At 34.4% G+C, this 72089-nt stretch overlaps 4 protein-coding genes across 4 annotated transcripts; 3 read left to right on the forward strand and 1 right to left on the reverse strand.

The window, feature by feature from the left end:
- Positions 1-12392: 12392 nt before the first annotated feature.
- On the reverse strand, positions 12393-14036 carry LOC105965179 (Ribosomal L29 family protein). Its single transcript, XM_012989703.2, has 2 exons — positions 13591-14036; positions 12393-12754 (listed from the first exon to the last, which is right to left on the reverse strand). The coding sequence occupies exons 1-2, from the start codon at positions 13921-13923 to the stop codon at positions 12575-12577; spliced, it is 513 nt and encodes a 170-aa protein (XP_012845157.2). The 5' UTR covers positions 13924-14036; the 3' UTR covers positions 12393-12574.
- A 12153-nt stretch (positions 14037-26189) lies between these two features.
- Positions 26190-31115, forward strand: UBP3 (ubiquitin-specific protease 3). Its single transcript, XM_088822511.1, has 6 exons — positions 26190-26658; positions 27404-27520; positions 29259-29357; positions 29557-29736; positions 29856-30037; positions 30564-31115. The coding sequence occupies exons 1-6, from the start codon at positions 26542-26544 to the stop codon at positions 30967-30969; spliced, it is 1101 nt and encodes a 366-aa protein (XP_088678637.1). The 5' UTR covers positions 26190-26541; the 3' UTR covers positions 30970-31115.
- Positions 31116-48706: 17591 nt separating this feature from the next.
- CDKC;1 (cyclin-dependent kinase C;1) lies at positions 48707-53616 on the forward strand. The gene is made up of 12 exons (XM_012989881.2): positions 48707-49007; positions 49816-49897; positions 50012-50102; positions 50201-50230; positions 50330-50439; positions 50533-50605; positions 50927-51047; positions 51155-51272; positions 52154-52293; positions 52401-52458; positions 52604-52674; positions 52822-53616. The coding sequence occupies exons 1-12, from the start codon at positions 48901-48903 to the stop codon at positions 53372-53374; spliced, it is 1554 nt and encodes a 517-aa protein (XP_012845335.1). The 5' UTR covers positions 48707-48900; the 3' UTR covers positions 53375-53616.
- A 12119-nt stretch (positions 53617-65735) lies between these two features.
- Positions 65736-70808, forward strand: LOC148768896 (uncharacterized). Its single transcript, XM_088822514.1, has 5 exons — positions 65736-65852; positions 66355-67691; positions 67781-68730; positions 68815-68913; positions 70534-70808. The coding sequence occupies exons 3-5, from the start codon at positions 68458-68460 to the stop codon at positions 70618-70620; spliced, it is 459 nt and encodes a 152-aa protein (XP_088678640.1). The 5' UTR covers positions 65736-65852; positions 66355-67691; positions 67781-68457; the 3' UTR covers positions 70621-70808.
- Positions 70809-72089: the final 1281 nt, after the last annotated feature.

The following is a 72089-nucleotide window of genomic DNA, read 5'->3' on the forward strand; positions in this document are numbered from 1 at the left end:
AAATATTTCGTTCGCCAAGGGTTATCGACTCCCTGGGGGATTACATCTGCCCCCAAAATATTTCGCTCGCCAAGGGTTATCGACTCCCTGGGGGCTTACATCGCCCCCAAAATATTTCGTTCGCCAAGGGTTATCGACTCCCTGGGGGCTTACATCGCCCCCAAAATGTTTCGTTCGCCAAGGGTTATCGACTCCCTGGGGGCTTACATCGCCCCCAAAATATTTCGTTCGCCAAGGGTTATCGACTCCCTGGGGGCTTACATCTGCCCCCAAAATATTTCGTTCGCCGAGGGTTATCGACCCTCTGGGGGTTCACATCGCCCCCAAAACATTTCATTCGTCATAGCAGGAGCCAACGCTCCTCCTCGTGAGGCCCCACTGGGTCCTCAACATGATCAATTTCTACTTACTTCTCGAACGGTTCAGATAACCGAAGAAGACCTTCAGCGTATGATCACGGAAGATTCAACTCGTGCTGCCACTGAATCAGTGGCACCATATATCGCCAAAAAAAAAAAAAAAAAAAATCGGGCACGATTCCCGAGGGCATTTATCCCCATCCTAAGGTTGGGCATCGCCAAGGTTGGGCATCTCACCCCAGATGTTCGTGATCGCCTCATCCTAAATGGGGGGCTATCCCATCCTAAAGTGGGGCATCTCATCTCAAGGGTGGTACATCCACTTACCTTTCAACCCCAAGGGGTTTCACATCCCATCAAGTGTTTCACGTCCCTACATCAAAAACAGAAAAAAGGGTCAGACGCGCACGCGCGAACCAATGGCACAACCGTGCGCATCCACCTCAGACCATAGGTCTCGAGCGCCTCATCCTACAGTGGGCAGTTATCTCCATCCTAAGGTAGGGCATGACCCTTACCTTTCAACCCTAAGTGGGTGCACATCTCATCTCAAGGAACGAGGATAATCTCCCTACTCAAAAAATAGAACATCCCCAAGGGGGTGCACATCCCATCTCAAGGAACGAGGATAATCTCCCTACTCAAAAAATAGAACATCCCCAAGGGGGTGAATATCAACAAAAAAAAAAAAAAAAAAAAAAAAAAGAGAGAAGAAAAAAGATGAAAAAAGAAGAAGATACAAAAAACGAAGAAGAAAAAAAGAAGAAGAAGAAGTTGAAGAAAAAAGAAACAAGAAAAAGAAGAAGAAGAAAAAAAGAAGAAGTTGAAGAAAAAAGAAAAAGAAGAAGAAGAAAAATAAAGAAGAGGGAGAAAAAGGAAGAATTAGAAAAAAAAAAAAAAAAAAAAAAAAAAAAAAAAAAAAAATTGCAGCGAAGCCGAGCCGCGCGCGCGCCAGAGCCGAGCCGCGCGCGCGCCCGAGCCGAGCCGCGCGCGCGCCCGAGCCGAGCCGCGCGCGCGCCCGAGCCAAGCCGCGCGGCTCACAAAAAAAAAAAAAAAAAAAAAAAAAAAAAAAAAAGAGGAAGGTGCAGCCAAGCCGAGCCGCGCGCGCGCCCGAGCCAAGCCGCGCGGTTCCTTCAAAAAAAAAAAAAAAAAAAAAAAAAAAAAAAAAAAATCACACGCGCGCGCGCCCTCCTATGCACGCGCGCGCGCCTCCCAAGGCCACCTTGGAGCGCGCGCTCCCACCTAATTGGGCACAACTTTTGGTACTCTCCACCAAATTGCGCTTAGATTTCACCTCGCTTCACCAAATCGCGCGAGAATTTCAACGCGCTCCACCAAATCGCGCGAACTCTTCAACGCGCCTACCAAATCGCGCTCGCTATCAAACGGATAAATAAAAAAAAAATTAATTATTTCTCCACGCCATGCCAACGATTAACGCAAGACTACAGCATAGATCTACTCTCAATACGATCCGGTACCCCTTTCTACTTGGCTCCCACATCGTCTCGAGAGTGGGGGGCTTGCGAGACAACTCCCACGAGGAGCCAACTCGCTCAATACTACAACCCGCAGCGAGACAACTCCCACGAGGAGCCAACTCCCTCGGGTCTACGAAACCATAGCGAGATAACTCCCACGAGGAGACCACTCGCTCCGTCCTCTAACCTGTTGCGAGATAACTCCCACGAGGAGACAGCTCGCTCTATCCTACAACACACAGCGAGACAACTCCCACGAGGAGACAACTCGTTCTGTCCTACAACACACAGCGAGATAACTCCCACGAGGAGACAACTCGCTCTGTCCTACAACACACAGCGAGACAACTCCCACGAGGAGATAGCTCGCTCAGTCATATAACCCGCAGCGAGGCAACTCCCACGAGGAGCCAACTCGCTCAGGTTTACAACTCGCTCGGCCATACAACCCGTTTCGAGATAACTCCCACGAGGAGACAATTCGCTCAGAGCGACCTCAGTCTGCGCGCTCCTCAGTCGCGCGCCATCCGATGCTCCTACAACTCCCATGCGAGACAACTCCCACGAGGAGCCAACTCGCGCAGTAATACAACCCACCGCGAGACAACTCCCACGAGGAGCAAAACTCGCTCGGTCCTACAACCCCTTACAAGGAAACTCCCACGAGGAGCCAACCCCCTCGGGTCTCAAAACCACAGCGAGATAACTCCCACGAGGATACCACTCGCTCCATCCTATGCCCCGCAGCGAGATTACTCCCACGAGGATACCACTCGCTCCATCCTATGCCCCGCAGCGAGATTACTCCCACGAGGATCCAACTCGCTCGGTACTACAACCGGCAACAAGACAACTCCCACGAGGAGATAACTTGCTCAGTCATATAACCCGTTGCGAGGCAACTCCCACGAGGAGTCAACTCCCTCGGATCCACGAACCCATAGCGAGATAACTCCTACGAGGATACCACTCGCTCCATCCTACGACCCGCAGCGAGGAAACTCCCACGAGGAGCCAACTCGTTCGGTCCTACGAACCCACAGCGAGATAACTCCTACGAGGATACCACTCGCTCCATGCTACGACCCGCAGCGAGGAAACTCCCACGAAGAGCCAACTCGCTCGGTCCTACGAACCCACAGCGAGATAACTCCTACTAGGAGACCACTCGCTCCATCCTATGACCCGCAGCGAGATTACTCCCACGAGGAGCCAAGTCGCTCGGTACTACAACCTACAGCGAGATAACTCCCACGAGGAGACAACTCGCTCGGTACCCCAACCCGCAGCGGGACAACTCCCACGAGGAGCCAACTCGCTCGATATTACAAATCCGTTGCAAGGCAACTCCCACGTGCAACCACCTCGCTCGATAATAAGACTCGCTGCGAAACAACTCCCACGAGGAGACAACTCGCTCAGAGCAACCTCAATCCACACGCGCCTAAATCGCGCATCATCCAATGCTCCTACAACTTCGCTCAAGACCACTCCTACGAGGAGCCAACTCCCTCAGGTCTACGAAACCATAGCGAGATAACTCCCACGAGGAGACTACTCGCTCCGTCCTATAACCCGTTGCGAGGCAACTCCCATGAGGAGCCAACTCCCTCGGGTCTCAAAACCACAGCGAGATAACTCCCACGAGGAGACCATTCGCTCCGTCCTATAGCCCGTTGTGGGACAACTCCCACGAGGAGCTAACCCTCTCTGGTCTCAAAACCACAATGAGATAACTCCCACGAGGAGACCATTCGCTCCGTCCTATAGCCCGTTGTGGGACAACTCCCACGAGGAGCTAACCCTCTCTAGTCTCAAAACTACAGCGAGATAACTCCCACGAGGAGTGCACTCGCTCAATCCTACAACCCGTTGCGAGGCAACTCCCATGAGGAGACAACTCGCCCGAAATTCAATATATAATCGCAAGCTCAAGATAGCACGATTACGACCCTAGAAACACTTAGAAATATTATGGGAATCTACATAGCCTGGCCAGCTTGATTACTCAAATTTATCTACTTGTTTTCGATGGGTCCTTCACTAAAACGTGGCCACGGTCCAAACATACTTACGACCCACGAGGTCTAACAAAGGGCACGATCCCCATATAAAAATCTTGAGAGCCTGATCCCCTCCTCAAGTACATCACGCAGAAGGCTATATGTAAACACATACAAGCAACGCGTCAAAACATTGAAAATGTCGAAAAATAACAACTCCCACGAGGAGAATACTAGCTCCGTGCTACTACATTAACGCGAGACAACTCCCACGAGGAGATAATTCGCTACTACATCGTCGCTAGACAACACCGACGACTCAAGTAACTTACATCGTGACAACTTGGTCGCTCAATAAATAACAACTCCCACGGGGAGATTACTTGATCCGTGCTACTACATTATCGCGAGACAACTCCTACGAGGAGATAACTCGATCAACACTATTACCCCGCGACGAGACAACTCCCACGAGGAGATAATTCGCTACTACAGCGTCCGGGACAAAACCGACGACTCAATTAACTTACATCGCGACAACTTGGTCGCGCTATGCGCCAACGCGCATTCACGCCCCTCCGACACACGCTCCAATACATTTTCGCACACCATCAGGCCATATGCCAAAGAACGAACACTACAATTTTTACTCTCGACACGATTGAGAACCCATTTCGACATGGCCCCCACATCGACTCGAGAGTGGGGGGCTTAATGATATGCCTAATTGGGCCAACCCAATGGGCCTACAATTTATTTACCTACTGGGCCACGAGCCCAATATCGAAGACCACTATCACCGAGGCCCAATCACCTTCAAGCAAGGTTTGGGGCCCGACAATCTCGACTAAGCTATAAATACACCTTTGAACTCATTCGTTAAGGTACGTCCTATTAACTGAGCAATACTACAACGCGTATTCTCTGGACTATTTCTATGATCAGCACGTCTGACTTGAGCGTCGGAGGGGTTTCCGCCGGATCAACCCCCGGCTTAGTTCATGTGTTCTATGATCGCAGGTACCTCAGGATCATCAAGTTGTCAAGCTACTGATCTGCTTTGCTCTCCCAGTTCCTTTTCTACACTACCCCAGGTGAGCTAGTAATTAGCATCATCAATATATATATATATATATATATATATATATATATATATATATATATATATATATATATATATATGGGCTTGCTAAATTCTGCAAAATAAATTACTGAATCATACACATAACTTAATAAATTCTCTCTCTGTACTTATAATATTTCTCTCTCTACTCGTTTCCTCTCTCACTTCTCTCTAACTTGATTTTCTCTCAAATTATTCAAAATCATTTCTTCTTGACATAATAGTCATATAAAACATTTTTAGATAATTATTAAATGTGGAGGGCAATATGGATAATTCGTCTTCTCCATGTATAGTCAACGGTCAGTTGAAAAAGAAAACTAAAAGAGGGCAGAAAAAGTCCAAAGCAATGGAAGTCATCAAACAGGACAGGTGGCGGCTGTTCTATGGCCAGGAGCAGGCCCGTTCCTAGGAATTCAGGGGCCCAAGGCGAACTATGTAGATCTTTGAAACGGGGGCCCCTACTAGGGGCAACATTGTCTTTTTTTTTTGTCGAAGTAATATAACAAAGTAGGTTAAAAAACTTGGGGGTACGGGGGCATCGCCCCCGATTTTTTTTAGAGGTGTTGAGTGTAAGTTATACACTCAATTCATACTTTCTTATAAGGATTTTTGTGGAATTATAGGAATTTTGATTGCACAAGGAAACTCCTATATATTATCAAGTCTTAATTACACTTATATAAGATAACCTCAAAGACGAAAACCTGGACTTTTTTTACCCAATCTTAGAACAAGAAGAACGAGGTAACGGAGAATCGAAGACAAAGGCTTGACGAATCTTCATCATATTTTTTTTTTATTTCTCTTTTCTAAATATATATACTTTTATTATTATTATTATTATTATTATTATTATTATTATATATATATATATATATATATATATATATATATATATATATTATCAATAAATACTAATGTATAAGGACTATTTTTCTAAAATCGGGGGCCCCTAAAATTCATAAAAAATCGGGGGCCCAAGGCGACCGCCTTTCTCGTCTTCCCTCAGAACCGGGCCTGGCCCAGGAGGAGGATTCCCCATGCACGCAATTCTTCGTCATTGATTAGATATTGCATGCCCAATTATTTATATATATAATTTGAATTTAAATATTTATACTCCATTTAAATACCCTTGGTTTAAATTTGAATAAATATTAACCAATAACACACCGTGTGATAAAATAAATAAACTATATATCTGATATGCAATTCTTTTCCAATATTTGATGACATAAGTCGTTTCGATACGCTCAGCGTTTCACAATTTAATTGGCCAATTTAATGAAATGTTTTAAGATATATTTTTATATTTTATGTGTTTTGAGTAAAATGGTGCAGTGAGTTGTTAGAAAGAACTACAAATCAGAAAAGAACCAATTATTTTGGAAAATGACTTCACACTGCTTACTATTAGTCAATTCATATTATTTTTATTAAGAGATACTCTAGTTATTTCCAAAGTTATAGTATACATCCTTTTAATTAATTAATTAATTAATTAATTAATTAATTAATTGTGATAATATATATATATATTTTTATTTTTTACATACAGTGGCGGAGCCAGCACATGGCCAAAGAGGTTCATAGGCATTCGTCTCCACCTCCGGTTTTACAGTCCTGGCTCCACTAATGTATACACACGTCGTATCTCGATAGTGTATGTATATAATATGGATGTGTACTCCGATATCATTGAAGAAGATTGCTTCACCACAGCATTAAGTTAAAAAAAAAAATAAAAAAAAAAAATAAAAAAGAAAACCCTATGATCTAAAGATGGTGACATGAATATAGATTAAAGATGGTGACATGAATATAGATGGTGCGACCCTCTTTTAATTTGCATTTAATCTGCATTTGCATTTGACCACTCTAAAGAGATGGTTAGAGAAAATTAGGTGGTGCATCAATGATCAAACTCTACTATTTTCATTTTTCACACACACATGGTTACCCGTGGAAAAAGGAATGAAGTTCTCAAATTTCGTCGATTTCGATTGGGAACTTTTTCAATTTTGGAACAATATCTTTCATTCAGAATTGGGGAAATTCCAATTTAATTATATGGAACAAGATTGAAATACATATTAGATTCCGGTTTGTGATCCGATTTTACAGTTCCAAAAGGATTTCCGAAAATTTTGTTATTATATTTTGAAAATTACACTTATTATATCAATAATAATATTAGTATTTATTTTATGTTGTACGTAAATAAATAAAAAAATGGAATTTTCGAATTCCATCGATTTAGATCATATTTTCTTGTTTGGAATAAAACTTTCATTATAATTTCTTGAATTGGAATTGGAGTCATGTATGAATGCACTATAAAATTATGTTATACACATTTCGTATTTTCAGTGTGCTGAATGAACTATAAAATTACTTTACCACATTAATTTCACCAACAATTTATTTTACAATGCATGTGGTTGAACGTCGATGGATTTTTTTGTACATTTCTTGTTTGCTAACTCTTTGTCGTGGACCATGTTTCCGGATTGTAGGCAACAATAGTCAATTTTCAAATTTTATTGGGTTGTTTCTTATTTAAGGGCATGTTTGATAGAATTAAGCACTGAACACTGAATGCTGAATATATGGCTGAATCGTTAAGAGGTGTCTGAATACTGAATACTGAATGTTTAAGTTGTTTGATAATATTAACGTTATTGTATCTGAATAATGTAATTTTACTATAGAAACCCTCATAATTATTGAACATATATTTATTTACTAGAATTGTAAATTATTAAATAAAAAAAATATCAAAATTAAGAAATAATTGTGTACCTTTTAATTATCTATTATATTTATTTACACACAAATAAAAGTTGTAAATCCAAATCCTATAATTTTGACGAATATAAACAAATAAAATTTTCAACATAATTTAAAAGATTTAACAAAAATTGCGAAAGAAAAAAATAGCCAAATTAAATTCCACAATACCAATTATATATATATATATATATATATATATATATATATATATATATATATATATATATATATATATATATATATTTGTGTGTGTGAAATTATATTTCATTATAATAATAATTTAAATGGGCCCTTTGAAACACCTGACACCCATTTCTTGCATTTCTTAATTCGGCGTGATATATTGTGAAGAAAATAAAAGAAAGGATATATTTGTCTCAAATGAATTCAGAACAATCTCTTACCGAATAAGTGATTAATTTTATGCTGAATCAATAAGAAGAAAATGGTTTTGTTCAGACATTCTTATCAAACAAGCTTAATGAGATAGTGCTGACCGAATAAGTATACATGCCCATTAAGATGCCATTAAGAGGCTATCAAACAGGCCCTAAGTGTGGCGTGCAAGAATGGCAAATTATTAAATGATCCCAAAAAAAAAAAAAAAAAAAAACCGGTATGGTAAAAATTGGTGGAGACTTGGAATTATTATAAATGTGATGTATGTTATTATGTTCATAATTATTTTATTTCACTCAATGATTCCGCTCATACTCTCTAACATAGCGGTGAAAATCAATGGAATTTCAGAATTCGCCAATTTCGATATAAAAATATTTGAATATGGAACCATACTTTTTTCACTTCGATTTCCGATTTTTCAGAATTTATTTTGAACGAAATCGGAATTGTATATAAAATTACTGCAAATCCCGATTTCCGACTTGATTTTAGTTCCGAATATTAAAAATCCTTTTTTTTTTTGAAATATATAATATATTTTTATGATATATTTTGTTTTTGTTATATTTTATGTGAGAAATATAAATACCGAATGATCAAGTAAATTAAAGTCTTAGAAAATATTAATTAAGTTTAGAAACTCCATGTTGCGTTTTTTCTTATCATAAAATCTATGTTTCAGTTTATTGTCCGACATGTGGTTTTATTTATTGCGTTTTGCCGAACTCCTCTTGGATTTTCTTGTATTTTTCTGCAAATTTCAAAACAAGTAGAAAAATATTGTGAAAATTCTCATTATATCCGAATTTGGAACAAAAACTCATAAAATAAAGTGATTTCCAAAATTTCTGAAATTCCACAGATTCCAAGGCATTTCGAAATCGGAATAAATTTTGACACTCCAATTTTTCTGGAACGGATAATATTGTAATCCATTTTTTACTTATGAATTTGTTTTTGGAAATTTACTAGAAAAAAACTCATTTTCGATTCATTAAATCCGATTTCCACCCACATAATTACCAAACGTACACAATGGAAAATGAGTTGAGGAAGTAAAGATGAATTTGCAGTGTAGAAATTGATGCTACTAACTAACTTTTGTTTAAAAAAAAACATTTTTTTTAATCATAGTTAACGTGTTGAAATTGCAATAAACCATGGAAATTAATTAATCAAAAATAATTAATGGGTCCATATAGTAAAATGAAAGTCCAAAATCTTATTTCACCATCTCCCCACTTTCAAACCTAAACTACGAATTTTTAACTGTCAACCTCAACCAGCCAACTTTAGTCAAAATCAAACTATGACGTCATATTTCCATTAATCCAACAAGTTTCTTACTAATTACTTGGCATTATCAACTATTTAATTATTTAATTACGGCTAATTAATTGTACTTTGTATACACATAAATATTTTTATTCATTACTCCACTTCTTTTGGTCAATCCAACGTTGTATTTACACTAGTTTAATTTCTTTTGGTATATTGACCGAAATTATTACACCTCGCGTCTATTACTCCCTCTGTTCTGTAATATCTGTCTCTTTTAAAAATATTTTTTGTTCCATATTATCTGTCACTTTACAATTCCAATGCTGCATTAATTGCTTATTTTTCAATTTTATCCTTATTAACTCTATAGCACTTTTCCTGCATCAATTAATAAACAAGGGTATTTTGGTCATTCAATATCTATTTTCCTAAAATCAAGACATATTTATTGAGATTCTTAAGATTTGTGCCAATGGAAAAAACGACACATATTTAGAAACGGAGGGAGTAATTAATAATTAAAAAAGAAAAAAAAACTCATAAAAAATTATTTTTAAAAATATTTTGATGTCGGCACAATTATGTTTTTTCTTTAGTTGCTAAATAATAAATTTGTAAAGTTAATTGTAGAATTTCTAATTGGATTTACTTTTCAGCTGTCAGTGTTGACAACTGTCATGAAATTATAAATATTGTCACTCGTGGGTTATATATATATATATATATATATATATATATATATATATATATATATATATATATATATATATATATGTTGATAATATGCAATTTTGTTAAGCTTTTGCTATTGCCATTTAGTGATAATTAATTAATTTATGTGTAATTAATTGTCAATACTAATTATTGATGCTGATTAATATATGTTAAACCCATTAACTCTAAATTAAGTTTTCAGATGAGATGATTATATATTCAACATGATACCAGAGTTAGACAAATATAAAGTCTTGTATTTGAATCTAATCGCGACTCATTTCAGAAATGCTAGATGAGGTAACAACATATATGTATACTTTTCGAATAAGAAAATTGTTACGAAACGTCGAGAATTTCATCCCTTTAACCAATATAATTAAGCAATTTTGACATTATATTATAAGATTTAACATTTCGGGTGATTAATATTAATTCCAATTAGCATGTTTGTCACCTAGGTCCAAAGTTAGTTAATCAATTTTGATTATTCAAATCACACTTTTCTTACTTAATAAATAAATAAAATAATAAATTAATGTTAAAGTAAAGAATTGACGTTTAGATTAAAAATATTGCTTCTTCGACTAAGGTTCCTTGTCGGGTGGAGCCCCAACATTAATATATATAAAAGCAAATTATAGGGTTTAGTTTAAAAGTGGATGTGATATCACCAAATTTTAATTAATTAATTAATTAATTACTAATTTTAATGTTTTAATTCAATAATCAATTACTATAAATTATAATAGTGTCAGCTAAACAACTAATTTGCTTGGTGTGATGGGTTTCTACCAAACTCATCCCAATTTTAGTTGTGTGTAATTGTGTATGTATATATTAATATATACACTATTCGACACGTATCATGAATTTCACTAGTCTTCATGCAAAATTGTGGACGTTCCTCCACATATTTTGTTACTTTATTAAATATTATACGTATAATATGTATATATGAATAAAATAATTGAATGAAATGAAGATTCATTTGGTCAGATTGGTGAGAAATAATATCATTAAAAAATGAAAATCCATGTTTTGAAATTGCAGTGAGATAGGTCGAGCCTTTGGAAATAATAAGTGATAATCTCCTCTTCTTATGTTTTTAGCGAAATTCTGGATTAAACTGGCTGCAAATCGATTACGATGTTTACGTATTTAATTTATTAATCGACTATCAACATTATAGTTGATTAGAATATTAAATCGTGTATTAGACCTCAAAAACATTAAATCGACTATAAAAGAAACATAATTAATTTATAGGGTAAATTACAGACACCCCCCAGAGGTATGGTCAAATTACAAAAACACCCCTCTTGTTTGGATAATTACAACCACCCCCCTCAACTCCTCAAATTTAGTGGAATTTTCGAGATTATATGTAATATTATCACTTTTGTACCCGTTTTATCCCATTCAAACTCTACATTATGAAGCAAGATGATCATAATATGTGATTTTTAGCTTGTATATATCAGTCTGTGGTGCATCGGAAACTGTATTTTTTACGCAAAACGAGTACAAACTAGAGCACATTTCACGGAATCTAGATGACTATGTTGAATTTGGCACCATAAAGGTGGAGGTCTAAGAAAAAATCATAGCTGAGGGGGGTAGATGTAATTATCCAAACAAGAGGGGGGTTTTTGTAATTTGATCATACCTCAGGGGGGTGTTTGTAATTTACCCTAATTTATATATATGGATCTTATAGTTGATTATGTATATTATCACATAATATTACTGAAATCGATGGAAGGGAATCAATGGTAATTTCGAAGAAGACGACTTCAGTAAAGGCGCGTGGGATTAATTAGTCATACTTAAAAGATTTTGTGTTTGCATAATTAAGAGAGAGAGAATATTGGGCTCATGTTTTTGGTTTTCGTTACTCATTTATAAGCTCAAGTTGTTGAGAGCCCAAATATTGGAAGTTACACTATGAGCAGACGGAGGCTTTTTAGAATTTTGTTAATTTATTAAAAGAAAAAATTAATGTGGCTAATTGAGGCAAATAGTTAAATAAATATAAATTCATGTGTGATTCGCAAGTTATTGTCCAAGGACGAAATTTATCTAGTGCACTTCAACTAGTTACGGACTCCATTGTCAATAAAAAATAATATTCAACCTTTATGCAAAAAAAAAAAAAATTGAATTTACAATTTTCAGTAATTATAATTAATTAATATACTAATCATTTGTTCATTGAATTTGTTATCAAAGGTTCCAAGAAAATAATTGAACAAGAGCAGTTTATAAATAGCATCAGTAAACTCTGGTACAGTGGTTCTTCCACCAGCTCAATACAAAGAGAGCACATCAAAAATAAAAGGATGGTGGACAAAAAAAAGAAAAAAGAAAAAAGAAAAGACGAGCTAATTAGCCATGAAAGGGTCTAAACGAAACTCAAGCAGATGACAACTCTTTAGCTTCTTCAGCAGCTTCCTCTTCTCGTAATTTAATAAGAGAAGGAGGTGGGCGAGGGACAATGCTTTTCCTCCATTTCTTATCGAGCTTTCTTGACAGCCTCTTGTTGATTCCTTCTTCCATTTCTCTCTCCCGTTTTACAGTCAGCATGCGAGCCACCTATTTGTCATATCATTCCACAACAACGTTACTAAGTAGTATACACAAATAGCCTGCAAAGAACTAGATATATATACGATCGATAACCAAAAGATAATCACGTCCCACAAGAAGCTACATCTTTCGTTTCAGTTTACGGTTGTGTTTAATATCCAGCACTTAGTTTTGGCAACCAAGTATTGTGAAAGATTGATTATTACTATTTGGTAAAATACGACATCAAGAACTTAAGTACGAGCAATTTTTACTGAACTCGAATACCTCAACAAATGACACCATCGACTGTGTAAATAAAACAGAGAATGTGAAGTAACTCCAGTTCGATACTTCGATTCATGCCTTTCCTAATTATTCATTAATAAAATTCGATTGTGTGAATAAAACAATCAAATGACACCATCGATTGTGTGATTAAACCAGAGAGTGTAAAGTAACTCGAGTCCGATTCATGCATTTCCTAATTACTCACTAATAAATTCAACCACCATTATCAACTCGAAATATACACGAAAAACCGAAATTGAATCCCCATTTCAGAATTGAATCCTTGTGTTTCAAATGCAACACATTTCCTCTCCCCTACACAGTTAAACCTTCTCCGATTTCACGAAAAAAAATAAAAATCGAAAACAACGAGTTTAATCATCGAATAATCCCACCCAAGCTAGTAATTTCGACAAACAGTTGGTGAGCATTTTTCACTACTTCCAAACCAAAACAAATAAAAAAAAAATCCAAAACCATAAACCTAATTAAAAAGTACAGAAAAATCTGAACTTCATGAAACAGAGAATTTCAATTTTCGGAAAAAAAAAAAAAAAAAAGAGAGGGTTTACCTTTTTGCGCATAAGTTTGAAGTCGCTGGATTTGAACTCGTTACGGGCGGAGCGCTGGAGGCGGAGCATCAGAAGCTCGCCTTTAAGATCGATAATTTCTTCGTGAAGCTCTTCGGTGGATTTGGTTCTGATTTCCTTCAATTCGTCGTCCTTCTTCGCCATCATCACTACGGAGGAGGATTTAGGAGCACGGCTCGACGACGCGCCGGGGAACCGCGTGGGGCACAATTGCGCAATGCGGACGCCGTGGAATGTGGAAGAGGAGGAGGCGGAGGGTTTCGGGAGATTTGATTTCGAAGGGAAAATCACGCTCGAAATTGAGAGGCTCGCCATTCTTCTTCTTCTTCTTCTTTGTGCTCTGCTGCTGCTTCTTTGTTGAAGTAGTGGATTGAAATTTTGTAGATAAGGCTGTTTCTTTCTTCTTTTTATTTTTCACGTTTTTTCATAAAAAAACAAATAAATAAATGGGTAATGATATACGCAGGTCAAATTAAACATTCAGGCATTTTTTTACCATGATTTTTTATCTTTTTACCATAACTATTTACCTTTTGTACTATTCCTACCCAATTAAAAATAAAAAATAAAAAATAAAAAAAAATTTGTGCTCGTGCAAAAATATGCGAGCATTTCAACAGTGCTCATCTGATTTCACATGCGCACTGTTGAAATGCTCGCATGTTTTTGCACGAGCATCTTATAATTCTAAAAAAAAAATTATAAAAAAAAAAAAAAAAAATTAATCTGCTCGTGTAAAAACACACGAGTGGTTGCAAAGTGCTCGTGTGAAATCACACGAGCACTTTGCAACCACTCGTGTGTTTTTACACGAGCAATTAAAAAAAAAAAAAAAAAAGGCCTACTCGTGTGGATTTACACGAGCACAGTGGATGCGCTCGTGTAAATTCACACGAGCAGGCCAACGTGTGATTTTTTTCGTTTTTTTTTTTCCGGATTCGTAATCTACATAACAAGAGGATCGTAAAAACGTAAAAATTACCTCCGATCTGTTGACGATTTGCACGGGCTTTGCGAAAGAAAATCGAAAGGTTGAGAGAGTTTTTGAGTTTTTTACTTTTTGTTTTTTGAAGAATGGTAAAAAATGTGCCTGAATGTTTAATTTTGGCCTGCACAAATCATTTCAGTAAATAAATGGGTAAAAGATCAAATTATGAAAAATTCCCTCATGTTTGTATAATTACAAGCAACCCCCATAACTATGTATTATCTTACGTAAGAATCCCTCCACTTGATAAATTTAGGGGCGTTCATTCGAAAAAAATATACAGAAATTGCGGTAGGCCAAAATTTCATACTGTTTAGCGTTTGGTTCGATAAATAACAGAATTACCAAAATTTTATTAAAAATATTAAAAATTTTGATTTTTTTTTTTTATTTATTTGATTTCTTTAATTAGTTTTAGTTTAAATACTAACTAGCATTTTTCCCCGTGCGATGCAAAAGTGAAAAAATATCAATTTAATTATCTCTTAAGATTTGAGATATATTGATAAAAAAAAAAGATTAATAATTGTTGAAAATTATAGTTAGAAAATTAGTAGAGAAAAATATTAAAAATAAATAATTACAGAAGTATCATTATGGTAGGATTCTTTACGGGTTAGTTTCAATTTTGATAATTGTTAAAAGTTATAGTTAAAAATTAGTAGTATTAAAAAAATTAAAAATAAATAATTACAAAAATACCATTAGGGTTTTTCTAGGGTCGCCCATCGTTTCTTTCTTTTATATATAAGATATATATATTAAATAAAATAAAATACCACACCGAATTAACGGTTCGGTAATCGGCATGAACAAATTTTCGTTCGGTTTACCAACTCGATGAACATTTCTAGGTAAATTTGATATTTTAAAGGTGGACGTGTAAAACAATACATTGTTGAAGGGTGGTTGTAATTATGCAAACAAGAGTGTTTTTTTTTTTTTTTTATAATTATACCTTACTTTAGGGCTGGTCGTAATTTGCCATAAAAAAATTAACATTTGTTTGCCCTCAACTCTGATATTTTTGCACTTTCATCCCTCAACTCGGCAGTAATCCTCTGTTGCCCCTCATCTTTTGTACCAATGTCTCTACAGCCCGAACACCGAATTAGTAATTCGGTTTTTTCGATTTTCAAAATTTCGGTAATTTATTTTTTCAACAGCTGTTGTTCAGCCGATTATACGAATTTCGACACATTAAATCGGCCAGATGTACGTCTTTGAATGCATTCAACTATAATCTGATTTAGAAAAATTGATGCGATCATTTTTTAGTGCACATATCTAAAGACAAGACAAGATCATCAATGAATTCGGTTTACCGGTCAAACCTTGCCTAAATGAAAATTTGACGCGTACTGAACACTAAATTAGTAATTCGGTTTTAATAATATACACATAAAATAATACTAATATGTAAAATAATTCAAAACTAACAAGAGCATGGTTATTAAAATCGTACGATTTACTATTCAAATCGTACGATTCGATTCGATTTGAACCCTTTTCTAAAAATGATTTGTACGATTTACGATTCGATTCGTATGATTTGTACGATTCCTACAATTTTCAGAATATATATATATATATTTTCAAAATAAAATTAAAAATTATGCTAAAATATTAGGTTTTAAATACAAACACAAGTTAAATATGATAATTCCTCACAAGTTAAATATGATAATTCCCCGTAATACCAATACATTTTTACATCTTATCATGACTATTTTTCTCTTTTCTTTTAATATTGTTCATCTCCAATTGTATTTAAAATGAAAAAAAAAGTTATTACAATAATATTTTTGTTATAATTTACAATTCTATTCTTATTATAAAAGTAAGGTTGCTCCCAATAAACACTAAGAATTTTTTTTTCCGCTCATTTAATAGTTATAATTGTCATTTACTTAATTAATTAATTTTATTGTTTTATTTTATTTAATATAATCAAGGTTAATAAATCTGTTAAGTATCCAGACTTTTTGGCCCCAAATATACGTATCGTTTTCCACTAAAATTATCATTTTACATAATATTAATTTTTTGGCCCCAAATCTACGTATTTAATTGGTTTTTATTTTATTAATGAAATTAAGGTTGCTTTCTGATAAACTATTGAGATTTAATAGTATCATTAATTTACAGCAAATTTGTTGAGGCGTGTTATGGGTGATAAAAAAGAAAATTCGTTAAACTTTAAAATTAAATTAATATAAATATACAAACATATTAGATAAAAAAAACATAAAATTAAATTACTAAATAAGGCTTATTAATTGGGGATTATCATCAATTCATATAGCAAAACATAAGAATGAATTGAAACTTCAATTTTGTGATTTAAATTGAACTTTACTTCAATCCCGTGCATCGCACAGACAAAAAATCTAGTTATATTTAAAAGTAGGAGATATATTCAAAAGAGTATTATTTGATTTTTTTTTATTTTTTAATTTGATTTACTCGAATATGTCGATTGTCATCAATTAATTGCATACACGAGTTTGCATGAGATCTTGAATATTTATTTTTATATTCATTCAACCTAATAAAAATAAATATTTGCATTTGATAAATATTATAAATTAAATGATAATAAATCAGATCTTTTAATACATAACTTTTTATTTTTATTGTATTAAATTTTTGTGAAGTCCATTTAGTATTAACACTTAGCATGTTAATCATATAATTTTCGTAGTTTAGTTGTAGATTTTCTATCCGACAATATATATACAATCTCTAACAAATATGTGTACATCGTTTAATATATTAATATTATTTTTAAAGAAATTTAAAAAATCTTACGACTTACGACTCGCAATTCTTACGATGCCGAGGTGAGAAAATATTTTGTCCGATGAACACTTTCTTCATATATTTTTTTATAATGCACATCATTAAGTTTGTTTGTTACAGGTTATTTGTGATGTAAGCTTTAAAAACCCTGGACATATTTCTCCTTCAACAAAGAGGGTATGGGCTAGTTGTATTATTCCGTCAGATTCTGATAAAGAGGAAATCGAGAATGGCGTGCTTCTGATGTTTTTGTCCCTTTATTACGTAAAATGACATTTTATTTTGACCTTAGCCTATTCATATTCCTACATTTATATTTGTCTTTCTTACATACTTGTTTATTCGTATGTGTCCTTGGTTCACATGTTATTTCAAGGTCTCAGATAATTGTGGATGCAAATTTAACTATCCATAAACCATAATTGGATGTTTTAGTTTAAATATGCTTTCGTAAGTTGTAATATTCTAGAATAAGAAACAATTTTCAATACCAACAAAGTTAAACAAAAGTCATCAATGCAACTTTGACTTTGTGCATGTTATGAACTGGAAAAAAATAATCACTAGTGATTAGATTGTCTATTAGTATTCATTTGGTACTCTTGCGGAGAAAGCGTGTGTTCCTATATTATCTTATGTAGAACATTTTTCATATACTATTTCTATCAATTCGAAAGTCGGAGGATATGATGGATCAATATCCATGGCATTTGTTTGTTGTGAAATATGTGATGTCCGTCACAAATACATTTATACGATTCTTTTAGATAATTACATGAACGACAATTTTTTTATAATAACATGTGATAACACATCATTAAATTTGTTTGTTATAAGTTATTTGTGATGTAAGCCTTAGAAATCATCGATATATTTCTCCTTCAACAAAGAGGGAATGTGTTAGCTGTATTGTTCCATCAGATTCTCATAAAGAAGAAATCGAGAATGATGTGCTTCTGATGTTTCTCCTTCAACAAAGAGGGTATGTGTTAGCTGTATTGTTCCATTAGATTCTGATAAAAAAGAAATCGAGAATGGTGTGATTATGATGTTTTGGTCCATTTAATACGTGAAATGACATTTTGTTTTGATCTTATCCTATTCATATTCCCACATTTCTATTTGTCTTTCTTACATACTTGTTTATTCTTATGTGTCATTGGTTCACATGTTATTTTAAGATCTCGTGATTGTGGATGCATTTAACTATCCATGAAGCATGATGGATGCTTTAGTGTAAATCTGATTTTGTAAGTTGTAATGTCAGAGAATAAGAAACGGTTTTCGATACCAACAAAGTTAAACAAAAGTCATCAATGCAACTTTGACTTTGTGCATGTTATGAACTGGAAAAAAAAATTATTGGTGATTAGATTGTCTATTAGTATTCATTTGGTACTCTTGCTGAGAAAGCGTATGTCCATATATTACCACATGTAAAACATTTTTCATATCCTATTTCTATCAATTCAAAAGTCGAAGGATATGATGGATCAATATTCATGACATTTGTTTGTTGTGAAATATGTGATGTCCTTTACAAATACATTTATATGATTATTTTAGATAGTTACATGCATTAATTTTTTTTAGGCAACATAGCTTTGATGGATGTTATTCCATTGAGCGGACACGTCGTTTGTTTATCCGTGGGACTACTGAGTCAGACCGACATATCAACTGGACAAATAACAGTCTACCGATTTTAACCGACATCACTGTAAGGAGCACTCTTGGCATATGCGTTTACCTTTTCTTTCGTGAAAATTAACTCTACATCTTTAACTTTTGTATGTTCATGTTTTGCGATAAACTTTTGTGATGGAGAGGAAGCCAATCTATGGTGCTATTATGCCATATATCTGTTACTAAACAAAATTTATAGTGTTTTATTACTCTACCTTAGATGTAAAATGCATCCCTTGAAACTTGAAAGCTTGTTCTCTCTTTATTAATTGAGGCTCGGAAAAAGTTCATGTCTAATGTGCTAGACCTTTGACTGGCACTCTTCAATTACTTTTTCATAAGCCGTTTCCAATCCAAATGGATATTCCTTTGAAAAGTCTGATTTTCAAATCAGCTGCGCAATGGAGGAGATGTCGATCTGAACTTCCACATCTTTTAGTTTCATCGAAACACACAGTTTGAGGCCATCTCGTAGAGCCATTGCCTCAGCCATAGTACTTCCCTCGACGACATATGCATACTTACTCGTGAAGGAAGCATGCATATTTCCTAAACCGTCGCGTATGACCCCCCACCAAATGCTTCTGTAGTCTTATGGTTATAAGATGCGTCTGTTTGTAGTTGCAGCTTTCCTTGAGGAGGAGGGGTCCACTTGTTGAGTCGAGGTTTCTCGTTTTTCAGTTTGCCTCGTGCACGCTTTGAAATCTGTTTTCGTTTCATAGGAACAGAATATGTTCCTTCTACAGTGGGACGAGTAGTGCAGAGAGATAGGTGGATACCACCACCTACGTCGACACCTATGCATGTTACGTCTAATTGTTTGCCTACTTCTACTACGTCACCAACTTTAGAAACCTCGCATTCTAAAAAAAAAATATAATGAAAAAATGAAAAGAAAAAAACATTAACAATAAAATTCACAAAAGTAAACATAATTAAAAATGCACAAACCGGTGTATTGTATGCAGGAAACCTTATTGGCCTCCAGTGAACTCCACAAAGGCACCATACAAGTTTATTGAAATTACTTCGCCTTTATAAACACCTCCCTTTTTTATCTCATCGCCAACTATGAAACCAATCTGAAAAGAACAAGTTAGAAAGCAACAAATAATCGAAATTGAAATTTCATGTGACGATATTTCCATATTATAATCAGTGAACTTTAAAACACAGTATCAAATGGCAATGGGATTAAATAAAACCAGTTGGCAATGGGATTAAATAAAACCAGTTGGCAACGAGAAATTAGTCGGTCCTCAAATTTTTAACAACCAAACAACAACTCTTTGAGCACTTTATCCAATGTTGATTGATTAGCAACATCGATGGTAACAAAACCATTATCTACTGAGAGAGTTACATCTGTAGCATAAATACGGTATCAAAGTGCATGATTTTAAAAGATCGCATAACAAAAATAGCAATAAGCGCACCTTTTCTATCAATGTTTCTTTCCAATGCACTCAGTTCACCATTTATGCGGTCGATCGCCACATCATTGTACTTTAATTTCACTGCATCAATTATCATATCAAACGATCAATAAGATTGATTACATTCGATGGAATACATACATGTGACCTTCCTACCTCTTCGTGGAAATTTTCTGCACTCCTCAGTCCAATTTACATTGATCACCTCTTCGTGGAAATTTTCTGCACTCCTCAGTCCAATTTACATTGATCGCTATCTTCATATGCTCAAGTATTTGTAGCATTCCTTTCCGAGCATGTTCAAGAGACTCCATTACAATTTTTAGCAGAATTCCAGCGCGCTTGATGTCCAACAAAATTGCTGTAATTCCTTTTCTGTTTCCGGCAATGATTGTATATACGAGGATGCTTGATGTTAATGTGGTAAAGTAATGGTTATTTTCAATCTTTTTTGGTAATGAAGGAACTCACAGCTAACCATATAGGTGTACTGTTTAAACTAGACATGACCATGGGCCGGTTTTCGGCCCGGAACCGTGAACCGTGAACCGTGAACCGGCCTCGGAACCGTGAACCGGCCCGTGTCTCTCAGGCCGGGCCCGGTTCTAGAAATATGTGAGCCGTGAACCGCCAAGCCGGCCCGGCGGTTCACCCGGAATATAAAAAAAACTGAAAAAACTAAACTGCCCAGTGAACCGGCCATTATTTGCTCTTTTTTCAATTCCCCCCCCCCCCCCCCCCCCCCATTTTTCCATGTGACGATATTTCCATATTATAATCAGTGAACTTTAAAACACATTATCAAATGGCAATGGGATTAAATAAAACCAGTTGGCAATGAGATTAAATAAAACCAGTTGACAATGAGAAATTAGTCGGTCCTCAAATTTTTAACAACCAAACAACAACTCTTTGAGCACTTTATCCAATGTTGATTGATTAGCAACATCGATGGTAACAAAACCATTATCTACTGAGAGAGTTACATCTGTAGCATAAATACGGTATCAAAGTGCATGATTTTAAAAGATCGCATAACAAAAATAGCAATAAGCGCACCTTTTCTATCAATGTTTCTTTCCAATGCACTCAGTTCACCATTTATGCGGTCGATCGCCACATCATTGTACTTTAATTTCACTGCATCAATTATCATATCAAACGATTAATAAGATTGATTACATTCGATGGAATACATACATGTGACCTTCCTACCTCTTCGTGGAAATTTTCTGCACTCCTCAGTCCAATTTACATTGATCACCTCTTCGTGGAAATTTTCTGCACTCCTCAGTCCAATTTACATTGATCGCTATCTTCATATGCTCAAGTATTTGTAGCATTCCTTTCCGAGCATGTTCAAGAGACTCCATTACAATTTTTAGAAGAATTCCAGCGCGCTTGATGTCCAACAAAATTGCCGTAATTCCTTTTCTGTTTCCGGCAATGATTGTATATACGAGGATGCTTGATGTTAATGTGGTAAAGTAATGGTTATTTTCAATCTTTTTTGGTAATGAAGGAACTCACAGCTAACCATATAGGTGTACTGTTTAAACTAGACATGACCATGGGCCGGTTTTCGGCCCGGAACCGTGAACCGTGAACCGTGAACCGTGAACCGGCCTCGGAACCGTGAACCGGCCCGTGTCTCTCAGGCCGGGCCCGGTTCTAGAAATATGTGAGCCGTGAACCGCCAAGCCGGCCCGGCGGTTCACCCGAATATAAAAAAAGCTGAAAAAACTAAACTGCCCAGTGAACCGGCCGTTATTTGCTCTTTTTTCAATTCCCCCCCCCCCCCCCCCCCCCCATTTTTCCATGTGACGATATTTCCATATTATAATCAGTGAACTTTAAAACACATTATCAAATGGCAATGGGATTAAATAAAACCAGTTGGCAATGAGATTAAATAAAACCAGTTGACAACGAGAAATTAGTCGGTCCTCAAATTTTTAACAACCAAACAACAACTCTTTGAGCACTTTATCCAATGTTGATTGATTAGCAACATCGATGGTAACAAAACCATTATCTACTGAGAGAGTTACATCTGTAGCATAAATACGGTATCAAAGTGCATGATTTTAAAAGATCGCATAACAAAAATAGCAATAAGCACACCTTTTCTATCAATGTTTCTTTCCAATGCACTCAGTTCACCATTTATGCGGTCGATCGCCACATCATTGTACTTTAATTTCACTGCATCAATTATCATATCAAACGATCAATAAAATTGATTACATTCGATGGAATACATACATGTGACCTTCCTACCTCTTCGTGGAAATTTTCTGCACTCCTCAGTCCAATTTACATTGATCGCTATCTTCATATGCTCAAGTATTTGTAGCATTCCTTTCCGAGCATGTTCAAGAGATTCCATTACAAATTTTAGCAGAATTCCAGCGCGCTTGATGTCCAACAAAATTGTCGTAATTCCTTTTCTGTTTCCAGCAATGATTGCATATACGAGGATGCTTGATGTTAATGTGGTAAAGTAATGATTATTTTCAATCTTTTTTGGTAATGAAGGAACTCACAGCTAACCATATAGGTGTACTGTTTAAACTAGACATGACCATGGGCCGGTTTTCGGCCCGGAACCGTGAACCGTGAACCGTGAACCGTGAACCGGCCCCGGAACCGTGAACCGGCCCTTGTCTCTCAGGCCGGGCCCGGTTCTAGAAATATGTGAGCCGTGAACCGCCGAGCCGGCCCGGCGGTTCACCCGAATATAAAAAAAGCTGAAAAAACTGAACTGCCCAGTGAACCGGCCGTTATTTGCTCTTTTTTCAATTCCCCCCCCCCCCCCCCCCCCATTTTTCCATGTGACGATATTTCCATATTATAATCAGTGAACTTTAAAACACATTATCAAATGGCAATGAGATTAAATAAAACCAGTTGGCAATGAGATTAAATAAAACCAGTTGACAACGAGAAATTAGTCGGTCCTCAAATTTTTAACAACCAAACAACAACTCTTTGAGCACTTTATCCAATGTTGATTGATTAGCAACATCGATGGTAACAAAACCATTATCTACTGAGAGAGTTACATCTGTAGCATAAATACGGTATCAAAGTGCATGATTTTAAAAGATCGCATAACAAAAATAGCAATAAGCACACCTTTTCTATCAATGTTTCTTTCCAATGCACTCAGTTCACCATTTATGCGGTCGATCGCCACATCATTGTACTTTAATTTCACTGCATCAATTATCATATCAAACGATCAATAAGATTGATTACATTCGATGGAATACATACATGTGACCTTCCTACCTCTTCGTGGAAATTTTCTGCACTCCTCAGTCCAATTTACATTGATCGCTATCTTCATATGCTCAAGTATTTGTAGCATTCCTTTCCGAGCATGTTCAAGAGACTCCATTACAAATTTTAGCAGAATTCCAGCGCGCTTGATGTCCAACAAAATTGTCGTAATTCCTTTTCTGTTTCCAGCAATGATTGCATATACGAGGATGTTTGATGTTAATGTGGTAAAGTAATGGTTATTTTCAATCTTTTTTGGTAATGAAGGAACTCACAGCTAACCATATAGGTGTACTGTTTAAACTAGACATGACCATGGTCCGGTTTTCGGCCCGGAACCGTGAACCGTGAACCGTGAACCGTGAACCGGCCCCGGAACCGTGAACCGGCCCGTGTCTCTCAGGCCGGGCCCGGTTCTAGAAATATGTGAGCCGTGAACCGCCGAGTCGGCCCGGCGGTTCACCCGAAAATAAAAAAAGCTGAAAAAACTGAACTGCCCAGTGAACCGGCCGTTATTTGCTCTTTTTTCAATTCCCCCCCCCCCCCCCCCCCCCCATTTTTTCCGATAAATACCCTCACACCCTATTTTTTCCTATAAAATTATGTTCAAGTCACTTTATTTATTTTCTTTTGTTTTTTTCATATTTAAAAGTAATTCTTTTAATTTATTTATCCATAAAGTAGTTTATATATATATATATATATATAAATTTCCGGGCCGACCCAGAACCGGTGGGTCGGCCCGGCCCGCCAAACTGTGTGTAGTACGGGCCGGTTCCAGTTCCGGAAAAAGTGAACCGGCCCGGAACCGGCCCATGGCCGTGTCTAGATTGAACCTACACTCTCATTAACTATTTTCAATCTCGAATATGCATTGGATTGTTTTGTGCCTAATTCTTATATATTATGCATAGTTAATGTGATTCTGAAAGGGCTAATAATAAATATTGTCAATCATATTTGGTCGAATTTTTGCTTTGTGATTTCCAAGTTTTAACAGTCCAATTAAATGTACACACATATTCTAGAAGAATTAAAGGAACAACGCACTTGCTGAAATTCCAAACCCGCTGCGTAGTCTGATTTTTCAGAATTTTCAGTTAATTCCTTCAACTTGTTATAAATTTTATTTCGCCCCATTTTTTTTGAAATTTTACAATTCAATTCTTATTATTTGAAAATTTGCAGTAAAAGTCTGCGACTTTTGGAATCTGCACTTATGACTTTTTCACATTCTTCCAAGTTGTGTCACAACTCACACTGTCACGGATATTCTGGAATTGCAGTTTGGTCCGTAAAATTTATAATAATGAAATCAATTTCATCCTAACATATATATATACATACATGTTGGTTTTGGGTCGGTTCCAATAAAAGCCGTATATAACCCAACTAAGAATCGTCAAATTCGAAAACCTTAAACTCATTATCCGATCCAAAACCATTTATTTTGCGAGATCAACCCCAAACAAGTCAGTTCCGGGTCTGAGACCCACCAAATCCGATCCATTGCCATCCCAGCTTGTGCCCTTAAAATAAGCGGGGAAAAATACCCTTAAAGCTACAACAACAACCTTTCTTTTGTAAATATAAACTAAGATAAGATATAGAGTTTTATGGCTTTTGAGATCCTACACGTGGTTAAATATACCCATATGATTTTAAACCGTAGATCTATATAAATAACTAAGCACACATACATATATGTGGGTGTGTTATTATGTGTAGATTTATGATTTAAAAGCACATGGTGTAATTCATCGGGTATAGATTGTAGAAAGCTGAATTTTATAGATGATACATATTGTGAAAATAGACTCAGGAGTGGATCCATGTGTATTTATAGGTGGACTGAAGCCCACACTGATTCATTTTTTTTAGACACTATTGTAATGTTAATCTTGTTTAATTAGTTATTTTCTATACTATTTTAATTCTAATTCGATTTAATCAGCCCACACAACTAATTTGTTATGTAGAGTTCCAATAATTATATTTTGTTAATACACAATTTAATTTATATAATTTAACTAAAACATATAATATATTTATTTATTTATTTTGTTCTATTATTTCTGAATAACTCATAAAAAAAATTCGAGTGCGCGACCCTCAAAATTCCGTAAAGTTTTAGTACACCATTACAACAAATTCTGGCTCCGCCACCGATTACACTGCATAATTTTGCACCATCGATCTAATAACGGGTCAACCTAATTGACCCTAAATTAAATTGAATTTGTTATTTTTGTATTTTTAATAATTTAGACAACTATCATAAGTATATATGTAAAAAAAAAAAAGATTAATTGATAAATTCCACGTAATAACCATCTATCTAATAACGAGGACCACTAAATTAATGAAGAGCGCGAATAGCAAATAGGTAATCGCACTTAGTTTGTTTTCCATTTTAATCACATTTCCCAGTCAGGAAACTCAATACCCTGATCTTCCTCATTTAGATATCGATAGATACAGATACATACATTTTCCCCTTCTTCCTCTCTCTCTCTCTCTCTCTCTCTATCTCTCTCTCTCATTTTTCCCCTTTTCCAATTCAAAACCCCTAATTTCAATCAATTTTTTCTCCATTCTGAATCTAATTTGATCTCTCTCAGAGCTAAACCCTAGAAATCACCCTGACGAAAATATAGGCGTACGTGTATACATACAGATAGATACAGACGCGGATGTATTGGATATAGAGAGAGGTTCGAATGAAGTGAGGTAGGAATGGGTGCAGCAGGTTCGAAGCTCGAGAAAGCATTGGGTGACCAATTTCCTGAAGGCGAGCGGTATTTTGGACTCGAGAATTTCGGCAACACTTGCTATTGCAACAGCGTGCTTCAGGTTTTTTTTTATTTTTTATTTTTTGATTTATTTTTTTCTCCGCTGATTCTTGGTTGAGCAGAAGAGGTTGAATTTGCTTTCGTTGTTGAATTTTTTAGTGTGATGATGTGAGTGGGAAGTTGAGGACCGTAATTTGCATTTTGTAGATGATTTTGATATTGATGATGGTGAAATTACGCTGTTTCTGCATTAGTGGATCGCTGAATTATGATTTTATGTTGGCAATTAGATGCATTGAAGTATCTTTATGGTGGATTTCGGTTAATGTTTGGATATCTGGAAAATCTTATTATTTTCTCTGTAAGCATGGGTGTGTGTGTTTCTAGGCTTTATTCTTTCGTTTCTTATGTACGGTATATCTATTTTGGTGGATGGTTTCGAGGTAACCTTCTATTAAGACTCCATTAGAACTTGTAAGATGGTATTGTCTATGTTTTACGACCATCTTGCAGATTTGAGTTAAATGCTGAATGTCATTTGCCTCTTTTGGCCACGGATTTGTTATTAACCTGCAATCTATTATGTATACGCTTCTTGCATTTAGTTTTCACACTCGTGTTGTTGCTGGCTAATTAACATTCGTTTACTATATCAATGTTTCGCTGGAGAAACAACTGTTCTCTCTAAAGGGTTTTGTTGGTTTGAACTTCGCTTAGTTCGAGTTATGGTCTTTCTTTCACACAGTTGGCATATTAAGAACCAAGCTGGGATTCCTTTTTTATTAATTTCCACCTTTGTTTTGCAGGCTCTTTATTTCTGTGTCCCATTCCGTGAGCAGTTGCTAGAATATTATTCCAATAACAAAAATCCTGCAGATGCAGAAGAAAATCTCCTGACATGCCTAGCAGACTTGTTTTTACAGGTAAAATATCTTTTGCATTTGAAAGAATATCAAATCAAATAAGTTCCTTATGTGGACATATTTTCGTCTCTGGATTGTACATTGTACTCCTTGCTGATATTTTTCCTTTCGTCTGATTTGTATACTGAACGCAATTACTTAACATGTTACTATCAATAAGATTGATGTTAAAGTAGACATGGGAATGACAGAGTAAAACGTCGATCTAATTTGCTTAAAATAATATTTGTTTCAGCTCATGTCCTGCTAAATTAATTGATATGAAAGTGCAATACAAAGATTGGTTTGTAGTTGCATATTGTAAATACATGTCTCAGAGACAAACTTTCTATTCTCACTTCTGGCATCTCAAAGTGCACCATCAAATGATTTGAAGTATGTAGTATGTTGTGAAAATGATAAAATTTGATGAAAAAGAATGTGAAGAAAATTATGTTCTTATGTGAACTTTGTGGTGTTGAAATGACAGAATAAATGTTATGATGATTTGTCTTATTATGAGTGAATAAAGTGATCAGGCTGTATTCCTTAATAGCTGCTCAAAGAGATGTGAAGTATTGAAACGGGCATGCATAATTTGGAATATGGGAACATGAAACGAATGCATTTTTCTGAATTGGGGGAATTACCTTTTCATGCCCTTGCATAATCAGATCTTGTTGGCTAATCCCCAGAGTAGATAACATGTAGAAGATAGATTTTAGATTGGTAGTTTTTACTCATTTAATTTAAATTCATGTAGTTCATAATTATGTCGATTTTAAAGAGATGTCTTAGCATTTGAGGTTCCTGAGAGAAGACTGCAACTTAGGATTTGCCTAGGATCATGAAACGTCAATTTTATTGTATCACTTGAAACAGCGTAACAATAGCAGGGTCATGTTGTATTTCACTAGGTAAAACAAGGGTTTATGTGTTTAACGCTCGGGTCCCAATAAGGAGGCGATAGACAAAGACCAGAAAAGTTGTTTTCAGTTTTCAGGATTTGACCTAAGCAGAGGATACTCATTATTGAGAACCAAGGAATCTATCAATCATAAGATCTGCTAATTTGTTAGTCAATAGATGGATTTTTTTGGGGGTGGAGTGGGGTTGAGGGGGCGTGGGAGGTGGTTGGAGGAAGTTGAGAGGGGTTCCTTGATACCAATACCGAAATCAGCCATTTTCCGTAGACATTACATCGAACATTTCCAATCTTCTGGGAAATGATGTATCTGCTAACCTCTCTCCCCCTCCTGCCACACGCCTTCATCCTCTGTTGTAAAACTCAAGTTGTCTATTTCCCTATATTGGCCTTGTCTATGCCTTCTTGTGCATTTTCTTGAGGTTCTTGTAGATGTGCGGGGATGTACGATTTAAAGATCATGCAGTTTAGTGTATAAGATGACTAGACAGTCCTGTTTGAATGTCGTAATTATTTGATTTTTAGATGGGAAAAAAATATCCTGACCAAATAGTAGGGTTCAGGAACTTGGATATTAATTTATATCCTAGCTTGGTTCGTTATGCTGACTGAGTTCTAATGAGCTTTTAACGATTGATCTTCGGTCTAGTATCAAGTCTTGGTTTGGTTTTTAGCTATGTTCATGTGCCCATGCATCAATTCTGGTTTATGAAGGGATAGAGTGCATCTTAATCCATGTCCCATTATTAGATATGTTCCGACCAACACATTCAAGTCGTTTATTGATTTATGTAAACTCCCCTCCAAATAAATTGTGCTTGATTTTGCATGTAGATAAGCTCACAAAAGAAAAAAACTGGTGTTCTTGCTCCAAAGCGTTTCGTACAGCGACTGAAGAAGCAAAATGAAATTTTTCGCAGTTACATGCATCAGGTATGATGATAAACCTCATACTCTTAAGTTCATTCGTTGTACTTCATTAAAAAAGTGGATTGGTCTTGACATTTCGCTATATATACACCCTGATTTCTATACACCCTGAACGCAATTGTTCAATGCCGTAAAAATGGAGCTTATTATGTTGTTAATGCTTCTTCTAATCTGTTAATGGTTCAACATATTATACATGTAGGATGCCCATGAATTCCTAAACTATTTGCTAAATGAACTGGTCGAAATACTGGAGAAAGAAGCTCAAGCTACCAAGACTGAACCAGAAGGTTCCGAGAAAATTGCTAATGGCCCGACAAATATATCTTCCAACGGTTCCCCAGAGGAGCCCCTGATCACCTGGGTGCACAAGAATTTTCAGGCAAGTTTCGTTTGCTGTTCAACCTCATGCTATATTTTGGAGATTTTTTTCTTCCATCCATCCATTTTTTTTGACTGGTTTTATGTCTTCTTTTGGCATTGACAATTGTTATTTTTCAGGGTATATTGACAAATGAAACAAGGTGCCTACGTTGTGAGACAGTGACAGCAAGGGATGAAACATTTCTTGACTTGAGCATTGATATAGAACAGAACAGTTCAATTACGAGCAATCTGAAAAATTTTAGCTCCACTGAAACTTTAAATGCCGATGACAAATTCTTTTGTGACAAATGCTGCAGGTTAGTCACAATTTTCATGTAATGAGACGATGTTAATCTCTCCAACTCTTCAAATTGTTCCCTTGTTGGATTCTGCTCTTGGTGGGAATTAATAGAAACTTTCATTCATTTCAGAAATCAAATTTCCGTGTTTCTGTTTCATAGATGCTTGTCTTTATGTATCCTTAATTTACTCAAGCAGTAAAATACTTCAAAAAATGCATCTCCTAAGAAACTGACTGTTTTGCTGTCTCTGTTCATGTTTTACATTTTTCCGTATAATAAGTAGAATGTATACTGATACTGGTCTTGTTATTACATCATTTTCTTATCGGATCATTAGCTTGGAAATACAATCATATCTGTTGGTATTTTATGTTGTAAATTTTTGTCGGCTTTCTTTTCGGCAAGTATTGATTCTCAGTAGATATTGTTCAAATGATGGTAGCCATAGTAGTTCGTATAAATCTTTATTGTATAAGTCGAGTAAAAAGATGGTTTTGTGTTATAACTGTTCTCTTTCTTATTTATTTATTTATTTATTTAGCTTACAAGAAGCCCAAAAGAGATTGAAGATCAAAAGGCCACCTCAGATCCTAGTCATCCATTTGAAGAGATTCAAGTACATCGAACAGCTGGGCCGATACAAGAAGCTTTCGTATCGTGTCGTGTTCCCACTCGAGCTAAAACTCAGCAACACAGTCGAAGACACAGAAGCAGAATATTCCCTCTTCGCCGTAGTTGTCCACGTAGGCAGTGGTCCCAATCACGGCCACTACATCAGCCTCGTGAAAAGCCACAACCATTGGTTGTTCTTCGACGATGAAAACGTTGAAATGATCGACGAATCCGCCGTGCAGACCTTCTTCGGATCAGCCCAAGAGTATTCCAGTAATACAGATCATGGGTACATTTTATTTTACGAACGACTAATTACTGGTAGCACGAGCTAAGAGACGAGGCATCGATTTCTTTTTTTTCTCGCAGAATCCAATTTATTTTACAATTTTGAGAATGTTTAATGAATTTTACCTACCTAATTTTTAATGTTCGTTCTTGATGAAATTTGATGTGGAAATCTTTTTGGTTCGTTTTTTTAGTATGATTGTCTTTTAGCAAGTTGAGATGAAAATGTGGAGAGAGTGTATACACTTAGGGTTGTTGTTTACCTTGTATAGTTTGATGGGGTTGTCTAGGGTCCGAGAGGAGTTGTACTTCTCGGACCTAAACGATTGAAGATCAACCAATAAAAATGTGACACGTATGATTAGTACGAACCCCATTAAAAAAGTACGAAACATGGATTACTAATGAAATTACATAAATACCCTTAAAACTAAAACTTAATTAAATATTAAATATTAATGACTTTTCAAAAAACAAAATATACAAAATTAATAAGTAAAATATGACAATTGCGTTTCATTATAAACGTTTTCTCTCCATCGTCTTCTTCGATTAAAAACTAAAAAAAAAAAATCCATCGTCTTCTCCTCATCAACATAATAATTTCTTCGGAGGAACCTCATCAACATAATAATTTGAAATAAAATGTTCAAAAGAGGTGGGAATCTTGAGAAACAATTCAAGTTAATACTAGAAGAACATAACTTCATAAGCATAAAATGTTCGGTGACTTGTGTTTTCAATTCAATTCAAGAAACTAAAAATACTCTAAAGATACCAATAGCTTCCGTATTCAATGTGAAGCATATGGAATTAAGATTGTTATAGTTTCACATTTAGTTTCTAATTACCTGCACGGAATCTGAAGATCTCATTCTTGCTAATAAATTGGGTCCTATTTTCGTGGATTATGTTATAATAATTATGATTGAACTGCAAGTTTGAATCGAACTGGGAAAAGAAAATAAAATTAAATAACCCAATAAAAATTGGGTCAGCCGCATGTTTTTCCATTTGGGTTCCTCGAATCGGCGACCCTCACCACTATTGTTGATTTTTCTTCCACCACCATAATTCTCAACAATAAAAACAATATGAGAAAAAGATGAAAAAGAGATTTTCAAATCTGGCTTTACAATCCCGATGAGAAATTTCTTTTCTCATCACTGGAGATTGAACCATGGCATACGCCATACAGTGTCTCCATGAATAGAGGAGATGAAAGGTTGTGTTCGACGAAAGAAAAGAGATTTCTTTGAAAATAATTGATGAATTTTGATTTTGTTTTACAATCATACTACGAAAAAAAGAAGAAGAATGGATTAATAAAAAATTGTGTGGAAATATTATTTTCTTATATTATTTATAAGGTTAAGATAGTAATTTACAAAGAGTACGATGAGTGTACGATGGTGTACGATGTATTTTTACTGAGTTCGTACAAAATTCTAATGTCGTACTGGATCGTACTAGGTCGTACCAAAAAATCAATGGATGAGATCAACATTTAAACATTTTGTACGTCCCAGATTCAATCGTTTAGGTCCGAGAAGTACAACCCCTCTCGGACCCTAGACAACCCCATGTCTGTTGACACATTGGTGGACTAAAAATTTATAAATGATTAAAATCAATGAAAAACATGAATATTTATTATTTAAAAACAATTTGATTTCGTTAAATTATTTTTTGATGTAAGTTTAATTTTTTTCTTTAAATGCTAAGAGCAACTCCAATGCTAAATACCAAAATCGAATTATCAAATATTTATTTGATATTTGAGATAATATTTTAATATTGATTAAACTTCATCTACTCCAACCAGGGTTATCAAATTAATTATCAATTGGAAGTTTATGAGTGATTTTATTTGTAATTGCCACATGTCCACTTTTGATTGGATGTTTAGATAGTTACACTTTTGATAACTCAATTTCCAGCAAGTATTTTTACATCCCAAAAGTTGAATTATCAAAATAGAACCCTAATTTGATAACTCCATTGGAGTTAAAAATTTCTATTTTTTGGTGTATAAATAGTGGTTAATGGTTTAAATACCATGTTTGATAACCCATTAGAATTGCTCCAATAAATACTTTTAAGGGCAAAATATTTAAAAAAAAAAAAAAACCCCAATATATGTTTAAATTACAAAAAAGAAAATCCTTTTATTTGCAGTTTACTCCATTTTTAAAAGAAAACCGGACAATCTCCATCCCGCTTCCTTTTTCCTAATGCTTTTGCGTGCTCTCTCTCTCTCTCTCTCTCTCTCTCTCTCTCTCTCTCTCTCTCTCTCTCTCTCTCTCTCTCTCTCTCCTCCATCACAAATCAGTAATCATAATACCTCTGCTTTCACCGGACATTTTTCTCACAGTTGTACATTTTCGACTGTAATTGATACCAACTTGCGAACTTTATTCACTCAATTTTTCCGATCTCGTGAACAGTATAATGTAAGTAATCACTGCGATGTTTCTTAACTTTTTGCTTATACGAATCGGAACCCTAATTTTCCAAGCCGTTTGTAGCATGGTTTTTGTATGATTTTTTGTTATTGGATTTTGTGTTGTAGTTCTTATTCCTCTTTCGAGAATTCATATAATGCATGCTTTTAGATTTTAGTTTAACTCACAGCTTTAATCTTCACTATAAACTCTTGTCCTTCAATTTTGTAAGCTCTGTTTGGATTTAAAATTCAGGTTTTTTTTTTTTTCTTTTTAATTTACTAGATAGGTGTGACATGAGTTGCACGTCTCTATTAATATATGTATGTATTAAAATATTAAAATAGTAGAATATGATTTTATTTAATATTAATATATATAAACTATAGTATTTATTTTACCATATCTATTTCATCTTATGTTATTCTATTAATTATTTATCCTCGCCATAACATCGAAAACCATATGTATAGTATTTTTTTTTAAATTGGAACCTTTTCGTTATTGTTATTACTTTTATTTCAAGTTGCGTCATTTACTTTTGATTATATATATATATATATATATATATATATATATATATATTAGAACAAAGGACAAATGGATATTAATCAAAAATTAAACGTAAATGAAAAATTGGATGGAGAATCGTGAACCAACGGATCAGAACTGACCGGGGTTCACAATTTAAAAGTACAAGACCATTAACCAACCCTTTAAGGTTAGGAGTTTGATTATGATTCCAAAATACAATTTCACAAATCGACTGTTGGTTCAACCAACAATTACCCACCGATTTAAGCTGTTGTGGTTACAAGTTTTTTGTTTAACGAAATCTAAATACTCAATATACTCAATAATCAGATATTATTAATTTTCGTATTTAATATTCATTAAAACTATTTAATTATTACTTATTTTACTTAATTGACCTTGAAGTTTTAATTATTTTCAGGGGCATTTTTGTCCATACAAAAAATGGAAGAAACCACCTAACATTCACACTTTTATAGATAGTATAGATTGATTTAGTGAATTATTTTTCCTACAATGGCACTTATTTTTATGCTAAGAAGCTTGATTTACTTCAGTGTACTTATGACAAGTGGTATGGCTTATCTTAAAGAAAGTCAAACGTTGTGCGCCTCGTTTATTTATTGACTAGGAATCTCGTAGAACACCATTAATTCCTGGAATCATATATGTTTAATTTGTAGTGAAATGCTAACGAATTACGTTAAATGTCTACATTTGTAGGACGATTAGAGATATTGATAAGATGAACCTGGTTACCTCAACTGTTAGAGAAACGTTTCTATGCTTGAAGGAGAAGCGAAAATATGTCAGAGATATGAAAAACCTTTTAGCAAAGGTAACCAACCATCTTCTATTCGAGGAAGAAATCCGTTGAACGGATCATGGAAAATGGTTTGTCCTGAGAAACGTCCAGAAGAAAAAGAGGCAGCTACCTTCTTTTTATGAGTGCGATGCAAAATTTCGACAAGAAATACAACAAATTCATCAACGTGTACCAAAGGCATTGCAAGAGTCTCCCAAGTGTAACTGCAAGCACTCGAGGCTCTGGGACTGCAGAGAACCAGCCATCATAACTCTGGCGTCGTTCACACTTGATGTGGCTCGTCTTCGAAATAGCGAATATGATAATGAATAAAAATGGTACTCAACTGACAGAATGTGCAGAAATACTGCAATTTTACGATTATTGTATTCCAGAAGAGAAGCATTATTTGTTTGCTTTCAAGGGAAATGATATAGGGCTACAATTTTGGTTGTGAATTGTGTGCCCGGAGGACCACTAGAAAGTTCCGGAGTAAAAACAGTGATAAACTTGGTGAACCAACACTTTAAAGAGTTACCTGAGGAATCTGAATACCCTAATGCTTCGGGCTTATTCCTCCAAAGAAACAAACAACTTTCCTTCATTGGTTCCTTGTTTTTCAACAACATGCCTGAGTTAAGTTTCTTGGACTTGTCGGATACTAGAATCAGGATCTTGCCTTGTTCACTTTTTAGGCTCCCCAAATTTAATGTGCTGTTGTTGAGAAACTGTGCTTGTATGCCCGAAATTCCAGCTAAAATAGGAAATCTCGCCAATTTGGAAGTGCTAGATCTAGGCATGAAACAATATCTTATTCATGTACAAATGTGTCGGCTAGTTTGCTTAAGGCATACAAAGCTATCGATGTACGGAACTGAATCAGAACATAGTTATGTAAATTTGATGAGTGAAGAAATGGTTCCCGATGGTATATTATCGGAGTTTAAAGAATTGGAATGTCTAAGCATTACCGTTCACATAAATGACATGTGCTGGCGAAAAAACGCTGCATGCATAGTTAAGGATCTCGTCAATTTGGAGAGTCTTTCTTTTCTTCAATTCTATTTCCCACGAGTAGCAAGGTTTCAAGCGTTTATTCGAGCAAAAAATTCTAGGACGAACGGAATCTTGAGATCGTTCAAGTCCATTGTTGGCTTTAATGTGTCCCGATTCATCAATATAGTCCCAAGTGAAGTGGCGTCATTGTTCGATGAAAGTATGAATTGCTTGAGATTTGTAAAAGTCAAAGATACACCCGAAAAGATCAAGAATGTACTTGCGCATGCCGCAATATTCTACTTAGATACACACACGGATGTCGAAAGGCTTTCGGAGTTTGACTATTCGAATTTCAGGCCAATCAAGTTGTGTCTGGTAAGGGATTGTGTACAACTTGGAGTTTTTTTTTAAATAAAGGAACTGAACGTTATTTTTGGTGTCTAGAGCAATTATGGGTGTATAGCTTATCGAAACTGGAGTATATATGTGAGCCACTACCTTTAGAGTCGCCTTCGACACCTCCGTCTTGTGGAAGCTTTTGGTCTCTGAAAAGTCTGACAGTTAGCAGATGTGGTGGACTCAAGTTTATACTCTTGGAGTCGATGTTTTGTGAGCTTAAAAGCCTGGAGGAACTCGTTGTCGAATGTTGTGCGTATGTGGAGACTACAATAAAACAAGACACGACCAAGAAAGTGATCAAGAAAGCGCTCTGTCAACTGAGAAAGGTTGAACTTGCTTACCTAACTTGGTGACTCTTGGAAACGACATTTCCCAAACACACCATAAAAATTGTTTGTTATTGTAAGTTCATGATATAAAAACCCGACCTCAAAAAGGAGACGAGGTAACAAAATATTTCAGTTGAGTATGGCAAACTATATATATATATGTACTAGAAAAGAGCACATGCCTCGCACGTGTTTAATTAATTTTATAATGTTAATTATGCATGTGATTTAAAATAAAATATCTTATTGAAAAAACATGTAGATTATTTATTTCCAATATGTAACTTAATTTATTTGTCGGTGCATGTTGAAGTACAATGTGGCTTGAAAGAACATTATATATTTATATGAGTGTGAATTATTTAATTGCAATGTTTAACTGCAAAATTAATTTTATAATTTTTACTTAAACCAACATAATTTCATATTTTTGTGCTATGTTGTTTGTCAAAAGCACGCATCATATCCTTTGCTAACCCGTTATTCCAACATAATTACATAATTTATTGATCCTTTTTTTGCCAACATGTCTTCTTAGATACATTTACATGTTCTCTTAGATATCCTATTTAATTTCAAAAAAAATTTAGTCATAACCAATAAAAAAGAAAAATCATTAAGTGTATTCTATATCTTAATTTTGTTCAAATTCTCAAAAAAATCGTTGTGACAAATATTAAATATTAAATATTAAATAGAAAACACAAAAAAAAAAAGAGAGAGAGAGATTGATTATTCAAACATACATATAAGGATGGTGGTAATTTGAGGTATTTTACAGTTCCTTGAATTTGCTGCATTACTATGGTGCTAATAAGTTGACCGAGAAAGCAATATCAGGTCTAGTATTATCACCAAGATACATTAGTGTTCCAATTGCATTAAGATAAGGTACTAAGTAATTCTCCATTTTCTTTCTTTATATCCAACGATCGAAGAACCAGAGGACCATTCAAAGGATGAGACTTATTCATGTAAAATCATTTTAGAATATTTTATGTATATGTGGACTGATTGATGAAGATTCCATTGGGGAAATGCTCGATCCGCAGGCCGAGACAAAATTTTGTCCTTCCAAGATTTTTCATCTCAAATTCTTTCATCGAATAGTTTACGATCTTTGTGAGTTCTTCAGGATTTCCCACAAGATTTAGATCGTCCACATAAACTGCAATAATAACAAAACCACTTTTAGATCTTTTGATACTATGGAAGAACAATCAGAATTTTTGCTGACTTTTTTTGGTGAGGTTGGATTGAAAATTTGGATTCTTGAGATGATGGGTGGAGAAGATAGTAATTTTGTTGTATACTTGCTAAACTTTCTCCCATATGTTATCATTGCACAATAATTTTTGAAAGTAAATTTATACATTTTATTTAGATTTTTTTGTTTTGGGAAAATTCTTTTATCTAAAAGTTAAAGGAATAATTTGGATTTCGTTCGGCCATTGAACTCAGATTGTTAGATCAATTTGGAAAACAATAATTGTTCAGATGTATTGTGCTCTTTTAGATAACTGACTGACGTGAGTGACTGTAGTTGTCTATGGTCGATTATATTGTCTGGTGCATGTTAGTGTTAAACTGGTGGATCTAGGGTTTCTAGATTAGGTAGGTCACCACGAGTGACTATAGTCGACTATAGTTGGTCTATAATTTGCTATATTGTTTGGCGGGACCCGTTAGGGTTAAATGAGCGGATCTAGGGTTTCTAGACTACGTAGGTAGCCGCACATGACTATAGTCGACTACATTTGTCTACGGTTGACTATGGTCAACTTCAACATAGTAAATTTATGAAAAAAATAAAAATAAAAAATAGCAAATTTGAAAAAATAAAATAAATAATAATAATTATTATTATTATAATAATTGTTATAAAAAAATTAGTAACAATAACCATAATTTTTTAAATAATAAAAAAGGTAAAACTAAATCAACGAAAATGAAAAAATACTAATCCAAAATGCTAAATCCATATGGGCATTAATTAGAGCAAAATCAGAACTATTGTGTATAGGGCATTTTTAATCTATTTAGTGAAGGGGGTGTAACAAAGATTTAATCGGACTTGTGACTTATTCTAATAAATAAAAAATTGTGAAGGGTGTATTATATATACAAATACACTTTAATAATGCCATGCTCAACAAAAATATAGGTACGTTTATTGATGGTGTTTAGTTCAATATGTCCATGTAAACCTTGAAATTTCAAAATAAAAAATACTTCTTTTATATATTTCGATGGAAAATTGAAGTTGTGTATCAGATATTTAATACATATAATGGATATAGTTTTTTCCCCTTACATGTTCAATCCTTTTCATTTCTTGGTGGTTATTTTTTATTTGGATACTGTTGATATTTAATTATGATTTGGTTTTGATAAAATGATAAGATTTTGTTGCTTATGTAAGCATCTATAAGGGCATCTCCAATCTTCTTGATTTTGGGAAGCTAAAAGTTATATTTTAGGGTAAATTACACACACCCCCTGAGGTAAGCTTAAATAACTGTAAGGTTCCTGTGGTATCGATAATTACACTTAGCCCCCTGAAACGTAGTCAGAAACTCTAATGGGATAATGAATTGGATACGTTATTCCGATAGGGTTCTAACGGACTATTGGTTTCAGAAAGTGGTGAAGACAACAAAGAGCTATGGGGTGACATGGCTTCCCGAACATTTCTTAAATCACCCATAGCTCTTTGTTGTCTCCACCACTTTCTGAAACCAATAGTCCGTTAGAACCCTATCGGAATAACGTATCCAATTCATTATCCCATTAGAGTTTCTGACTACGTTTCAGGGGGCTGAGTGTAATTATCGATACCACAGGGACCTTACAGTTATTTAAGCTTACCTCAGGGGGTGTGTGTAATTTACCCTATATTTTAACATTTTTACCATTTTTCAACCGGTAAATATACCACTCCATATTCACATTCACAAAAGGTATCTGAAAATATATTATAATAATACTAAACATGCCACAGGCCCACAACTCCCCATAAAGTGGTCAGAATAAAAGCAATGTACAAATATATATATTATATTCAAATAAAAAAATTAATAAAATATAATAAAATGGTAAATTATAAATGATGTGGTTGGTGGTGGTGCTAAAAAATGGCCTATTAAACCACTGATTAAATGCTAAAAAAATTATAACAATATATATATATATATATATATATATATATATATATATATATATATATATATATATATATATATATATATATATATATATATATATATATATATATATATATATATATATATATATTATAAACTGTTTATTGTTTGTAGGCGGATCTCTTCTTCGGTGACGATACGATCGTGTTTGGGTGAAATATAAGAAGTTCTATCTATCTTCGAGTTTTCATCTCTTTCTTTATATTATCGGCGAAACATATATCATATATATATATACACACACTTAAATTTAAAAACAATTATACTTGTTGGTTTGCTATATTTTCAGTTTCTGACAAGTTCAAGGTGCAAGGAGGCAAGTGATAAGTGTTCATTTTGCATGATTTTTACTTATCAATTCTTCGAGTTTTGGTTTTTGTTCGTCCGAGTTTTCGGCTTTATTTGTATATATTATATTTTTTTGTTTTATTTATATTTTAGCTAAAGAGAAGCTATTTTTGCCGATTCGAAATGATTTTGGAAGCGAAGCCGAAAAATCAAACCAAACTCGTGCAAAAGTGCATTATCGCGGGTTGTGGCACTGTTTCGTATTTCAAGCATAAATTTTGCATACGACCTCCGATTGAGCTGATTCGGGCTAAACAAGGGTCAAAACAGTGTTTGAAGTTGGCACAGAAGCCCAGATCGCGATCCAGCCTTGTTGTATCGCGATCTGGGGGGTCTTACAGAAGGTTTTCTTGACCAGGACCCAGATCGCGATCCAGCCTTCCTGGATCGCGATCTGGGGGTCCTCACATAACATATTTTGATCAAGAACCAAATTGCGATCCACCATTCCCGTATCGCGGTCTGGCAAGGCGGTGCGCAGTTTCCAAGGCTGCCAGATCGCGATCCAAGAAGCCCAGATCGCGATCTGGGCACATAATTCGAGACGAGATATTTTTCTTTGATTTCCTACTATAAATAGAAGGTCTCTTTTTCATTTTTAGATATCAAGACCAATCTCAACACCTCTTCTTCGATTTTTCTTCGGTTTTCGTCAGTTCTTTGCGGGAAGCTTCGACGAGGGTTTCGACTCGGGTTTTTCATAAGCTTTTTCTTTACGTTTAGTATATGATTTCTCGTGTTATGTTTGTAATGAACTGAGCATTTTTTTTAGGGAAATGAAACCTTGTATATATTCATTTTGATTTCCAGATCTGTGATCTTTTTGTCGTTCTTTGGTTCTGTTAATGTTTTCCTGTATTAAATGTTTTCGATTGTTTGGCCAACATTTGAATTGATTCTAAATGGGAATGAACTCGAGAGATGATTTATCGTTTGATTTTAGGAAAACATAGCTCGGGTTGTGGACACGGAGACGTGATGCACCTTGGGTAGCCCTTAAGGACTTGACCTAAATGCTCTCTTAATATCAGGTTTTGAACGGAGACGTCGAACCTGTGGGTAGACTCTAACTACACGGGAGACGGGGGTTAGGGTATTTTAGTGTCTGGGTTAGCGAATATAGAATTGACATTAGATTCGGATTTGTAGATCTTTATCGATAGTACATTGGTGGATTTTACCCTAGAAGTCATCACACGTCGCAATTCCTCGTTTTTACTGGCGGACCGTTGTTTTTATTATTGTTTCCTTTTAGTTTCATTTCATCCACCATTCTTTCGTCTGACTAGATAAAGTTTAGGGTAGTATAATTACGGTACTTGGTAAATTTAGGAACTTAATTCCCTGTGGATCGATATCTGGAATTCATTATTCTACAAAACACGATACTGTACACTTGCGTTTTTTCATACGTAGGTTTTACGCGTATCAGCAAGCAAGATTTATTGGAAAAATTGGTTAATAGTTGAGTCATGAACAACTTTTGATCAATACTTATGCATGGTCTATTTGATTATTTAAATCAACATTTCGATTAGATTAATATATATTATGAGCACATAAACCAATTTGTGGTGAATGAAAAATACTAGTCCAAAGTATGTTGAAACATGGAAAGTGGGACTTTAAGCTATCTCACATTGGAAATGTAGTGAAGTTGTGAGCTTTTTATATAGCTCAATGTTGGACCTAAGGGTTAAGCCCTCTGGGCATATAACTTTATTTTGCAGAAAGTCCTATATGTTGTGAGTTTCGAATCATGTCCACGTGCGTCGCCGCTGTCCGCCGGCTTGGCTCGCTCTTTCGTTTCGGATTTGGGCTGGAGCCCATTTCACTATATTAATTTTTGGGCTAAAAACATTAGAAATTGGGCCAAAAACCCAATGGATTCTCCTACCCAAAGCCCACCTCGATTTGGTCGAATTGGTGCGGCCGAACCAGTGCAAACCAATCGGCTCAACTCAAAATAGTGCAACCGATTCGGCCCAACGGCTCCATAGCCGAAACAGTGCAAGTCTAGGGAAAATCGGTGGGTTCTTGAACCTTTTGCTCTCCACTACTTTTCAAATCTTATAAATAGATCCACGTTTTCCCATAATTCATCACTTCAATCCGAAATCCGTTTTTATCTTTCTGCATTTTTAGTCTACCATTTCCAAATTCTTTCGAAAAGTTCTACACAAAGTACAGTTCGTTGTGCTTGGAATTTGGAGTGCTCCTATTTTAAGTTTTTGCCCCGTCCACACCGTTGCGGAGAAATTTTGTCTTAAAGACAGAGACAACTCGCCTCGACAAATTTAATAAAAGCAGATTTTAAACAACAAAATTTGTATAGCAGCTGGTGGAAATATTTAGTACAACTTTTCATCTAGTTAAATATATGCTAACACAGTGAACTGATATATAGGTAAATTTGTCTTTTTTTCTTTTTCTTTTTCAGTGAGATAAACTTTTGTGTATTAATCAGTGTATTGATCTTTAAAACGATGTTTATCTGGTAATTAGCCGAATATACTTCAAAATTACTAAAATGGTGGTTCTTGCCATTTTCATACTTATATAACCTTATGTATGGACAAAATCCAGATGTGGTTTTGTTAATTATACTATAGGGTAAATTACAGCCAACCCTCTGAGGTAAAGTTAAATTATGAAAACCCCCCTCTTGTTTGGGTAATTACAATAATTCATGAACTAAAAATACTTTTAAATGTCCATCTTTATAATGTCAAATTCAAAATAATCTTCTAGATTCCATGGAATGTTCTCTAGTTTGTACTCGTTCTGTGCAAAAATGCAGTTTCTAATGCACCACAATATGCTATTTACAAGCCAAGAGACACACCTTATGATCATCTTGTTTGAAAATGTGGAGCTCGAATGAGGTAAAGCTGGTACAAACTGGAGAATTAGATGAAATATTCCATCTTATGATTAGACTTTGACACCGCAATAATGATAAAATTCATACTTGAGAGGTGGTTGTTGCATTGTATTGTTACTAAGGTGGTGTTCGCAAAAACATTTACAAATAGATTATGAGTTTTTTTTTTTGTTCGTAATATATTTTGAAGTGTTTGTAAAAGGAACTTTTGTTTTTGCTTCTCTTAAAACAAACAACTTTATGCTATAATTTGTTAAGCTCCCATGACCTTGCTTATTCTATTAAGTTTAATTTTCAGTAAATTTGCACTTAAAAGTTAAAACCAACTTAACTCACAATACTTTTGCTTTTAAATAAAATTTTGCAAACACCACCTTATCGCATTCTGATCAGTCTAGATTCGGGATGGGTTATTTTTGTAGTGGGCTTACTGGACGCTGGGCCTAGATCCGTGGATAAGCATGCAAAAGAAAAAATCCGAACTTAGGCCGGACTTAGCACTCCGACAACGGTCAACTCAGTAATTTTTCGGGGAAGATGTGGAGAGTAAATATGAGAGATGATTAACGATTTATTATATTGTGATGAACATGTAATCTTTTGTATTTTTTTTAATGCACGCCTTTCCTCAGCGACCATGCCCCTATTTATAAATAAAGGAACGAACGCCAAATATTTCTCCAATCTGATTTAACAGTCTAATCACTGTAATAAAATATTACGGACTTCAAATTACTTTCAATACAGTTTAATCCGTCATTTCACTGGCGGTTGCCCCTACAAAAAGTAGAGAACAGGGAGAACATTCCTCTACACTTGTCAGTGAATTGGACATGCATTAAATGCCTCCACGTGCGACTAACAGGTGGGGGAGGCGAGAGGATACTGAGCCTATGCAAGAGGATAAGCGAGCGGGAGCTTCCTATTCCAATGTGCCTCACCCAGGGCCGGCCCTAGGTTATTGGAGGCCCTAGGCAAAACAAAAAAACGGGGCCCTTTAATTATCAAAAAATATTATTTAAAATTTATTTTTCGTACTTTAATAGATGAAAATGTATTAATTAAATCTTCATATTCTAGTTCTTCTAACATTTTTTTTTCAATAGATAAAATAGCCAATCCACTTAATCTTTCTTGGGACATAGTTGAACGTAAATATGTTTTTATTAATTTTAATTTTGAAAAACTTCTTTCGGCCTAAGCAACGGTTATAGGTATAGTAAATATTATTCGATAACAAATACACGTATTTGGATAAAAATCAATTAATTTGATATGATTAAGTATATCAATGGGTTTTTCTATTTCACTAGGTATGACTTTTCTTAACACTTTTAGTTCATAATATAAATCAAAACCATCGATATCAGACATTGAGTTGTGTTTTAAGAAAGCTTCAAGACTAATACAACTTTCTTTCAAAGTGTTGTCATCTAAAGACTTCAAAGCTTTTATACTTAATAAAAATCCAAAAGTATTTTGATAAAATTTAAATTGGTCGAATCTAACTTTAATTGAAGAAATAGCTTGATCTACAATATATAAGAAATACTCTATTCTAAATGACTCATCGGGTGATAATATAGTATGATTATTTTGGTTCTCATCAAATTTTCTTTTTCTATGAATCACGCGTTTTTCGCGAAATATTGGTTCAATTCCCATTTTCAAGGCAATTGTTTTAGTAACATTAATAGTAGATTCAAACCCATTGACTCTAAAATCCTCTAAAAATGATACGAGACCTTCTAATTGTTCTATGGCATAATCAATGTGCATATCTTTAGATTGTAAATTTTTGCTAACACAATTAACAGCATATAGTAACTCAAACCAAATATTCATGCCAAGTAAAAATTCAAAATTCTCAATTTCATAAGTGGCTAAGCATCTAGCTTCGCTCTTTATTTTAGGATCTAAACTAGTTTCTCCCAATTCAATTAAAGCATCTCTAATTTTGATTGGTTGACTTTGAATGGCTCTTACACTTTCAATGTGACTTTCCCACCGTGTCTGTGACAATGGTTTAAGCGTTAACTTATTTACATTGTCCATCAATATTTTCCATCTCTTTGTAGAACTAGAAAATATAGTGTATATACGTTGTACAACTCCAAAGAAAGATATAGCTCTAGGACAAGAATTATCCATGTCACAAATTACTAAATTAAGACTATGGCTACCACAAGGAGTATAAAATGCTCTAGGGTTTATATTTAACAATCTTCTTTGAACACCTTGTTCTTTACCTTTCATGTTTGCACCATTATCATATGCCTGTCCTCTCACATTATATATATCAAGTCCAAGATCTTTTATTATATTTAAAAGTACATAAAAAATACCTTTTCCCGTTGTATCATCTATTTTAAAAAAGTCTACAAAATATTCTTCTATTTTAATTGGGGTAGTAGATATATTCACACTTCTTAAAATAAGAGACATTTGTTCTTGATGACTAGTATCGGAGTACAATCAAGTATAACAGAAAAATACTTAGCCATTTTAATTCTTTTAATAATATTGTTTTTTAATTCACAAGCTAGCATTTGCACCAATTCATTTTGTATATTATGGCCAAGATAATTAGTATGCATTTCCCCATTTTTAATACGCCTAAGATGTTCTTGCATTATAGGATCAAATTCAGCAATCATTTCAATTAGACTTAAAAAATTTCCATTGTTATCATCATAAATTTTTTCATTTGTCCCACGAAAAGCCAAATTATTTTTAGCTAAAGTTTTAACAACCGCAATAATTCTCTTTAATACTTGTTTCCAATGTTCCTTTTCTTTTTTTATGTTTTTTCTTGTATACTATGATCAATTGTCTTATTATTTCGTAATCTTGCTTCTAAATTCATCCAATCATTCATATTATTAATATGTTCACTGGACGTCTCATGAGTTTTTAATATAGTACCAAGGTTCTTCCAATCATTAACTCTGACACTATAGATTTTACTTGAAGTATTTTTAATGCTTAATAACTTGCAACAAAAACAAAATACTCTATCTATACTTTCTGAATATACAAGCCATCGTCTATCACATTTCTCTTTATTAGGTAAATTTCGAATATAACTTGAAACAGAGAAATGTCTACCATCACTATCTTTAGGATAATCTATATTAGTAATTCTAATAGGGCGTCTTTCCACTAGCAAATCTCTTAATTTTGCATTCATATTAATCCAATTAGCCGGATCAAATTTATCAACATATTTTTCACTTTCTTCAATTTCATTGAGATCACTAGCATTATTATTAACAAAATTTTCATTTTGTTCTTGCACATGAATTTCACTCTTATCAATAGTAGGATTATTTTTTTCAATATCAATTGGATTTTCATGTTGAACATCAATAATATTATTGTTTTGAGCATTAATCAGATCATCACTTTGAACATTAATAGAAATTACATTTCTAGAATTTTTAGTATGTTTACCAAATATTTTTCCTATAACTCTTCTTTGAACTGCATTATCTTTTTCTATTTTTTCTTGTTTTTTTTTTATTTTTCACATCCAGATAAATATGTTCTACCACTCGACATAATAGATCAAAAATTGATTAGCAATGACAAGAAACGATAGAACCTGGCAATATAGCAAGTTGAATGCCAACAAAATCGAAACTAGGCAATCACCAAATAATTATCTGCATTAAACAAAAACAAAAAAAAATAGCAATTTATTGAAAAAAAAATAGCAATTTATTTTACCTGTTGTTTTTAGAAGAGAAAACAGAAACAAAAAATAAAAATAAAATAACGACAAATAAACATGTATAATGAGAAGTGAGAGGAGAGAGAGAGAGAGAGAGAGAGAGAGAGAGAGAGAGAGAGAGAGAGAGAGAGAGAGAGAGAGAGAGAGAGAGAGAGGAGAGAGAGAGTCAAAACGCAAAAAACATGGGATATAGAGAGATATTGAAAAGAGTATATATAGGGACTAGATACATGTGAACGTTATGTTCATTGATTATTCTCTTTATTATTTGGGAATAAGTCCAAATGAACGTTGGATTTATACATTAAATGGAATGGGGCCCCTCAATTTTTTCCTTTTCAAAGTCAGCCGTATTTCATTTAGGGGTAATATGTTTGACACCCCTTAAATCAAACCTAATTAGATGTGAATGACAACCTCAATTAGAATACCTTAGTTCAAAACAAAATTTTCCATACATCCTTTTATTTTTTTTTATCCCAAAATACCCTTAGTATACCTAATAAAATATCACGTAATTCTCTCTCTCTTGCGCCGCCACAACTCCTCCATTTTTCTCTATTTCTGTTCTTATCGTTCTATATTATTCCACCCACCATCTCCCATTTACTCTGGGTTTTTTTTTTCTTTTCCTTTACTCTGTTTTTTTTTCTTTTTCTTTTTATGTATCTTTAGTAGATTTGTTTTTGATGTTTTGAAAAGGAGAACAACAGATCTGCAACCAACGATGGCGCCAATTCCGGAAAAGCTTTGCGCGGCGGCGCTGCGGACCTCGACTCGCCTAGGTCTGGTGCAGAAGGGGCGATTGCATCACCGTTTGTGCGTCTGGTTATAGGGTAGCAGGGAAGGGTTGTTGATTCAACATCGTTGATCTGCTTGTTGCACGTTTTCAATGGCGACTAGGGCTGGTTGTGAATTCATGGTACGTGTGTGTCTAATTTCTTACGAGGCGATGACGGCTCAACGGTGGTTGATCTTCGTCTGCTGGCGGCGCTCGGGTTTAAAAGGGTGAAATTAGAATTTTCAAAATGACTACAGTGGTCTACGGGGTCTGACGGCGTTGTGAATCAAAAGATCGGAGCTAAGGTTCAAGAGGGCGTATCTAGGGTTTTAGGATAACTATAGTTGTCTACGGATTACTACAAGTGACTATGAGTTACTACGGATTACTACAAGTGACTATGGGTTACTACAGATTACTACAAGTGACTATGGGTTGCTACGGATGAAAGTGATATACATATATTAAGAGTGTGCTATGAAGTTGGGTTTATGACTATAAACGATTACGTAACTATGGGTGACTATATTGTAATTTATATTCTGCATTTATCGATAAAATCAAGTAAATAGGAGTTAAGAATATATAAAGAAAATTAAAAAGAATATGAAAATATTAATTTTCAATATTATATCAGACAAATAAAAAAATACGAAAAAGAAAAAAAATGAAAATGTTAAATGTTAAATAAAAAATGGTAAATGCAATTTAAATATTACTTGGTGCATATTTCATTTTTTGTATAGAAGGACATTTTTGAAATGAAATTTATAAAGGATGTGAAGCAAAAGTTTAGTTTGACTTGTCATTTAGTTCAAATTAATTTTGTCACCAGATACCTATATCTTAATGCCCCTTTCATTGAAAGTAAATATTCATTAATATGTTAATATCTATATAACATACATAAATAATAATTATATATATAATATAAATATATATAATAGATAATTACTAGGTGGGGCCCCCCAGAAGTTGGGGCCCTACGCAAAGGCCCAACTTGCTTATATAGGTGGGCCGGCCCTGGCCTCACCTAGCATCCCCCTTTAGCCTTAACTGGGCTATTTGGGTTGAACTTTTCCTTGATCACCTAATCGTATTTGGAACTACATATTAAAATTTCAAAAATGCGTGCAAATTGCAATAGCCACCACCATTAAGTGTTAATAGTGAACTACAAGAGATATTATTATTATTATTATTATTATTATTATTATTATTATTATTATTATTATTATTATTATTATTATTATTATTATTATTATTTATTTATTTATTTATTTATTTATTTATTTATTTATTTTTCTCCGATAAAAATAAAATTCAGATAAAATACTTATTTTATTTGTTATTTGAAAACCCACTTCTTTACCGTCTTCGGAAAGAACCTCCGCCGCTTCGGCAGCTCTTCCCCCCGAATTCCACTTCCCAATCACCATTGTTGAATTCGATTTTTCCAAATTATTAATTTTGTATACACCATCGCACAACCCAGAGTAAATCCGGTGACCCATTTTTAATGGCGGCGGCGAATAATCTACTGAATGTGGACAAGTGGCCGTCGTGGGGTTCTAGAAGCGTCGATTGTTTCGAAAAGCTCGAGCAGATTGGGGAAGGAACTTATGGGTTAGGGCAAATCAATTTTTTTATTTCTTTCTTTCTTTATGCAGTTTAGTACAGAATTACAGATAAAAAAATTGGTGAAATCTCTCACTAATTTGGTGTTGTTGATATTTTCTATGGATTTAAATAGGTTTAGTTTCTGGATAGGTTAACGAATTGTGATTAGGCAATAGTTACCTTTAATTAGATTTTCTGATTTTTTGTGCAATAATTTTTCCATAATTTGGTTTTTATTGAATTGTTTTCTTAAAAGTTTTGGTTCAGTGGTGTCATGGTTTTTATTCAAGTCCTCTTTATTTCTTTTTCACAAAATTATTATTGTGTTTTTAAATCGATTTTGCCTTATACTTGTTTCGAATGTGGTTCTAGTTGTTAGAGAAGTAAAACAATCATTAATTTTGCTATCGAAGTCAATCACAAGATGATTGCTTTCCCTTAAAGATTACATCTTGAGCTCATAAATGTTTGATGATGTTGATTGTAGATTTCACGTAAATAACGTACTTATCGAGAATCAGAATTTAATGAACTTGAAGTTTTTCCTTATACCTTATCAACATTTTTGGAACTCCACAAATACCGTCTTCGATATTGAATATTAGAGTCCTACATTGAAGATCCAAAAATAAAATTCAAAATACATTTGAGCTTTGTTCTTTTCTACCTTTTGTATGGAGCGATGCTCGTTTATTGTTCATCGATGTAAACCACTTTGCTTTGTTTGTATAGCTAAAATTAATTCAATTTCATTTCCTGATTTTTCGTGTGTGTGTGTGTTTGTTCCTCGCTATTCTATTTCCTTCTCTCCCAGTCAAGTGTACATGGCCAAAGAAAAGGAAACTGGAGAAATCGTTGCTTTAAAAAAGATACGTATGGACAATGAAAAAGAAGGGGTATTTCTCTTCTCCTTTACAATATCCTATATTGAAAAATGCTTTTGTTCGGATCTCCACTTTTTCGAACATGAAATATCTGACACAATTTTTTTTTCTTTTTCTTCTCTGTAGTTCCCTATTACTGCCATCCGAGAAATTAAAATTCTAAAGAAGCTACAGCATGAAAATGTCATTCAACTGAAAGAGATAGTGACATCTCCTGGTACTTCTTTTTATAAATCGGAACGCAATTCCATTTCAGTGTGTGCTATCTCTGATATACAATCTCTAATTTGAATTTTGTTCTTATATGTTGCGTAGGCCGTGAAAGCAACGAGCAAGAAAGTCATGGTAATCGCACAACTCTTTTACTCTTTCTATAACGAGAAACCCCCGTTTTCATTTTTCAATGAGAATTTGCATCGACATAATCCGTTTATATAATAACAGACGATAATAAGTACAAGGGAAGCATATATATGGTCTTTGAGTATATGGACCATGATTTGACTGGCCTTGCAGATCGTCCTGGACTGAGATTTACGATTCCACAGATAAAAGTATTATAATCCTTCCTACAATTTTGTAATATTAACTATATTATTTTTAATTATCTATTTTAAAGAGTTTGCTCGTAAAATATTGGTTTGCAGTGTTACATGAAGCAACTGCTCACGGGTCTTCATTATTGCCATGTAAATCAAGTGCTTCACAGGGACATAAAAGGTTTGAGCATTTGATGTGTTACGTTCAGAATATTTAATTGCGTAAGGCCCCGTTTGGTTGGCAAGATAAGATTAGCCAAGATAAGATTAAATAATCTAATGAGACCCAATTATTTTATTGGAGCTTGAAACGTCCAAAAAAAAAAAAACCCATTAGAAGGCAAGATAAGCCATGATTATATAATTTTGGCGGGTCGACCCGGCAATTTATTGAGGATACCAAACATCAAATTAAGTCCAACTATTTAGTTAATCATGGCTTATCTTGGCAACCAAACGGGGCCTAAGTGGAAAACGTTTACGTGGCAAATACTTTCTGCAGGCTCCAATCTTCTCATTGACAACGAGGGAAATCTGAAGCTTGCAGATTTTGGACTTGCACGTTCATTTTCAAATGACGTCAATGCTAATCTTACAAATCGGGTTATTACTTTGTGGTATAGGTAAGTCCTTTATTCGCCAATTAAGCATTAATATTTAATTTATCCGAATTTCCTAGTTCTGTCAGCGACTAAGATTGCGTCTCCATTTTATGTTGTTGACTATCAAGACCTCCGGAATTGCTTTTTGGAGCCACGAAGTATGGTCCAGCTGTTGACATGTGGTCTGTTGGTTGTATCTTTGCTGAGCTGCTGTATGGGAAACCGATCTTACCAGGAAAAAATGAGGTTAGGGTTATTTTTTTAATGTTGTGAACAAGGTTGGTTGAGAGTTTTCTTCATAATTTGCTCTCGAGTGCACTTATAGATTCTTTTTGAATGGACAAATGAACTGTAAACTAAAAAATGTTTTACGAAGAATTTTGTATATGGTATTAAGCTAGGGAGTCCATGGTTACGTTAACAAGTCTTCAAACTGTTTGGAAATTTGTGTTCCAGATTGAAAATACGGGTTTTTTTACTTAAATCTGGGGGGTTTGGATCCCTTAAATGAAAAAATAGGTATTACAGAGGAATTTGCTGCCTTCTTATGAATTCCCTTGATGTACAAGGATAATATGGGTAGAAGATTAAAAGATTACGTACATAGAATTTACGCGCCGAAATAAGCATTTTTCTCCTATTTACGTAGAATTTATTATTGCTCAAATAATTATCATCAGGTAATTAAATAATTATATTCCATAAAATAAGTGTCAGGTAAAATTGTCCATCGAAGGGTATTGGATAAGACTGACATGATCTGAAAACCAAAGCCGATTGGAATCTCGACATATATCTAAAATATAAATTTTGGTAAAGTAGTACTTGGCTTTCGGAATAGATTTTGGGTATTAAATTAATTTCCAAGAGAGAATCTGGTTAATAAGAGGGGCTAGGTAAATGTTAGTAGGTGAATTTTAAGAGGTAGTGACCACGGCTCGAATTTTGTTGATATATATTTTCATTTAGTTCATATAACTTAATAATGTATACATTGGGTTCAGCATGATTTGAATATTTTTTCGTGAATATTTTGATACTGCTTATCTAGTTTCTCGTCTTGTGTAGTCCAATTTTTTACTAATATCAGCTCAATATATCTTTCTTTGTATTCACTGTTATTGCAGCTTGAACAGTTGAATAAAATATTTGAGCTTTGCGGGTCCCCCGACGAGCTGATATGGCCTGGTGTTTCAAAGATCCCTTGGTATAACAAGTTTAAGCCAGCTCGCCAAATGAAAAAGCGAATCCGCGAGCTTTTTAGGCAGTTAAGCATACGAAGCCATTTTTTTAGGAATTTGTTCTTTTCGTACTTGCGACTGCTTTTCTGCAGATTTTAGGGTTGTGCTGAACGGATGGTAATTTTTTTTGCAGTTTTGATCGGCATGCTTTGGATTTGTTGGACAAAATGCTGGTTCTTGATCCTTCTCAGGTATATTACTTATCCACTAAAGTTATTTTCTTATGATGTATTTCTGTTCGATTTCCTGCTAAGAAAAGATCTCCATCCATTTTAGTATTCTTTATGTATACTAACTTGTGTTGTTTTTCTTTCCTTATATCTCAATTTTACAAAGAGAATCTCGGCAAAGGATGCTCTAGATGCTGAATATTTCTGGAGCGATCCGTTACCTTGCGACCCAAAAACGTATGTCCGATTAAACTTTACTGATATTCCTTCAAATGTTCATCATTTCGGCATTGATAGCGTATTTCCGTACTAATGTATGCTATTGTGACTGTAAATATACTCGTAAACATGACGATGACAAAACTCTTATGATTGATCGTTCAGTTTGCCGAAATACGAATCGTCACACGAGTTTCAGACAAAGAAAAAAAGACAGCAGCAAAGACAAAACGAGGAGATAGCGAAAAGGCAGAAGCTTCAGCATCCACAGCAACACGCCCGCTTGCCTCCAATCCAAAATGGGGGTCAAAACCCCTCACACTGGACGGGCCCCGCCAATCAGATCAACAATTCTCAGCCCCCTATCCCAAGTCATCACCAGTACGGTGGAAAGCCACGTGGCCCACCTGGAGGTGGGCCCGGTAGATACCCGCCAGGTGGCGCCTCGGGGGGCTATTATCAAGACCGTGGGGGTCAAGGTCAAAGTCAAAGTCAAAGCCAAAGTGGAGCTTACAGTAGTGGACCATATCCATCACAGGGGCGAGGACCCCCGCCTTATCCTGGAAATAGTGCTCCTTCGAACGGGCCCCGTGGGACAGGTGGCGGATATGTAGCTCCTCCTAATTACACGCAAAGTGGTCAATACGGAGTTTCTGGGGGAAGGGGCCAAAACCCCCCGGGGGGTAATAGAAATCAGCAGTATGGTTGGCAGCAATAGCGTAGATGAGAAATTAAATCAAGAATCGGCGGAATAGGAAATTGTTACTTATAAGTTATATGTATAGCTGATGATTTTATCTACATATTATTTTCGATATAAAATTATTTTTAAGGATTTAAGGACCGGATCGTAGGCAATCCCGAAACTGATTTTTACTTGTTCTAACTATTTGGAACTGATTTATGTCTTGACCAGAGGCTAAGGCTACATGATATGGTATTGTTTTAAGTTGATCACAATCGAATTGATGGTCATGTTGATACATTATTCTTAAGTTTACCTTTTCTGAGGGTAAAATTTAAAATCGTCCCTAAGGTTTGTTCTCAACTTCAAATTCACCCCCGAGGTTCTATTGAACTTCAATTTCATCCTCCAAGCCTTGTTTCATCCCCAAATGTGAACTAAAATTTTGATATCCCAAGACTGCCCTTTACCTCTTTTACCAACCATCTGACTTGACTCCATTTCTTTTAAAAAGGAAAAAGAATATGTATTATTTTGCAATGTTTTCATAACCGGGCCGGCTATAGAATCGGATGACTATTTGCGTCATGTGTTTATAGGGTCGAATCGGTTCAACCAGGTTTTTGATTTTTTTAATATGCCACTATTTTATTAATTTTAATGTTTTAAAAATATTATTTTCCTTATATTTTTAATCTCGCACTTATTATTTTTTCTTTTATCTTCAACCAGGTTTTTTTTTTTTTTTTTAATATGCCACTATTTTATTAATTTTAATGTTTTAAAAATATTATTTTCCTTATATTTTTAATCTCCTACTTATTATTTTCACTTTTATCTATTTCACCTCACCTCTTACTATATTTTATTGTTTATACTCTATATTTTTCCATTTTTTATTCTTCAAATCCGGCAATCGGCCACCCCTATTCGATCACCCATGATCGTATCCGACAATCCTTCGACCACTCATGACTAGATCCGGCCACCCACTACTAAGTCTGTGAATGTTCGCTAAAATTTAGCCACAAAATACCAACTCAGCGGTGATTTGAGACGTTTTGGCCGAAAACCGGGTTTCTTGTCTGACTCGTTGGTTCTCGGGTTTTATCCGCTCGAACCGGATTTTGGTCATTTGACCCCGGTTTTCATTTTTTCCGGTTTTAGATGTCAGACCGGACCGCTTTATCTCCGGGTCACGGTCGAACCGGTCCGACTGGCCGGTTCGGTCCGGTTCTAACAACATTGTTATTTTGTCTTCAAAGATTATTTATAATTTGATTTTTTTTAACATGAACTCTTATTAAAATTAAATATTTATATATATATTCGAATTTATAAATTTGAGCAATTGTAAATTTGTCATTTTTTTCCCGTTCATCTTCTAATGATACACATTCAACTAATTAATATTACTCATAGCCCACATAAATTGCATAATTAATAACATAATTAAAGGAGTTTCAATAACAATTTATTAAAATAGATGTTTAAAATCTACAATTTTTATTAAAGGGCCGTCTTGGTATATTTTTTTTTATCTTCTTCAATTTTGGCGGTGAAACGAGCGTTGGAAGGATGAAATTGAAGTTAAATAGAACCTCAGGGATGAATTTGAAGTTAAGTGCAAGCCTCAGGGATGATTTTGAATTTTACCCCTTCTTTTAGGGTTCTTATGTAAAAATAAATAAATAAATTTAATAGTAGTAAGTATACAAGTGCGTCGCATGGTAAATATAGGGTTGGCCATGGGTCGGTTTTATCAGCCAACAGACCCACTTTCGACCCGCTTCTTTCGGCCGATAATTTTTTTGGCCGATAATTTTAACCGACTCATATATAAATGTGATAAGGAACGTCAAATTGAATTCGAATTGCAAAATAACTATTTAATTCGATGAAGAGTTATTAATGGGCATTGGTGGAAACATCGAAAGAAATTATGGAAAAATAAGGGTTTTTAACGAACTCAAATTGTATTTGAGTACGAAACGAACTCTATCTCAAGTGAAACGGCGCAATGAACAAAACTCAAGAGAAAAGCTCATGAATCACGTCAAATTTCAGCAATCCAACGTCGTTTAGACTCCTAAACGTTCGTTTTTGCTATTTTACGCAATTTTTAGAAAATTAATATCAAATCATAGAAAAATCGGATTAGGATTCCGTAAATTGGGTTGTTCCCAAAACTACGAGATCTACTAGAATCAGAATCTAACTCGTTTTTGCCATTTTTGGTATTTTTTATTATTTTCCTAGTTCAATTAGGGTTTTTAGTTTTTTAGTATAAATAGCTGCCTTATGACTTTATTTTGAGAAGAATTTCGAATTTTTATAAAATATTTAGAGTTTTCTCTATTTTTTGGTGGATTCCAGAGTTTTCGGTGGATTCCGAATGTAATTTTGTTCTATAGGATTAATTCGTAGAAATTAATTCTTTACCGTGCTTCCGTTATGCGTCAGTTGGCATTAGTAGCGAAGTTTTTCCTGGTTAGATGGCGAAAAGTGCGAAACATGGAGACAACAACTACGTTGACGATGACCGCGGGGTTGAAAAACTGCGAAATCTACGGTGGGTGCGCGAGGGATTTGCCCTTGTCAACAACAACGGAAGGATTGAATCTAACATGATGATTGCCGATGGCGTAGCCCGAGGTGCATATGTTGGACACAATTATCATGGATCTGTTCAACTTCAATCAAGATATGAAGACTATTCAAAGGTGAGCGGCAACTCTGAGTTTAAAGAAACCCCGCCTATAAGGAGGCAAAAGGATCGTGATAAATATCGGGTAAAAGCAGAAATTCCTTCTTTTAGTGGAAATTTTGTTGAAGTTGAGGATTTTATCGATTGGGTATCAGAAGTCGAAAGATATTTTGAATTGATGGATATTTTTCCGAATAAGATGGTAAAATTGGTGGGTGCGAGTTAGAGGGTAGTGCAGCCGCATGGTGGGATGGGATAAAGTGGAAGAGAGCTAGACAAGAAAAAGTTCCAATCCAATCATGGAGGAGGATGAGAAAAATATTGATGGATCGTTTTTTATCCCTAGGTTATGAGCAACGTCTATTTCAACTATATCATAATTGTTCGCAAGGGAGTAGATCTGTTAACAAGTATACTGCTGAGTTTATGAGACTAGCAAACTTAAATAACCTGCAAGAATCCGAAAGTACAGAAATTTCACGGTACTTGGCAGGATTGAATATTTCAATACGTCTTAGGATGGGGTGGCGTACATTCTACACCCTTGAAGAGGCTCAAGAGTTAGCATGGGGGGAGGAATATTATCAGCGAAATAGTTCTTCTAGAAAAACCGAAGATGTTCCACCCGTTGTCAAAGTTAAGGAGGTACAAGATACTTCGTTCGTTATTCAAGCACCCAGTTTGGTGGAAGATCATGGCGTAGGAGTTAATGAAGTTGAAGACGAAATTGTTGATGCAAAAGTTAAATTAGCGTAGCTATGATTAACGATGACATTAACGAAATCAAGGTGAAAGTCGATGAAGTTGAAGGGAGAGTCAACGAGGTTGAAGACAACATCAACAAAGTCGAAGAGAGCGTCAACATGGTAGAAGAGAACATTAGCAAGGTTGAAGAGGGAGTTGATGAGTTTAAAGAGGGTGTTAAAAACAAATTTGAGGAAGAATTTGAAGTTGTAAAGTTTGTTCAAGAAGAGGAAGGTGCACGAGAAGAGAAGGGACAAGTGGATTGCAGTGAGGTATGTGATCTAATTGTAGATGTTTGCTGTGAAGTTCTTGTATTGGAGAAATTGGTGGAGCCATTGGGATTTTCGATTAAGAAGCCAATTTTTCTAATGCCTCGTTTGGAGGAAGATTTTATAAGCGAGATTTTTGTGCCGGGAAGATTGGTGGAGCACTTGAAGTTGTTTGCAAAGAAATATGCATCGTTATATTTTGATCATAGCTCGAGGTCGAGCTCTTTTGAAGAAGAGGAGATTGATAAGGAACGTCAAATTGAATTCGAAATGCAAAATAACTATTTAATTCGGAGAAGAGTTATTAATGGACATTGGTGAAAATATCGAAAGATATTATGGAAAAATAAGGGTTTTCTACGAACTCAAATTGTATTTGAGTACGAAACGAACTCTATCTCAAGTGAAACGGCGCAAGGAACAAAACTAATGAGAAAAGCTCATGAATCACGTCAAATTTCAGCAATCCAACGTTGTTTAGACTCCTAAAAGTTCGTTTTTGCTATTTTAGGCAAGTTTTAGAAAATTAATATCAAATCATAGAAAAATCGGATTAGGATTCCGTAAATTGGGTTGTTTCCAAAATTATGAGATCTACTAGAATCAGACTCTAACTCGTTTTTGCCATTTTTGGTATTTTTTATTACTTTCCTAGTTTAATTAGGGTTTTCAGTTTTTTAGTATAAATAGCTGCCTTAGGACTTTATTTTGAGAAGAATTTCGAATTTTAATAAAATATTTAGAGTTTTCTCTATTTTCTGGTGGATTCCAGAGTTTTCGGTGGATTCCGAATGTTCTTTTGTTCTATAGGATTAATTCGTAGAAATTAATTCTTTACCGTGCTTTCGTTCTGCGTCAAAATGGGTCGGTCGGTGCTTTTCAGTTTAACCCAAAATCGATTGGTCGGGAAATATCGGCCAATCGACTTCTTAAAAAAAAAAAGAATTTATTAGAAGTATTTAATTGTAATTCTTATTTTTTAATGTTAAAATAATATATAAATGAAGTAAAAACTCAAAACACAAATTTATAAACCTCTCCGTACTTTTTCTATTTTATAATTCTTATTTCTTATTCTTCATTATATATTTACTTATTGTAGAAAAAAAAACTCTTAATTTAAAGTTAAGATTTTCACAACATAAGTTTTCCCAAAAGAGTAAATTACACATACACCCTTGAGGTACGCTAAAATAACTTTAAGGTCCCTGTGGTATAAATAATTACAATCACCCCTGAAACATCGTTAGAAACTCTAACGGGATAATACATTTGATACGTTATTCGGATAGAGTTTTAATGGACTATTAGTTTCAGGAAGTGGTAGAGACAACATAGAGTTAGGGGGTGACATTTCTCCCCCAACATTTCTTAAAAACTGGACATTAAAGATATATGTGTGGTTTTGAGTTTTTCCCGATATGTAGTTGGTTTTACTATTCCTGCTGTTCAAAAACATTTGTCTTGGTGTAGCTGATTTCGATAATTTGTAGTTAATTTCGATGATTTTGTAGTTGATTAGGATTTTAGTATAGTCGTTTTTTGTTATAATAAATACTTGTTTTCAATTGTATGTACGTTAAAATTATAGTTGATTATCTAATAAGATTTTGTAGTTGATTACTGTAATTTGTAGTTGATTATGATTTTAGCAAAAATAAAATAAAATTATAGATGGTTATTGTAATTCATAGTTGTTTACGATGTGGTAAATCTATCAGGAAAAAAAGACGAATTTATTAAAAAGATGAATTAATTAAAAAATAAAGTTATTAAAAAGAATAAAAGAAAAATAAAGAAAATAGAACGATACGTAGATAGTTGATCGGAAGGGTAAGGAATTGAAATAATGTAAGAGTAAAATGAGATTATGAGAAGTTAGGGGTCAGAGCAAATAACAAAGTAGATCTCGTTTTTTTAAAACAAATAATGAGGCTAATAAATCCATTTATAAATGGGAAAAATACAAATTTCACCCCTCAAGTTTGTAGCAATTTCACATTTGGTCCCCCATGTTCGCAAAACAACACAGTTGGTCCCTCAATTTCAAAAAATTCAACACTTTTAGTCATTTCCGTCAATTTTTCGTTAGTAATAACGGGATCAAGCATGTGTGCAACATTGTCTTAACTGACGGACTAACAGTGAAATTGACGGAAAGGACAGAAAATGTTAAATTATTGAAACATGAGGGACAAATGTGTTTTCAATGAATATAAAATGTGAAATCGGTGCAAACTTGAGGGATACATTTGTGTCGGATCATATGATGTTGGAGTAAATTCTGATGTCTCTGACCAGTAGATGATAAATTTAAGTGTCGATTTGTTTATACGGATATAATCCAATACTTTTTTTTTTCGTTCAATTTTTTTATCCAAGTATTAAATTCCTGCACAGAAGATTGAACAAAGGTGTTGAATACCTATTTGAGGCTATTAGTGCTGGCTTTGGCAACTGCTAACGCTCGACAGGTCAATATGCCATTGGTTTCGTGATGTGTCTGTTGCCAAACGCCTCAGATGAGAAGATATTGCTCATCTAATTTTTCATTCAGAGATTGCAGCTCGGGTCTGGAAACATTTTGGTTCTCTTTTCCACGTACAAGATAAGTTTGTGTCGACCAAACATGCTTTATGTGTTTGAGTTCCACGGTCTTCGGATCTCTCTCTCTTTACGCAATATATCATGCATAATGCACCCCAAATGGATTCTTAGTGGTACTCGTTAAAGATGCCAAACGTCAAATCAATTTTTTTTATTCATAAATTATTTGAAACTATAAAGTGCAAAAAAAAAAAAATGCATTTCATCAACATATTTAAAAGAAAAAAAGTATTTTTACTAAAAAAACAATCCTGCAACTATTTTATTTTTGTCAAGTTACCTGAAAATTATATTTTTTCTTCCAAATATTTCCCACTGTTACAATAAAAGATCTTTCAATCAAATAATTTAGTGATGAAACATTATTTAATTTTATTTTGTAAGAAAATATAGTTTTTTTTCAATAATTTAGTGTGATTTTTACTTTTTCGCATTTTGTGCGCTCGAAATTAGGTTGGAGGGTGAAAAAGTAACAATTTAATTTGTGATTTTGAACCCCGGAAAAAGAACCCAATAAAAAAATTAAATTCTCTTTATAATTCAATTTAGGGTGCATTGTGAATGATTTATTGTGTTTTGAAGGAGCAAAGTGCTATTATGGTTTTACAAGGATGCAAAGTGCCAAAAGGTCTATTTCGAGGGAGCAAAGTGCCAAAAGGCTCTATTTCGAAGGTGCAAAGTGCCAAAAGGCTCTATTTCGAGGGTGCAAAGTGGGATTAAGCCTACTGTCGGTTTGGATTCGAAATAATGTGGATATTGCATCTCTACCCATGACTGGGGCGGTTTCTGCAATTTCAGGAATTGGTACTAGGGGGATTTTTGCAAATTCTGGAAGTGGCGCTCGATTTCTGCAGGGCGGCCTGCAGGTTCTGCGTATAATTATCATATTCACCCCCCACCTGGGGTCTCCTCTGCAATTTTGGAACTTTTAGCTCTTTTGGTTTCTATAGTTTCGAATTTATATTTATTGCGTTTTTAGCCCTCCTTTTGGGCCTCTTTGTAATAGATTGTATAGGTGCTCCATATCCCGTTTTTATTCCTTCGATTTAGCGGTACTTTCATAAGTATATTTAATGAAATAAAAACTTTTTGGCCAAAAAAAAAAGTTAATTCATAAAAGTTAAAAAAAAATGAGGATTTACTTTGTAGGGCAAATTACGGCCTCCGAGGTCAGGTCAAATTATGAAAAATTCCTTTTGTTTGCATAATTACAACCATCTCCTCATCTATGTATCATCTTACACGTCCACTGTTGCGATGCCAAATTTACCAAGGGGTGTTCATCCAGTCGGTAAACCAACCGAAACTTCGGTACATGCCGATTATCGAACTGGTTATTCGGTGTAATATTTTGTTTTTTAATTATTTTATGTTTATATATGTAATGTTAGTTTAAAAACTAAATTTAATGTAAAAAAAAATCAAATTTTAAATATTTTTAATAAAATTTTGATAATTCGGTTAGTTTATGAACCGAACGCTAAACGGTATGAAATTATCCTCTTAGACGTCCACTGTTGCGATGCCAAATTTACCTAGGGGTGTTCATCCAGTCGGTAAACCAACCGAAACTTCGGCACATGCCGATTATCGAACTGGTAATTCGGTGTAATATTTTGTTTTTTAATTATTTTATGTTTATATATGTAATGTTAGTTTAAAAACTAAATTTAATGAAAAAAAATCAAATTTTAAATATTTTTAATAAAATTTTGATAATTCGGTTAGTTTGTGAACCGAACGCTAAACGGTATGAAATTTTGGCATATCGAAATTTCAGTACAATTTTACCGAATGAACGCCCCTATACCAATACATAGTTGATGGGTTGCCTGTAATTACACAAACTTGAGGATATTTTTCTTAATTTGATCGTACCTCAGGGGTGGCCATTATTTGCCCTTACTTTGTATAACGCGAAATTAGCTCTATGTATAACGTGTACAATAAAAAAAGTAAACAACTAGTATTACTTTGTTATTAAGTTCTAGGGTTAAATACAGTTTACTCCCCTAAAGTATACCATTTGTAACACTTACCCCCTCAAAGTATCATTTGTAACACTTACCCCTCAAACACAATTTAAATTGTATTTTGAATTCTAATACCTTCAAAATTTCTCTTTTATTGAAAGGAATAATTAAATTCTACAACTAAAAATATCTTTGAAAAATGCAATATTTCAAAATTTAAAAATATTATCTTGCTTTGGGTACATATTTAATAGGGTCCATTAGATATAACTCCCTTAGTCTTACAAATAACAGGGGTAGATCCAAACTCAAATTTGTCATTTAGATAAAAACCCATATTTTTCTAAATTCCATCAGTACCCTCAATCAAACCCCACAAATTCCGTTACTTTAATGATTTCAATATAGTACATTAATGTGCTATGATAGTATATTAATGATTTCAATATAGTACATTAATCTGCTATGATAGTATATTACGGTTATAGTAGTAGTATGAAATTGTGTTACAAACAATATACCACTGAAAATGACAAGAACATTGAGAACAAAACCAACGTAAAGTAATTCCAACATAACCAATAAAATACTTAAAACACATCATAACACAATCAAACCAATATGTCGAGTTAAAAAACTCTAGTATATTAATAATCTCATAATAGTATAATAAAATGATAATGGTAGTATCATACGTTATTCATAATAGTATACTAATGTATTACAACGGTTTAACACTTAACTGAAGTTCCAATGCCATTACATCGTAAACACGACATTAATTAAACATATCAAATCTTAGGGGGTTTTGGAAATAACAACCATCGGAATCAATTGAATTCATTGAGTTTATGTCCTCGTCGCTATCATCAGGGATGCAATCGACTTCTTCGTCGGACAACTGCACAACGCCTGCAGTCAATGCCTCACTTTCAGTGGCATCAACAGCTCCAACTAGTTCACCCCCACCCCCTGTTCCAGCATCATCAGAAACAAAAATCATCAAATGAACTTAAAAAATGCAGAATACAAATAATTGATTAAATAGACTACCAAATACATTTCAATGTACTACAAAATACATTAAAATCGACTGATGTAAACAAACAAAACAACTATCAATCAGTTTCAACTTCATCAACTCGACCACACCAAATATTTATTTCGATTACTGCGTAAACCAACCACGACACTCATATAAAACAACTCTGGTCATACTACGTGAACCCTCCTCTTGCAACTACGTGAATCCTCCTCCAAAACAAACATCATTAGACAAAAAAAAACGATGTAGATGTGACGACGTAATTTTTTTAAAAAGCGATCTACGTTAATACCAATTGAATCAACAAATCAACACAAACCTTATAATGGCTAACCACCATAACACAACAACACTTGCACATGACATACAAAAAATAAACGAAAAAAAACTGTTCATACTCACGTAACGATGAAAACGATGAAAACGCTCCGATCTGAAAATACTACCACGGCGGTGAAAAATTCTTCTTAGCCCTATTGTACTAGCTTTGATAACGATGAAAACGATGGAACCACCAATATACTCACGTAATCTTATTTCGTGATTATAGACAACGTATCAGCAATCCCATATCACGTCTATAAGGAAAAAACTGCCGTCCAAAAATAAAATAGGGGTAGTATAGGGAAATTAAATAATAAATTGTGCCAAGTTGGCATAATTGGGTGCATCTCAAAAAGGGAAAAATCAAATGGATCTACCTCATTACAAAATCTCAACAAGGGGGTTATCTCCAATAAATCCTATTTAATAAGTAACATTTAACTGTTGTTGGTTAATCGAATATATTCCTATCGATATATTGTAAAAAAAATCAGTACACAACTAATAATAATCTTAAGTATTTAAATTTATTTTAATTCACTAATTTTTTAAAATATATTTTCATTCATTATTATACAATATATATTACTTTTTAATTTTTTTTCCATAATTTAATTTTAGTTACTTTTCAATTTTATATGATACAATAATTATTAGAGTGTTATGTTTTAAATTTTAGGATAAAATACAATTTCCACCCATGTACTATAGTCATTGTCGCATTTACCCCTATACTACCGGAAAATACAAAATGCCCCCTATTTCTAATAGTCAATGCTCAGAATTTGGACAGTGTTAACCAACCCTCTTTTCCTTGTGGGACCCACAAGGTTTATAACGAGGCCCCCTTGTACTTTCATAAGTATATTTAATGAAATAAAAACTTTTTGGCCAAAAAAAAAAGTTAATTCATAAAAGTTAAAAAAAATGAGGATTTACTTTGTAGCGGAAATTACGGCCCCCGAGGTAAGGTTAAATTATGAAAAATTCCTTTTTGTTTGCAGAATTACAACTATCCCCTCATCTATGTATTATCTTACACGTCCACTCTTGCAATGTCAAATTTACCTAGGGGTGTTCATCCAGTCGGTAAACCGATCGAAAATTCGGTACATGCCGATTATCTAACCGGTAAGTCGGTGTGATAATTTGTTTTTTATTATTTTATATTTGGGGTAATTTTCTTTAGGCCCTTCATCCTAAGATTATATAGGTCGTAATCCAAGTCATAAGTCTTATATTGCTATAACCCCCTATTATTTTTTTTGGCCGATTTTCCCTTTCAGCAAAATAGGAAAATTCCCTTCCTAAATATAATTATCCACCAAATCGGCTTTTAGCTAAAATTGAGGCGAAAAAATCTCAAATCGTGAAATTGAAACTGTAAAAGCTCTCCCTCGTTTTTTTCAACGCAAACGCTGTTACCCTATCCCATTAATACTTAGATCGATAGAAAATTTGTAATTCTGCAAACCGCCACAAAAGGGAATAATCTAATTTCGTCAAATTGAAACATGCAAACTCTCCCCCATTTCGTTCAACCCAAGCCCTGTAACAATAGCCCCTTATTGTTGAGATCGATAGAAAGTCTGTAAGTCTTGTAAACCGCCACAAAAGAAAACACAACCGAGAAGATGGTGCGAAATCGAAAACGTACCGGTAATTTGCTATATATTGCATTTTTTTATATATTTTTTTAAATCACGATTCATTGACGGAAATGCAATGGGTTTTTTTATGAATGAAGTGAAAGACAAAGATTTGGAGTTTACGACACCAGGTAATAATTTTGTTTTCTGCAAAGGTCTTTTTTTGTTGGTTTTGATTTTGCTGTTTTATGTGAAATTATTTTGTTTATGCAAAACAAACACCATAACCCTAGTAAAGATCGTGAAATTGATTTTGCTAATCGTTGTTCTCGTATACGTAAATAGCAAAAAAAAAAAAAAGACGACGATGAAATATGGAAAAGTACAGGTGATTTGCTCTTCTCTGTCTGTTCTTTTATGTTTTGAATGGCAATTTATTCACAGAGTGGAACATTTTGATCACTGGATCGAAAGATGCTAATATTGAGCTTTCGACCAGAGTTACCAAATTTGTTTTTATGCGGAAAATCATTGGTTTTTGTTTTGATTTTTCTGTTTTTTGTTACATAATTTTTTGATGTCGATTGCACCATTTTATTGATTTTGTCGATTTTGTTGTTTCTAGCATAGTATTTTTGCACATTGTTGTTATTTATCTATATTTAACTGTTAGCTTACTATTATTTGCACTTTGCTGTTTATATTGGATTTTGCTTATAAGATGCATTTTTTGCTTTTCAATTATATTTAATTTTTGGGAAAATTACCAAAAACCCCCTGAGGTAAGCCTAAATAACGAAAATCCCCCCCACGTTCTCGTAATTACGAAAACCCCCCTTGACTAACGGTTGACCGAATTTTTTTAACCGAAAACGTGAAATGTCTATTATATCCTTCTGCTAAATATGTGAAAAATAAAAGAAAAAAGCTGAAAATGTGTATAGTCTATTGTACCCTCTGTTAAATCGTGTTAACATTGTTAAAAACACGTTTCTTTTTGTTCCTAACAATAACAACGTTTTTAATCTGCACCACATATTTCAATATCTGATCTTTTCACTTTAACCACGTTTTTCACTTTTATTTCTCACACTCATCTTTTTCATTTGTCACGATTTACCTCACTCCCCTCTTCACTTGGAAACTGCATAGAGATTAGAGAAGATTAGGACTGAACAAGCCCTAATCACGATAGAAATTGTCATCATCACCTATCATTGCTCGAATCGCGAAGTTTACGTCCAGAATCAAAGGTTTGTATGGATATTTTGTTCAAGTTTTTTAGGGTTTTAAATTTCGGTAAAAAATTAGGGTTTTTGATTTTTGGTTTCAAATTTCTTCTTTTTCTTGTTTCTACTTTCTGATCTTTGGGTTCTTTGTTTTCTATTTTTTCGATTTTCAAAAGGTACTATGTCTGATTCGTGAAGGGGAAATTAGGGTATTCTGATTAGTTTGGTGAAGGGGAATTAAGGAAATTAGAGAAATTAGGGTATTTTGCTTCTCATGAGGGGGATGGATAAATTACAGAAGTTAGGGAAATTAGGGTATTCTCATTAGGATTTCTAATTTTTTATTTTTTGGTCTTATTTGTTTATTTTTGGTTTATAATTTCTGATTCCAAAGAATTAATTTATGATTTTGGGGATTATTGCAAATGGTGTATAGTTTCTTTTTTAGATTTTCTAAAAGTTTGGATTTATGTTTGTATTTGAATCTGATATGTTTTTTGTGTTTGTGTTTGTATTTGAACTGCAGATGGTAGATTTGTGCTCTGTTATTCTACACTACAGATCAAGTGAAGTTAAATTTGATAATATTGATCCTGACAAGTATAGTTAAGAGGACTTATGTCTAGCCATTAGGAGATCATTTCCTAGTATTAATGGGGGTATTGAAGGGTTAAAGATGACATATATTAATGAGGATATTGAAGGGTTTCAAGGGTTGAGCATGGACTGTAACTTCGATGTAAAAACGATGTTTGCCTTATGTGTGGATAATTGCTTCCATGTGTTAGTTGAGGATAAAGATCAAGGAGTTGATGATGACTCTGATTCTGATTTCCAAGCCAACATTGATTAAGATGATAACAGAAGTGAAGTGCCAAGTGATGAAGCAAATGATGATGAACTGAGTGGATATGAGTCAGATAATCATTGCGAGCATACAAATTGGTCTGATGAAGAGCTGGATAATGATCCATTACAAGGAGGCATGGATTTTGGGGATACAATATTCACTCCTGAACCTGGGGAAAAGATCAAGTTAAAGAAAGGTCAAGTGTTTACTGATGTGTATCAATTTAGACAAGTGTTGAAAGATTACATCATTCAAGAAGGCTTTCATTGTGTGAGAGATAAGGATGAAAAACAGAGGGTTAGAGTACATTGTGGGGGTGAAAACTGTGCTTGGAGACTTCATGCCTCCACTTTACCTGATAATGTAACATATATGATTAAGGTTTGTCCATGTGAGCACACATGTACCAGAGGGGCTGTTGATAATGAGGTCAGTGCCAAGTGGTTAGCCTCAAAGCTGATGGATCTCTTAAGATCAGACCCTGATGCAAACCTGAAGGCAATGAGGCATGAGGTGAAATAATATGGGGTCAGACCACAATACATGCAGTTTTACAGGGCTAAAAGTATTGCACTAGATCAGATACAAGGAAGTCATGCAAAATTGTTTGAAAAACTACCATATTATGGTGTTATGGTTCTTGCTACCAACCCAGGCAGTGTAGTTACACTACAATGTGATATTGAAGATGTTGAAGATGAAAATGGGTTAGGTAGACCACAAAAGCCACCTACATTCAAGAGGTTTTTCATGGGACTTGCTGCACTGAGAGATGGATTTTTAAGTGGGTGTAATCCATTTATTGCCTTTGATGGATGCCATCTCAAAGGGCCATATGGCGGTGTGTTGCTTTCAGCAATAGCATTGGATGGCCTATATCCAATAGCATTTGCTATTGTTGAGACAGAGAATAGGGACAGTTGGAGTTTCTTCTTTCATAATCTCACAATCATGCTGGGAGGATTTTCTGATGGAAAGCCATGGACTTTTATGACCGATAGGCAGAAGATAAAGTCATTTGAGGACTTTCATAGTGTCTTTGTTATAATTATGTTTTTTGATCAAAATAATGTCATAATGCATTTTTTTTTCTTTATGTCAGGGACTAGTGGAGACAATTTCAGAGATGGCCCCCAATGTAATGAACAGAAGGTGTGCTAGGCACATTTGTGCCAATTTCAGAACTCATTTTGCTTGATGTGCACTGAAGAAATGGTTTTGGTCAGCTGCCAGGTCATATACTTCCTCTGGATTTAACTTTGCAATGTATAAAGTGAAAGAATTGAACCTTAATGCATATAAGTGGTTGATAGCTATTCCATCTGAGCAGTGGTCAAGGTATGCCTTTGATAAAAGGCTTAAAAATGACCACGTTACTAATAACATTTCAGAGTCTTTTAATAATTGGATTGAAGAATTTAGACCTCTGCCTTTCTTGAGTTTGTTGGATGGTCTTAGGTGTAAACTAATAAAAAGGCTTACAAATAGGGTTGCAAAAGGGCAGAAGTCCACACATGAATTAATGTCAATTGTAGTTGAGATGTTAAATATTGCAGTTGAAGAGTCTAGAAGTGTGAGATTGTAGTTGCTGGAAATGATCAGTTTCAAATTAAAGGCAAAAGAAATCATTTTGTTGTGAATTTATCAAACAAGAGATGTGACTGTGAAGAGTGGGATTTGTCTGGAATATTGCCTTGTAAACATGCCATAGTTGCAATCAAACACAATAGGCAGAAGCTTGAGGATTATACAGATAAGTGTTTTTCCAGGGAAACTTACATGAGAGTTTATAGTCATTTTATTAATCCTGTTAACCACCCTGATTTCTGGCCAGAACACCTGGATGCCACTCCAAAGGATCTGCAACCTCCTACTTATAGGAGGTTGCCTGGGAGACCTAAAAAAAATAGAAGAAAAGAGGCTGGAGAAGGCCAATCACAGAAAAGATCAACTGTGGTTAGATGCAAGAGATGCAAAGGTTGGGGGCATAACATTAGAACTTGCAAAGGACCAAGTCAGTCTAGGAGAGGTGCCACAGCCATAGCTAATGGGGTATGTTGTACAGTTTATTATTTTTACTTCATGTGTTCTTACAATTTGTTTCTATGTTTCTAAGCAAATACATATATATTCTAGGAAAATACACAATTTCACGCCTCTAGCAATCCAGAAAGACAAGGTGAAACATCAGTGTTGACTAGAAGAAAAAGAGCAAATGCCAGTTCCAAGTCCCAGGTATCAAATATGCTATGGAAACTTTCACATATTTTTTGGTTTGTTTTCTAAACTCGTGTTAAAGTTAATATGTTATGTTGTTGCAAAAATGTGTGTATGGCTTTTTTTTTGTATTTTTTTTTTTTTTGTATTTTGCCATTTCATAATATATTTGATATTGCATATTGCAATAGTAATTATATTTTGGGTAAATTACAGTTTGCACCCCTGTAGTATCGAAAAGGTCGCATTCACCCCCATATACTATCAAAATCTACAAATACCCCCCTGCCATTAGCACTGACTGTTGACTCCGTTTGTCAAACGCGTTGACCGACCGTTTCATAGAGCCGTTGGCTTTTTTTTGACGAAAATAACCCCAAAAATCACTATATAAATGCTGCATACTCTTGCCCATTTTTTCTCACCAAAAATTTCACCTTTTCAACTCGTTTTTTCTCCCTTTTTTCCTCTTTTTTTCTCGTTTTTTCTCCTATTTTCTTTTCTCCTCGTTTTTCTCCTTTTTTCCTTTTTTATCATTTTTTCTCTTGTTTTCTTTTCTCTTCGTTTTTTCTCTTTTTTTCCTCTTTTTCTCGTTTTTTCTCCTGTTTTCTTTTCTCCCTCAATTCTGCATTTTATTCAACCTCAATTCCTATTTTTTTTCTAGCTTCGTTTCCTTTATTTTTTTTCAAGCTAAAATGTCTTCTACTGGTTCAAATTCTCAGCAATCGTGTCTTAGATCCAAACATTATATGTATTATTTTTCTGGAACCATCAACTCCAATGTCATCCCTCCAATGTAGTCAAAACCATCAACTGTGAATTTCCCTCCCCGGTGGATAAAAAAATAATTCAATCAATAAAATCCCATAAAAAAACTAAAAAATCCCTCATTTCGAACTAGATCAGTCATAATTTCAACGAATAGTAAAAATCGACACAAGTCTTAATTTTAACGAACAGTAAAAATCGACAACAATTATAAATAAATAAAACAAAAAAAAAAACAACCTAAATTTTACTCAAAAACATACCCTAAACCTTCGAAGCTCATCGAATTCAGGAATCCCTCAAAAAAATTCATTGTACCCACACAAGTTCATGGCTTAGTTGAGAAAACCCCTAAAATTGAAAATCTTACCTTCTTCTACAGTAAGTGTCCTTCGAATGCACTCATACAGTAGTTCTTCAAACCAATTTCGCGAAAACTCGGAGAGAATGGGAGATTTTTGTGAGGCTTTTTACCTTATGAAAATTCGAAACGGGAGGCAGGGAGTGAGTGTGTGTTGTTGTGAGGGAATGAAAGGACTTGGAGAAATTTCGACACTTATCAGACGTAAAAACGAGGGTAGAAGAGTAATTGCACAGTAAAAGTTAACACTGTCAAATGTCTGACCATTGACTGTTAAAAGCAGGGGGGTATTTGTAGATTTTGATAGTACAGGGGGGTAAATGCGACCTTTTCGATAGTACATGGGTGCAAACTGTAATTCACCCTTATATTTTTGCATCTCGTTGTTGCAACTTCGAGCATTGTATTTTGGTAAAGGGATTGTATGATGCATTGATGCAAATTTGTTCATATTATAATTGGAAAGCTCTTTTGATTGAACTTGCAATTTACCGTCGCTACGACTATAGGCCAGAAGAAAGCAAACAAGAGATTCATTAGTGGTTGATGCTACTTACACGATCAAGTTTCTAGAAGAGGACGTTATGAAGTTGTGAATTCAGTCGGACGTCGAGATTATGTATGTTATGACATCACCCCAGCCAGAGTCATTTATGATAGATTGTAGTCTGTTCGTCGACAATCTTGCAACACTGCTTGTATTTATTTATTTGTATCTTACAATATTTTGTGTTTAATGTACTGATTTATTCCTAAATAAAAATTAGTTTGTTGGTTTGTTATATCATCTTTTATTTCATATTTTATCGTTTAAACCGATTTTATATTATTCGAGGAAAAATAAACTTGGAGTCTTGATGTTTGAGAAAATTATCATTAGTTCCATATTTTGTTGCTGTGGAAAGACATTTAATTTGTAAAAAAAAAAATTGACATATGCTAGGTGATTCCATATTCAACTTATTTTTGCTGTTACAAATTGCAGTTTGTATGTTGCTAAACTGTATTTTGCATTTTGCTATTGCAAGTAGCACTTTGTTGATACAGCTTAGGGGGGGAGAGCCGTGAGGCAAAAAGAGAAAAAAAATATATAAAAAAAAAAAGGGAAAAGAGAGAGAGACGTGGGGGGAGAGAGGCGTGAGATATAGGGGAATTGGAAGAGAGATAGAGTGAAATGTGGGATTTTGTTTATATTTTCCATAATTAATTATCTTAATATAAATAGTAACTGATGGTAAATATGTCAGTAGAGTAACAATTTAACTTAATCTATATTAAAATTTTAGTCAAGGGACCTATAGCTATAATCAACTAATAATATAGACCCCCTCCATATAAGTTCCAAATGAGGGGGGTCCAGCCAATTTTCCCTTTATATTTATATATGTAATATTAGTTTTCAAACAAAAATTAATTAAAAATAATTTTTTTTTTTTAAATATTTTTGATAATTCGGTTAGTTTCCGAACCGAACGCTAACGGTATGAAATTTTGGTACACCAAAATTTCAGTATAATTTTTCCGAATGAACACCCCTATACCAACTGGAGGGATTTTTCGTAAGATAATACATAGTTGACGGGGGTGCCTGTAAAAACGGGGTTTTTTTTTGCAAATTCTGGAACTGGCGCTGGATTTCTGCAGGGAGCTGCAGGTTCTGCTATTATCATATTCACCCCCGCCTGACGCCTGGGATTTCCTTTGCAATTTTAGAACTTTTAGCTCTTTTGGTTTCTATTGTTTTAGAATTTTTATTTATTGCATTTTTAGCCCTCCTTTTGGGCCTATTTGTAATAGATTGTATAGTTTCTCTATACCCCGTTTTTATTCCTTCGATTTAGGGGTACTCTTTTCCTTGTGTGGACCCACAAAGTTTTTAACGAGGCCTCCTTGTACTTTCATAAGTATTTAATGAAATAAAAACTTTTTCGCCAAAAATAAAATTAATTTATAAAAATTAAAATAATATGAGGATTTTCATTATATAAAAAAAACATCAAATGATTTCACAATACGAACAAAACCGGAATTACTATGTAGCGCAAATTACGGCCCCGAGGTAAGG

Source organism: Erythranthe guttata, chromosome 8 (genome assembly GCF_056151865.1).
Source record: "Erythranthe guttata isolate IM_541 chromosome 8, IM_541, whole genome shotgun sequence".
Classification (NCBI taxonomy): domain Eukaryota; kingdom Viridiplantae; phylum Streptophyta; class Magnoliopsida; order Lamiales; family Phrymaceae; genus Erythranthe; species Erythranthe guttata.

Bases quoted from the DNA above. Each gene is read 5' to 3' on its own strand.
- LOC105965179 (XM_012989703.2), bottom strand. From the start codon at position 13,923: ATGGCGAGCCTCTCAATTTCGAGCGTGATTTTCCCTTCGAAATCAAAT. The intron at 12,755-13,590 runs GTAAACCCTCTC...TATGACAAATAG, and splicing joins TCAAACTTATGCGCAAAAAG to GTGGCTCGCATGCTGACTGT.
- UBP3 (XM_088822511.1), top strand. From the start codon at position 26,542: ATGGGTGCAGCAGGTTCGAAGCTCGAGAAAGCATTGGGTGACCAATTT. The intron at 27,521-29,258 runs GTAAAATATCTT...TTTTGCATGTAG, and splicing joins TAGCAGACTTGTTTTTACAG to ATAAGCTCACAAAAGAAAAA. The intron at 29,358-29,556 runs GTATGATGATAA...TTATACATGTAG, and splicing joins TTCGCAGTTACATGCATCAG to GATGCCCATGAATTCCTAAA.
- LOC148768896 (XM_088822514.1), top strand. From the start codon at position 68,458: ATGAGAGTTTATAGTCATTTTATTAATCCTGTTAACCACCCTGATTTC. The intron at 68,731-68,814 runs GTATGTTGTACA...TATATATTCTAG, and splicing joins CCACAGCCATAGCTAATGGG to GAAAATACACAATTTCACGC. The intron at 68,914-70,533 runs GTATCAAATATG...CTACGACTATAG, and splicing joins ATGCCAGTTCCAAGTCCCAG to GCCAGAAGAAAGCAAACAAG.